The following is a 60948-nucleotide window of genomic DNA, read 5'->3' as shown; positions in this document are numbered from 1 at the left end:
CATTTTGTGAATACAAAACGAAATCAATGTGTGTTTTATCATCGATTTGTCATCCCATTTAACTGGATATATGATTGAAAACTCTAGCTACTTTTGATTCTTTTGAAGGATGAACATGAGTACGGGAACAAAACACATATCAATTTCAATAAAGTTTTTGATAAAATTTTGGAGGAAATTAAATTGACATTTTAAAGCTCCCAATTATGAATATAAAGCCTATTTAGTATTTAGGATTCTTTCTGGAGGGCTAACAGCACTTTTGAGTTGATAAATAAAATAAGTTATAAGTATAACAAAGTTGATGTTTCTTGGTTGCGTTTTAGAAATGTGAATATGAGAACCACTAATCAAGCATATATTTTATTTACACTTGGGCAATACATGCTTACTATTTAACTATTTTGTTTCCTTGACACTTTTGTTTCTCTTCCTAATCCAAGCACAATACATTCTGGTTGAGCTTTGTCAATAAACATGCTTTTTTAATTTTTTGAAAAGCATTTGTAGGCCTCTCAAAATCAATCTTAAACAAGATCATAGTCAATCCATCCTAGCGAAGATATATTTAAATATTATATTTATTAATTTTAATTAGAAAAATACTTTTGAGTAAATATTGTGTTATATTGCAGATGAGAATGACAGAAACTTAGGCTTGGGCAAGATAGATTCAACCATAGTTTACAGTGGTATTAAACATTAACATATGCATTAATAATAAGCCATATGTCAAGCATGAAACACTCAAGTAAAGTGAGAGAAAAACTTTGTCAATTCAAAATGTAAACTTATACATATGATCACCCGATGATTGTCAATTCATTTTTTTTTTTTTTCTTCCCACGATAGTGGTCTTCAGTTTCTATGCTGAATTCCATAGCTTCCATTTTTCTACACTGCTCATGATTTTTCAATCTTACGGTTAGTCCTGTTATATAACCCAGATTCACGTCATCTTTGATGGTGTGCCATCAGTATTCTAGAATGCTCCAACATTGACACACATTGTTAAAATGACAAACACCAGGATCAAACTTGATCCATACCCGCTATAAAAAGTGGATATGGCACTAAGCACGACAAAGCAAAGGCAAACAATGTTCAAAGTTTCTTGTATGCCAGTCATGGTGATGACTTGGATGTACAACGATGTAATATAATTTGGTGCACAACTGTGTATACACTTTTTAATAAATGCAAAATAAAGAGACTACTACTACAAAAAACTCGATCAATACATTGTGCCGTTAAGCATGTATTGTGCTTGGATTGAGAAGGGAAACCGAAACAAAATGAAGGTATTGCAGTGTGCCACAAAACCGTTAAAACATAGTCACTTAACAACTCACCATGTCGTCTGCTTTGGCAGAAAAAATCAGTGCATTATACCTGGACATGAGTGTTAAATATGCTCACACTTTTAAAATGTGTCTGCATAATCAATTTGACTTCATGTTGGTGGCTGCCATGTCCCTGGCTTGAATGTTTGACCAGATCCTGTAGGCTCTGTAGACCTGCAAGGAAGTTCAAAAGAGCACAACCATTAAATTGAATTGATTTCAACTTATCAGGATATAATCTTATGAATTTTGGGTTCCTTTCTTTTAAGATTTCGGAGCAAGAGGATTCTTCACATTTCTATTTTATTCATGATTTTAAGGTGCAAGTAGGACATACTCCGAAAGTATTTCTTTTTCTGCCTCTTTCTCTTTGGGCGGCCTGCAAACACAATAATGTGGACAAAAGACAATTAGAACTCCTCCATTGAGAGATATGAAGTATTTAACCAAATATGAAATATGAGTGAAAGAACAAACTGGTGTGAGACTATTGGATCGAGAAGAAAATTGGTCAAACATATTTATGAACAACATAATGCTTACACTCCCTATCAGTAAGTCAAAATGTACAGCAACTTGCATAGAGTGCTCTAACTCTCGGCATAAGTGCTTATTCCTAATATTTATAATTCATAACGTGTCTGTATAAATCTTAGAAGACCCACCTCACTTCATCCATCTCATTGGTTTCTTCCTTGTGTTCGTCACCTTTAAAGATAAACAAGGAAGGGATAAGTTAAGAATCAAAATAACTTGGCACAATCTATGAAGGAACAGCAATTAATGCAAACGTTCAACAGGACAATACTGAATAAAGATTCTGCAATCTGAAAGATAAGCCTAAAAGTAAAATCCTGATTCTAAATACATGTTACTTTTTGCATAACTTACACTAAAGCAACAATCATTAACATATGACAGTGAAAATTTAGAGGATTGATACCGAATAAGGATCACACAATCTAACAAAGAGCATCAAAACAAAAACCTCATCCTAACCACGGTTTATCTAGAGGAAAATAAAAATAAAGTACCTTCTGAGGACCCAGGAAATTGGCGAATGAAACTTCTCAAGTCTGGGCCTCCGGCTTTACCTATACACATGAAGTATAAGTATGCATTAATCATTGCATGGGCATAATATTAAAGAGACCATAACACATTCTTGTAAGAAGCTTACCAGTATTTACGACTTTGCGTGTAGTGCCTTCTCTTGCTTTTCTTTCCTCTTCTTCTTTCTTCAGAACTTTTGCAAAATTAGAAAAACAAGTGTTTATTTGCCAAAAATAAAAATAAAAAGAAGTGTTTCTTCATATATATCTGCTGTTTCTCTTAACTTTGAAATTTATAACAAATATCCTATGGTAGTATACAATTTCTAACTATTCCATGCCCATTTACTCGATGATCCTATAAATTCACAAGTTCAACAATAATTTTGTAAGGACAAGTTCAATTTAGTAAACCTACATCTCTATCGTTCAAAAAGAGCCAGAAAGTAGCAGCAGAAACAAAGCACAACTGTTAAATATTGATAAGAAAGATGCTTACGAGCAACATTTTGCCGGACTCTTTCACGCTTTGCTTCCAATTGTATCATTTCCTGAAGGGATGGAAAAAATTGTCAAAGTGCAGAAAATGTCTCTTAAGCGAGAATTAGAATTCAATATGAGAAAAAGGTGGTCGGAATAACATCAAATTTAAGACGATGAGCCCATGGTAATCTGATAAGTTAATGGTGATAGAAAAGTAGTCACATTTTCACAAAAATAAAGTTGTCTTTAGTTTTTCTTTTCAAATCAAGGGTGATGAGAAGGGGAACCAACAAAGCAAAGAATTAAAGAGAGACAGATGTAAGATCTAGATTTACCTCTGTCGTTGGAGCCTTTTTCCGCTGCCCGTTGAGCCAACATATCCATTCAACTAAAACAATCAAATGGTGGTCATCAAGGGAGTACAAGAAACAATAAAGCCAGAGTAAGAATGTGTGCATACTTGTCCAAATGTGCATACTCATATGTCTATATGGTCAAAATATATATTGATGGGCAGCTATGTCATATTTCAACAGCTCAAAGAGAGTACTTGCTGATTTGATTAATAAAAAATAAATTAAAATAAAAACTGTAAACCAAGTGAACCAATACTGCAAAACTGACAGAAAGTTATATTAGGCTAAAAGGAATTACCTGGAACAGAGGTTGGGTCCTCCTCCCCCTTGAATACCACCCATCTTTTCTCTTTCACTAATGCATCAGGAAGAAGGAGAAAAAAAGAAAGACAACAGAAAGAGAATTAGATGACCTTTGAATATAGTGAATCGGCCAAGTGAATTGGCCACATGATAATAATCGCACACAAATTCAAATACAGCTCTATATTTACAGTATATCACATTGACTCCCCCAAACTACCTTGTATGCAATTATATCACCGGGATCAGACTCAATAACGAATCATTACAAAATTTAGTATTTGATATATAGAGAGAAAAGTGCTCAGCTGTTCACCAAAGGAAGAAAAGGAAAAAAAAAAGGTTTAGCCAAGCTAATCAAAATCTGTATTACCAAAGTTTTAGTGGACAATAGGAGATATTAGGCTTATTATCTTTCATGTTTCCGAATTGTGATTTAATCAGATTAGGCATAGTGTATATCCTGATATCACTGAGGGCAAAAGTCTCGTCCATAAGCAGGAGTCATTGAAGAAGAAATTAAAAGCACTATTTTCGAGAAAGATCCAGGGGACAAACTATGCTGGATTGAAGCTCTCTCATCTGTGGGTTGTCTGTTGCTTTACTCTGCGAAACTATGGGAGATGTTAGTTCAGTCAAAACCATTTAGGGAGTTTTGGATAGATTTGCTAAAGTTGCTGCTTGAGGGAAATCTCACATTGTCCTTTTCTCCAGCATTAGGATCATTGCAAGAGACATAATCTTGAGTAAGATAAATTTCAAAAATGGAATTTGCTGTGGTAGGTACTTAAGAGTAGCTCTGACTTCAGGCAAGCACTCCAGTAAAGATTGCATCCCCACTAGGCTCCTATCTTCATTTTCCCCAAGAAAATTAAAGGAAAGGTTCTACTGATATGAAAGATGAATATTTGCTTGATGTGCAACCGCAAAAGAGAAAGTGGTATGGGACTTAGAAGATTAGAATAAGGCCCTAAATTTAAGAAACATTTGAAAGTTGGAACAGGTTCTCTGTGGGTGGTTTAGGTAAGGAGTCATGTGCTGCAAGCAACAAGCTTTCCAATGGTCTTCGGGATGAAAGATGATATTACATTAAAACATCCTACTAGACATGCTAGGAGAACTTATCTGTGGCTTCAGTGCTTGACAACTGGCATCAAAAGGGACTTTGTTGGATTCTTTTGGTAGAAGAATTATTTATAACCGAGCTAGCTCTATAAATGCTAAACTTGGTTCAGTAAATGCAGCAAGATAATTGTTCCTGCACTCCAGCGATATCTGAACCTTCAAGTGACTATTCAAGCTCACTGTGTTCTAATTCATCTCAATCATTCCGTTTGAGACAATGTTTCCTAGATTGCTTCTAACACAGGAGCTAATAGAGGTACTAAAACTAGGGGTTGTATCAGAGGTATGTTGTCTGCAGGGGATTGTGTGGTACCGTCTGGTCTAATCTACTTAGAGTGAGGTGAGGCCAATGGTTTTCCCTGCATGCTACCTACTTATCTATTTGCTATAGATTTCTGCCTCCTAAAGATTGTCCGGTTCGACAGGAGGCCCAATTTCAAGCCGAGGTCTGCAAAGCTAAAAGGATTTGGTAATACTTTCTGTATGAGGTGGAATGAACAGGTGAATGACTGGTTTTCCAACTGCTATCACTAAATTAGGTCAGAATGTCTTGCTACTAAATGTTTTGTTTTGCAGTGGCAGTTTCCTCAGATGATATTTATCAGTAGTTGTGATTTCTGAGGGCTAGTTCCCCTCCTAGATTTGTTTTCTGTAATGCGCTATATTCAGCTATACTTCTGTTTGTAATCTTTTCCTAATGATTTCATGCATTTTCTTTGAACCCCATGAAGCTAATTTGAAGTGCAATGCAGTATAATCAAAACCCAATTGGAAAAATCCAGAGATACAACACAAAAAGTGACCAAAATGATAATCTGAACAGAACCCAAGAACCAAATTGCAACAAAAAAAGGCAAACACTTACAGACACCATCAACTTCATCTTTTCTGGTGAAGTAACGGTTCCCGGCCTTGTCCTTTCCGACCATACTCCGACTGCTGAACAGCCCAGCAATCCTCCCCAACCACTTCGACATTTCTCTCCCCCCCAAAAAAAAAAAAAAATCCAATCAAACTTCAAATGGGCTTTCACTCTTAACAATCCAATCCCATGTTCATGGGTGCTTTACGACAGTCGTTTCCACTCTGCATCTTCACAAAGAACACAACTTTCTGGGTTTTTCCAACGCCTCACTGGGTGCAAATGACTCTTTTTCCTGAGCTTACAACGAATGAAACGACAAGTCGTTTTTTTGTGTACGAGAAAAGCACATAAAACGACATTTCGCTGAGACCGACTTCACTCTTCCTTTTCTTCTTCATTGACTTTGTCGGACTCAACAGGGGTTTAAGCCTCGCCGGAGATTCCGCCGCCGGTCCACGTAAGCCGAACAGTTTTTACTTTCAACTCTAAAAAATCCATGTCTTTTGGTTTCCATTAGCAAAATCGTTTTGCAGAGATTCCAAGTTTCAATTTCGATGAAAAAAAGTTTCCAACTTTAAACCCATTTGCTCAATCTCTTGCAAAACCCAAGCAACACAAAATCAAAGCCAATGGCTTTATCCATGTGGGTCTCTTTAAAACCTTCATTTCTGCAAAACCCAAATCCTCTTTCGCCCCAAATCTCACGCCCAACTCGTCACTCCCAATCTCCACGAACCCCAGCAATCCGCTGCGGTCTGCGTGAGCTCCGAGAGCGAATTGATTCCATTAAGAGCACCCATAAAATCACAGAGGCCATGAAGCTTGTAGCGGCTGCCAGGGTTCGAAGAGCTCAAGAAGCAGTCATCAATGGCCGACCCTTCTCTGAGACCCTTGTGGAGGTCTTATACGACATGAATGAACAGCTTCAAGGTGAAGACGTTGATATCCCTCTGACCAATGTTAGACCTGTCAAGAAAGTAGCCCTTGTGGTCATTACTAGTGATAGAGGTCTGTGTGGTGGTTTCAACAATGCATTGACTAAGAAAGCGCAGACCCGAATTGTGGAGCTGAGGAAATTTGGGTTGGAGGTGGTTCTGATCAGCGTTGGGAAGAAGGGTAACTCGTATTTTATGCGTAGGCCGGAGATTAAGGTGGATAGGTTGATGGAAGGAGGGGCGTTTCCGACGGTGAAAGAGGCTCAGGTGATTGCTGATGATGTGTTTTCGCTGTTTGTTAGCGAGGAGGTTGATAAAGTTGAGCTTGTGTACACTAAATTCGTGTCGTTTGTGAAGTCCGAGCCGGTGATTCATACATTGCTTCCATTGTCACCTAGGGGTGAGGTTGTTGACGTGAATGGGAATTGTGTTGGTGCAATGGGGGATGAGTTGTTTAGGCTGACTAGTAAGGAAGGGAAGCTGGCATTGAAGAGGGACAGTGTGAAGAAGAAAGAGAGAAAAGAAATGTCGCCGCTTATGGAATTTGAACAAGACCCTGTTCAGATTCTTGATGCCATGATGCCTCTCTACTTGAACAGTCAGATTCTGAGGGCATTGCAGGAGTCAACAGCAAGTGAGCTTGCAGCGAGAATGAATGCTATGAGTAATGCCACGGATAATGCAGTTGAGTTGAAGAAGACTCTATCGAGATCTTATAATCGAGCACGACAGGCAAAGATTACTGGGGAGTTATTGGAGATTGTTGCTGGAGCTGAGGCACTAAGAGAGTCTGAGTAATCTCTGGATCTTCCTCTTCTTCTATTTTGTTCTTTCTGTGCCATATTCTTCATGGTAAAAGTTTTGTGACTCGCTCATTTGTCAACATGCTTAGCTATAGAGTTTCTTAGTTGTAATAGTTTTCTGAGTTCCCAAGTTGGGAGCTAGATATTGAAAATTTATGAAAGATATCCCATTCTTGTTCTAGCAGTGAAGCAATATTTCTATTTTTCCATTGTTCGAATTGTTGATAATATAAAGTATTGCTAGGAGGCAGTACAAATTTGTTAATGAATTCAAACTAATTCTTAAACCAAGCCCAAAACTGATAGGAATAATTGATGGTTCTTTCTGGTATTTGTAACTTAGAATCATAGTTGAAGTGATTTTTGGTTAGAATGGGAAATCTTTGTGGATCAGCTTCTCACCTCTATTTCTTTGACCAAACTTACTATTCCTTTGAAAGGTTATCACTTAGGTATATCACTTGGAAATAAAGCTAGTGCTCACTTCCTTAGCCCAGATCTTTAGCATTTAAGTGTAATATTGAATCCCTGATTGTGTCCATTGATTAGCAATGTGGAGTTGCAGACTATATCAACAGGCACAGGTATGTACGAGTTTCTTCTGTAATTAGAAAATCATTGTAGAGGAACTCAATCAGGAGAAGTAGAAATAAATTTTAGGCCTTCTTGGTGGGGAACTCATATCAGGAAGTTATCATTTGGATATTAGAACTCATTTTTTTGAGCCTATTTAGCCCATCTGCACTCTTGAAAAAATGCAGAAACAGAAACTTGTAGCTCCTTAATTCTCACAGCAGTGATGGTGGTGACCGCCGAGTATATATTTTGAAGCCAAGGTGTTTCTTCGGTAATAATATAACTTAGGCAGCTTTCTAGAATATATGGTCTTGTGAAGATCTCCTAATATAAGGCATTAAGACATACACTCAAATAGATTAGCATACAACATTACAATCATCTATGTGTCAGATTAACGCAATAGAAAGCGTCTTATTTTTTTCTTGGTGGAATGCTAAGTTCGATATCTGTCTATTTCTTCATTTTCCTCCTTTGCTGATTGAAAAGTCCAAAAATTACAGCAGTAGAAGTTTTTCCAGAGACCCACGGTTCACAGTTGACTGCAGAAGAAAAATGCCTAGAATAAGTTTTGCTTAAGTTTATGGTGCTAATTTGATGTCGGCTGCACACTTTGAGATCCCACTGCGTAACTTTATGGCCACAGCTCTAGTGCACTACACTACTGAACAGTTGAGTTTCAGTAATTTTGAATCTGGCCTCTCTAATTAGTAAACAATTTTGGATCCTTTCGTAAGATTCTCAGTGGATTTAAAGAAATCTTAGAAGGTTGTATCAATGAGAGGCATTGAGAAAGCTTACTGGCTTTTTGTCATGCCAATGGTGATTGATCTTTTTCTTCCTTTGAGATGCTACTTGGGAGCCAAATGCATTGAATGGCGGCTTATCAGTACTACATGTGCTGTACAACAGTACCTTCAAAAAAAATAAAACAAGGTTTTCGCTTTCATTGAACAAGTTTGTCTTCATCCATTTCTTTAATTTCTTCTTCTTCTTCATTACATACATCATTTTTTTGTCTGTCCCAAAATGTCCTAGACGGCTGGAAATTTTCCACACACTACCGAAATTCTTCCTTTGGATCTCCCTCTTTTTTTAAAGATGGTTTGTATACATTATAGTATTATACTATGATTGATTTGCATGCTTTCTTTATATCTTTTGCAGCTGATGCATATCTCTTTTCTCTTTAATATCATTTCTTTATATTCTTTTTCATCATACCTTTCTCTGTTTCTTGATAGTAACTGAACTGTGTGCTGTAAAAATCAAGATTGGTGGCTACTGCTATTGCCTATACCACCATTACAGGCTAAGTTACTATTTAGACTGAAGTTTTCCGGCTTTCTCTAGTGTGTATGTAGTATGTACCCCTGAAATAAATGTGGGTTAGATTCATAGGATGGAAGAAGGGATATAATAAATGGTACAAATTTGTCAATGCCCCACAAATTTCTGTCTTTGCCTCAGCTACTTGAGTCACAACTATTGACTCTCTGTCATTGAGAATGAATTTGGAAAATATGTTTTGATTGTTTTACAAATTTAACACGTGCATATCTGCAGTTCTGCATCAAACAGGTTTGGAAACTCAGAAAAATGGGAATACCAAATCTGAGAAGTGGCAGAAGGCATAGAAGCTCCAAATCTGAGAAGTGGCAGAAGGCATAGAAGCTTTACTGTACGATAGTATGATACGCACCCCAACCCCACCCCCCCCCCCAACCCCACCACACGTTTGTAAGAACCTATCAAATGAGTTGATGATATAACTCGGTTGTTCCATTCTCAAATCCAAGTGGGCTTAAAAAAAAGCATCCACTAGGTAGAACTAATCAATTCAGATCCCTCATTCCTTGACTGTCATTTGTTGTGTGCATCTTTTCTACTTCTTTTTAAGAGAAAACCTCCCATCTCTAAATAGGAAAGAACTAGCATAACCTTAGAAGATCCACACTGGCAAGATTTGTTTGGTCATTTTTCCTTTTAGGTCTTATTTTTATTTGAGGTGTGTGCTTGCTTACAATTTACACAGAAAGTTAATAGAATAAAAATCTCTCTATTTCTTTTCTTCTTTTTTTCCTTCATTCTTCTTTTTAGTCTTACCAGTTACCACTCTCCTTCAAAAGTCAGACTTTCTTGGGGACCAGAAGTAATATACATGAAAATCCATCAATTTGGAGATCAACGAAAGGCAGGTCTGTCTTTTTCATGTCACTTTTCACTGCCCTATAGTGCCTGAGTCTACTTGGGTTCTCCATAAAATCTCCCCTTGGTGGAACTCTTTCAATCATCTTCAGGTAAGACCTAGTATAGAGAAGATATAGGATTCTCCTCAAAACCATTTTGTCTTCCTTATTCTTTTTCCAAGCTTTGGGAGAAGGAAAAGAAAAGAAATCCATCTGAATACACTTTCTCTTTAACTGAATTTCCTTCTCCATGTTGCAGATACCCTTTGGAATCTTGGGAAAGTTGGTGGTGCTTGGTGGTACTTCTCAATCAGAGAAAGGTAGATTCTTATTTCCCTCATCAGAGACACCTTTAGGGGTTTTGCTTTTGGATTCTTGATTAATCTTAATAATATCCCTCCTCTTTTTCTCTCTTCAACTTGGATTCATGTTTTGGTATAACAATTTCTTTTGTCTAGAGATGAACCACATCTGAAATTCTGGTATATATATCAACTGCTTTTGTTATCTTTCGACAGGTAGGCAACCACCAATGGAGGATATGTATCTATCAAGGCAGGGAAGTGGAGTTTGGAGGTCTTTGAGAGATGGAGATTTTGAGGAAGAAGATGTTTGGAATGTTTTAAGAGATAGAAAAACTTCAAACACCATGACTGGTAGATCCAAAGAATCCTCAGTTTCTGTTCCGAGACGCCTCCCAACCGCTTCAAGGGTGATACCAAGAGCTAGCAGCCACAATTATGGTAGTGGAAGTAGCTGTAGCAGTAGCAACAACACTCATGAAGCCAAAATTGTGCAACAATCTGCACCTGTTCACATTCCCAACTGGTCAAAAGCATATGGCCAGGAATCAAAGAAGGGTTTCAAAAATAGTTCATGGCATAATGAGTGTGACGATGTTGATGATGATGATGAAGACGGGGATCTTGACGATGAGGATGAAGAGGAGGAGGAGGAGGATGACTACGATTCAAAGGAACCCCCACATGAATTTATTGCCAGGAGGCTTGCAAGAAGTCAGATTTCTTCTTTTTCAGTTTGTGAAGGTGCTGGGAGGACCCTAAAAGGGAGGGACCTCAGCAAAGTGAGGAATGCTGTTTTGATAAAAACTGGTTTCCTTGAGTCATTGTAACCGATTGTAGGTCTCAATTAACTCCCATGGAATCATGGAAGTGTTGTTATTGTCATGTTATTTCTGTGTAGGGGTTTTTGTGATGGTTGCTTAGTCAGAGATTGTCTTGTAGTTAATGTCTAAGGTGTGAGAAATCAAAATTTAGTGTATAGAATTTCCATGAAGTTCATCTCTTGGTCCCATCATTTGTCTTCTAATTGCACATTTCCATATGTTTGACTCTTCTATAGAGGATTTAATGAAGAGTTATTGCCCCCAAGATCACCAAGATCAATAGTATAATGTTACTGGTTTTTCTGGGTGCCATTCAATTAAGGAATTACAGTCATTTGCTACAGATTAACATGAACTCAGCAATGTCAAAACAAGAATGATGAAAAGCATTATTGCCTTTATGCAGTAGCACTTGAGCACATCATCCATGAAGTTGGACCACAGAGCCAAACATGAGTGATTCATTTTGAAACTGCTAGTGACATTATGGTGATTCTCACTGTACCTTATGGACGTGCCAAAATTGACTCATCCTATTTGTTTAGAGCAAGTCCACCGGTATGACTTTGCCCGGGCAAAGTGAGAGAATGATGATGTGGTGACCGGGCATGGAGAGAAACAACCTTCCACCGGCAAACTCTTGACCAGCCAAACTTTGGCTTTGCATGACTGAGGTCAAAAAAAGGGGCAAGCCCATGACTAAACTCTTGCCCGAAGTCATCCGGCTGCCAGCTCGACCAACCACAGAACGTGGCTGACCTCACAGGGGCTGCGGAGAGAGAAGAGAAACAGACGCCACAGAATTGCTTCGATCTCGGCCTGGGGTTGCTTCGATCTCGGCCTGGGGGCAGCGTCTGGGCCGGCTGACGCCACGGAGTGGCCGGATGAGGTGAGGCGACCTCGGGTTGCTTCGATCTCGGCCTGGGGTTGCTTCGATCTCGGCCTGGGGGCAGCGTCCGGGCCGGCTGACGCCACGGAGTGGCCGGACTAGGTGAGGCGACCTCGGGGGAGCCGGGTCCGTGGACGGAGGACGCCGGAGGAGGGAGAAACAGGAGGGTCGGGTCAGACGAGCAAAGTAAACAGTAAAATAGCAGAAAAGTAAACAATAAAAAAAAAAAGCAGAAAAATGAACAGTAAAAAAGCAGAAAAAACAGAAAGTGAACAGTGTTGCCCCGGGCAAGAAAAAAACGGGTGCAAACCTATGTCCAGTGGCAATGAATAGTAACTTGACTGGTCGAATTTTTGACTTCTCGACTTTGCCTTTTCTTGACTACGGGTGCACTTGCTCTTAGTTGTAAGAGATGACCCCAAAAATAACTTCTAATTAACAAAGGTCATTGTTGGCCTGGACATAATATTAGAAAATTCCATCAACATTGGCCAGACCAAAATATTTCTTTTATATATAATTGCATTACATCAAAATTCGAGTATAGTCATCCAGAAAAATCACAATCGACACAATCAACACTCTACATCCGTGATAATCCAAAAGTAATAGTAATTAACAATCTTAGCAGTAATTAATTCAGGGTTTCTCAAGTTAATTTTTCGATGAATTAACTTTCGTTAATGATTTAGTCTAGCTCTCGGTAGTGGTGATAATCACAATGTACTAGTAACTAACTAACCATATTAGCAATGTTTAATGTTTCGATGTATAGACTCTCTCTATGCTGGTAGACAACTTTATATTATTAGAAACTAGTCTATAACTGCATGAAGTTGATCTACTATGTAAAAACATACAATCGTCAGAAAGTTAATGCATTAATGCACCGTAAACGTTTCTGCTAGTTCAATCTATAATCTCCATAAAGACAATTACCTCTAGCATGCCATATATATCGACAATGATACGGTAAAAAGGCTTTTAACCTTTGCATGCCCCCAATTATTGTCACCGTTCTCAGCTGGCTCTCAGATCATATGAAAGAACGGCCTCACCAGACTGATGAAGTTGAGAATTGAAAGAGACATCTTACCAACTTCATGTTATTAATTTATCTCCATATCTTTTTCTTTTCTTTAAACTTGGTCTGTTTGCTTTTTAGAATAAAAGAAATGGTGCAATCTCTTTCATTTCATGGTGCAATCCCTAAAAACGATGATAATGTATATAAATCTGTGATGGGATTAGCTAGAAAACAAGCTTCCTTGAGGTTTCTTATTAATTTTTTTGCTGCTAATCATGCCCTAAACTGTTTAATCAGTCTACCACTTTTGACCAAGTGTTTGCGTCTTATTTTCCTAATTAATTTTACAACCTCCACCCTTAAAAGCATGTCAAATGGTCACTTCTTTGGTTCTTTCTCAATTCTCTAGAATATATTGCTTTTCTTTACTAGCTAGTTAACATTCAGTTCACTTATTTTCTTGGTTCTCAGAAATTCCAAGAATTGGCTTACTTTTCATTGCTGGCATTGGTCTTCTGCAAGTTCTAATAGCCATTTTGGTCTGAAACCCAAGTTCTTAAAAATGCTTGTATCATTAAAATTAAAGGAGTGTGCATTACTCACTGAAGGACAAAACTCTCTGCATTTGTACCAGTTGCTTAGTAGGTGCCCTTCATTTTCATTTTTATCTACTAATTTTTGTCCAACACATAGGAGCTACTGAGCTAGAAATGGTTTGTTGGCCGAGATATCACATTCTTTCTTCCAAGTTTGAAGACATTTCCTTCACCGCTGATGTTGTTACTGTCTTTGGTCATCGCATTCCCACTTCTCAACTCTGGGTCAACAAGCTTCCTCTCAATACCCTTCCAGTGTTCAATCTCAACTAATTTGGTTTGGCTGCCCTTCGAGTTGTCTTCTAGTTAGTCTCGTTCTTCCTTATTCTTGTTGAATCGTTGTAGAGATCCTTTCCTTATTTACGTAGTTGACTTATTGTTTAGTTATGGTCATTTATACCTTGTAATTATAGGAAGATTGTTTCCTATTAGAATACGACTTGTATCAGTATATACCTCCAATTGGAGAAGAATAAAATATTGAAGCATTCCCGAATATCCAATTCTCTTATTCTACTTGGTATCAAAGCAAGTTCGATCCTTCGAACTTGTTTCGTATTTCCCGAATCCCGAATTTCGAAGAACACCCAAAACCTGAAGTATCACCACCACAAACCGCTGCACCAGGAATATACCTTGAAACCTGTAAGTCCCAGGTTTGCCTTTTTTTTATGCTCAAATGGCAATCTAAGAAATTACTGAAGGCTCCGGCAGCCAGGGATCCCATGCAAATTAGGTTCCTCAACAACAAATCATTAACCACTACCATACCACTACCCAGGACAACTCGGCTTTTCCCACCAGCGTTGCCATGAATGAGTAGAACTGCACCATATGAGCTCCCCTCATGTGGATGCGAATTGGAGCATGAGGAAAAGTTGGCTATCTGACTGGAGCTTAGATTGAACTCAACATTAACTTTGGTAAATATGAAGCTTGGGCAACTGACAATGAAAAAGTGAAGAGCTGGCTGAACCAGTACATATGTCTTCCCACCGCAAAGGATGTTCGGGATGCTGTTGAGAAGACCTTTTATGATGATTCAGATGAGACCCGAATTTTTTAATTGAATAAGAAGTGCTTTGGAGCAAAGCAGAATGACCGGTCTCTTACTGCCTACTACAATGAACTTGTGGGTATGTTTCAGGAGATTGATCAACGCATGGCCTCTCAAACCAACACCGTTGCTGCAGTGATTCAAGAGGCATTGGCAATGGCCAGGGTGCGAGTCCATGTGTCTCTGAGTGGGCTCAACTCAGAATATGATCAAGTGCATGGTGAGATTCTGTGTAAGGACCCAAAATTTCTAGTTATGCCTATGTTCAAAAGGTGCAACCTGACAGGCAAGCTATAGGTCACTCCACTGAGTCCTCTACTCTGGCTGCCCAACATAGGTCGGGTCTTCCTCCTCACCGCCCTACAAGCAAACTGAGTAACTCGACGGTTTACAACTGTACTCATTGTCGAGACACTGGCAACTCCAAAGAATGGTGCTATGAAGTCATTGGCTACCCAAATTGGTGGGATTTCACCAAGAAACCTCAAAAGAACTTAGGCAAAGCTGTAGTTGCTTCTATAGAGGAAGAGCGTCCACCAAATGCCTCCGCTAATGTAGCACAATCAGGTATGAAGGATAAGGCATCTACGAATAGTACATGGATAATTGATTCAGGTGCATCAGATCACATGACTAATGACCCTAGCCTCTTGAAAACACTTAGCCCTTCCTCTCAAAGTGTTGTGTCAACAACTGATGGTACTCCAACTCCAATTACCGGAAAAGGTTCTGTAGTTTTATCTAATACACTGATTCTTGATTCTGTGTTAGTTGTTCCCTCTTTGGCGTATAATCTTTTATCTGTGAGTCAAATTATTTTAGCTCTTGCATGTATTGTGACCTTCTATCCATCTTTCTGTGTGTTTCAAGACATTCTGACTCGGTAGATTCTTGGTTATGGTGTTAGAAGGGGAAAACTCTACTACCTGGATCTAACAGATAGTGGAGAGCAACAGTTGTGTCTCTTGGGTCAAGCCAATCAAACCAGTGGAGTAGAGAGTGCTAAGGCAGTTGTGTGGTTATGGCATCGTCGTTTAGGTATTCTATATTTCAGTTATCTTAAGAAACTACAACCTTATCTGTTTAAGGTTGTCAGCGAGACTGATTTTCATTGTGATGTTTATGAACTGGCTAAGAGCCATTGTATGTCATATTCTCCCAGTATTAATAAAAGTCCCATTCCGTTTTTAAAAATTCATTCTGATGTTTGGGGGCCTGCCAAGATTCCTCCTATCTTTGGAGCTTGTTCTTATGTGACTTTTATTGATGACTGTACTCGGATGACTTGGGTTTCATTGTTAAAGAACAAGAGTGTTATGTGTTTGCTATGTTTAAGAAGTTCCACAAAATGGCTTCTACTCAGTATCAACAACCCATCAGGGTCTTTCAATCTAATAATGGTGGAGAATTTGCTAGTGGTCCCATGATAGAGTTTTTGCATTCTCATGGAATTCATCATCAGACCTCCTACCCATATAGTTCTCAACAAAACGGATAGGCAGAACGGAAAAAGAGACAGTTGTTGGAAGTTGTTCGTGCCTCTTTGTTTGGCATGAATGTGCCTCGTTCTTATTGGGGAGAAGCGGTGAAATCAGCAACATACCTGATCAATCGTACTTCTTCTCGAGTAATTGAGTTTCAAAATCCTCAACAGAAACTCCAGAAGCTTCTTTATGTTCCTTCTATGCCTAATTTGGAGCCCTGAGTGTTTGGATGCACAGTTTATGTCCATATTCCCCAACATCAACGCATCAAGCTTGATCCGCGTGCCAAGAAGTGTATTTTTGTTAGTTATGCAGAGTTCCAAAAGGGTTATCGTTGTTATGATCTGCTCATGAATAAAATTCATGTGTCTTTTGATGTTTCCTTCCATGAATCCGAGCCTTATTATTCAGGGGGAGTTTCTCAGTCTTCCCTTCATGGGGAGAGAGGGTGTGAAGGGAATCCTCAGCCTATCTTTGAGTTTGAAGAATTTGGAGGCTCGTTTTGGAGGACATGGCAGCGGAGACCAGTCTCAACGTTGACGGATAAGCCTGAAAGGGCTGAGATCAGTCACAATAAAGCTACTGTATCTGGGGATGACCTGTGACAACCTGAATTTTAAATTTATAAATTTTAAAGTGGAAAGTTATTATTAAAAAAAAAAAAATTATCCAATTTTACTAGTTTTAAAGCTCTTGAAATATATTTGAAATTTTTTTTTTAGGTCAAATTTTATTTTCAGTTACATAAGAATAAAGTAGACATTTTCACAAGTTCGTAGCAATTTTCGGTGATTTTTTCGGATTCTCCAACTATTTTTAATGATTTTTTGAAGTTTGAGTAGAAATTACATTAGTTTGGACACATGTCGCGTTATTATTGGTCCGTATGCATTACTTTGTGACCAAGGACAGCAACCCTACGTGTTGCAAGTGGGAATATGTATATCAGATGTTTGACATGTGGCAGATAGTGATAATGCAATTTATCAGATTTGGACATGTGGCATACAAGTGTTGGAAAATTAGTAATGCCTTGACATGGGTCATTCACTTAAACCATAAAACTGACCCAATTGTGTCGGTTATTCAGCCCTATAAATAGGACCCAACCAGATCATTATTTCTTTTCTCTCTCCTACATTTCTCTCTCTAGGATTTGTTTTTGGCATATCTTTTAAACCGTAAGTCCGATTTAGGATCCGTTTTCACCTATGGATTCGTCTTGAAGAGCTCTTTCTATTAGTGGAAAGAAAAGTCTGATTCGGAGAAATTATTTTTTACGATCTAGGAGGCTTGATTTTGTTTCATATCATCCACGATTGTCGGAAATAAGGTAGGGGGATCTCGGGGAAACTTTTTATGATTGGATATTGATTTTATGTGCTTCGTGTTTATATGATTCTGGGTAATATTATTTTGAATGATTTCTTTGATGATATTTGAATTATATGTACTAAATGTACGCTGATCGATGTAAGTGCATGTTTTCATAGTGGTTGCTATTCATCGACTGTAAAGGAGTTGGGGGAAAATTATGGTTATTTGGTGTTGTGGGAATTATCTTTTGTGTAGTTGAGTCTGAACATTGTAGGGATCAAGCTCAGGCGAGCCCGTGTGCACATTTAGGTTTAGAATATCGACGGTATAATTGTCGATATATTTGGGTGATTTGGGCTTGGAGATCAATGTTTCTGACAAGATGACTAGCAAAAGGGGTTTGGGGAATTTGATTGAGTCAGGGGATTAATTTATATGTTTGGATATTCAAGTCACAGTTGCAAAACTGTAAAGTACACGGTATGAGACGTGTAGGCTTGCATATTCTGATATATGGATTTACGGGTATATAAATGGAGTTAGATTGCATCATTGTTTGATATGCATGTTATAATTGAAATACATGATGGTATTATCTTTGATCAATTATCCATGAGGAAGTTTTATGTCCCTACTGAGCCGCTGGTTGAGCTCACCCCTTAACAGATTTTGCAGGTATGGAATCAAGATACTAGGGCAAGAAGTTCCGATATGTATATAATGTCAAATGGGTTGTGAAACTTGTATTTCCTTTATGCTTGTTTGGAATAAAGAATGAGTACTAGTGTACTATGTGATAAAGACTGTAATATATGCTTCCGCTGGAATTTTGAGATCTTGTTATCTAGTTTTAGTTCACAATTTATTTATTTTGTCACATTTTGGTCATAGAAATATTAGTTCTATAATTAAGATGTGATTCACACCTTAACTTGAGATTAGAAAATTAGCTCGAGTCAGGGCGTGACATGACCGGTCTCAAGAAACAGTGAGACCGATCTCAGATGCCAAGAAGGATGAGACTTCTACGTATGATGGAGACCAGTCGGCTCAGGATGTGAGACCGGTCTTTGACACATCTGAAGTTGGTGCACAAGACATCCCCCCTTTACATCATCAACTGAAGAGTTCGCTCAGAATGATCCACCTCAGGTATGCCCTAATTTAAATGAGTCTTCTGGGGTAGAAATTGTAGACCATAGGAGATCACATAGGGTTAATAAGACAGTATGAACAAGACATAAAAGCCAAAACTAAATATCCTATTGCTAGCTTTATGTCTAACCATAGGTTGTCCGAGTCATATGCAATTGTAGTTAATCAATTATCCACTATATCTATTCCTAGTAATGTATAGGATGCTTTGGCGGATTCGAAGTGGACAAAGGCGATGGATGAAGAGTTGGAAGCTCTACAGAAGAACTCAACATGGGATATTGTGTCCAAGCCAGCTGGAAAAAAGACTGTAGGATGTCAATAGGCGTTCATAGTGAAACTCAAGGCTGATGGGAGCATTGATAGATACAAAGGCAGACTGGTTGCCAAGGGTTATACACAGCACTATGGGGTTGATTATGAAGAAACCTTTGCACTAGTAGCAAGATCAATACTATCCGAATTCTTATTTCACTTGCTACGGTTAAAGATTGGCCCTTACACCAGTTGATGTTGAGAACGCTCCTTAATGGAAATTTGGAGGAAGAAAGTGTATATGGATGTGCCATCAGGAGTTAAGTGTAAACCATGCGATTTTGGAAAAGTATGTAAACTGAAGAAGTCTTTGTATGGACTGAAACAGTTTCTGAGGGCCTGGTTTGGAAGATTCTACAAAGCAATGAGAGTTTTTGGATACAGACAGAGCAACTCTGATCATACCTTATTTATCAAGCGCAACGGTGGTAAGCTTACAGCTCTGATAATATATGTTGATCATATGATTGTCACAGGACATGATCTGAGGGAGATGGAAGATCTACAGAGGTATCTTTCAAAGGAGTTTGAGATGAAGGATCTAGGATAGTTGAAGTATTTTCTAGGTATCGAAGTCGCAAGATCAAAGAGGGGAATCTCGTTGTTATAAAGGAAGTATGTTCTGGATTTGTTAATAGAGACTGGGATGCTTGACTGCAAATTAACCAATTGAGACACCAGTCGAGATGAACCACAATCTTGTGATTTATTCTAATCAAGTCTTGACTGATAAAGGGAGATACATGCGTTTAGTAGGAAGACTAATTTATCTCTCTCATACTAGACGTGACATTGCTTATGCTGTTAGTGTGGTCAGTCAGTTCATGCATTATCCTAGCAAAGAGCACATGGATGCAGTGTATCGTATTCTGAGGTATTTGAAGATGGCACCAAGTAAAGGCCTGTTGTTTGCGAAAAAAGATGAGCTAGGAGTTACATGATACACTGATGCAGATTGAGCGGGTGATAAGACTAACCGGAGGTGTACATCTTTCACCTTTGTTGGAGGGAATCTTGTTACTTAGCGAAGTAAGGAGCAAAATGTTGTTGCTAGGTCAAGTGCAGAGGTAGAATTTTGAGGTATGGCGCATGGAGTATGTGAAATGTTGTGGATCTAGAATGTTCTAAAGGAACTAGGTTTTAAACTCCAAAAGTGTATGGACTTGCATTGTGATAATACAGCTGCTATTGAGATTGCTCATAATCCAGTTCAGCATGGCAGAACTAAGCATGTGGAAGTTGATCGCCACTTCATTAAAGAGAATCTGATAGGAGTATTATTCATTTCCTGTTTGTTTCCTCAAAGAACAATTAGCAGATGTCCTTACTAAATGAGTATCTAGGGAAGTGTTTGACAGCTCAATCGACAAGTTGGGCATGATCGATATCTATGCTCCAACTTGAGGAAGAGTGTTGAATCCCTGTAGAGATCGTTTCCTTATTTACGTATAGTTGACCTACTGTATAGTTATGGTCATTTATACTCTGTAATTATAGGAATATTATATTGTTTCGTATTAGAATACAACTTGTATCTATATATATACCTCCAATTGGAGAAGAATAAAACATTGAAGCATTTCCAAAATTGAATTCTCTTATTCTACCTAGAAAAAAATGGTTTGTTGGCATATACAAACCAAGAGAAGAAAATTTATGCTATGTTAATTTTCACTGGTTAGACAAATTAAATTGAGATTTCTTGTTCTTTTAGTTTTGAAGAGTTTCCGGGCTCTAAGTTTAATATACTTGCATATTCCTGTTTCAAATCAATTTGTAATAAAACAGAACACCTAAAGTTTTATTTCCTATATGACATGAAGAAAGCTAGCTAGCTAGCTAGAAATTGTTTCGACCTTATCATCCCCTTACATTTACCACATCTGATCAGATAATTCCCAATTCCCTCTATTAGTTTCATAGCAAAATATGTTACATATGCGGTTCAAAACGAAAGAGACAAACAATATGCGATTCAAATGCGGTAACATTTCTTTTGACCAAAATGTACAGTGGTAACTTTAGTTGTGTTGGGTGAAAAAGGTAAATGGGGTGAGAGAGGCTCGAACTCTCGACCTCAGGATAACTCACTTTTTAAGCTATGAGACCTACGCGCTAGCCAACTGCGCCACCACCCCTTTGATTGTTAACACTTCATTTGTGCTTAATGTGCTTATGAGTTGGTGAACTACCAAAGGTAGTAGAAATTCACATATAGCCTGGTACAACACTTTGATAGAGTCCAGAAAGAAAATCATAAAGATTTTGGACTTGCATTTGGTCTCGTGAAGTTGTTTTGTATCATACGTATGGAACAAATAGAAAATCGAGCTAGACATACATGAGTGGTGACAAATGTCCAATTCGCAATACTATTTGCATGTACAATGTTTCCTCACCCCGACAAGATCTTTTTTGTGACTGCAAACTTTGCTCATGAACATAAATTCACTGCATGGTGCTTGTGAAAGGTCCAGACTATACTACATATGCATCAAGCGTTTGAGTGACGTACTTCGTTGAGATTGAGGCATGCATTTCTTGAGTGCATTCTCAAGGATCTCACAAGTCATCTTCAATCAGGTACTCTTTGGGTATTTATATAGCGATCTCTTGAGTCGGGCACTTCATAGGTACATCATCAATGACCCTAGTCAAACAACTTTTAGGTGCAACTTAGTGATCACTTGAGCCACTTTATCATCGCATGGACTCAATTTTACTGAGGCACCTCTTAGGTGCAATAAAAGGAACACGTTGGGTCTATCTCAAATAAACGGCTTAGGTGTAAAATCTAGAACCTTTAGGGTCCAACTATTGTAGGCAAAGGTACATACAAACTTTAGGACTTCCTAGGCTCCTCGATCAAAAGTATACACATTTAGGGTGCAGACTTTAGGACCTCCATGATTGACCCTTCATGATGTCTTAATTTTAGGACCTCCATTAGCTTTGAAATTGGGTCCTCGTAAAGGAGTTCAGTTTGGTTCTAGTGTAATCATCCTATCAACAATTTTCTATTGTATTGAGTTAAAAGTTCTTAACACAATTTTAACTTAGTTCCTCACGTACCACTCGAACCAACCTTCACTGTTTCTAAATCAATGCAATTTTAAAAATAAATAAAGAAAGAAAAATATACTTTCAAACTTCAAATACTTGCCTTTTGAATAAAAAAAAACAACTTCAAGCACTTAACAGAATTTGATAGCAATCAACAAATGCAGTGTTTATGATAATATGTATCATTACATCGAGCCAATAACAGGAGAAAAAAGTGAGAGTCTATGTTTCCACTCATAATAAGACTTCTATTTTGGGCCAGGAATTCACTGTGTGGTAATAAGTGTTGCTCTTTATGTTGGTGCATCCTCAATGGTTACAACTGTTGGAGCCTTTTCTTACAAATCATAGGGAGGTTTAGATGTCGGCATCACCTATTGTTATTCAAACGAAACAGCTTCCGACAGAAAATTGAAAATAAAGGCAAGTCGAGGCCTTTTGCGTAATTTCCAGGATCCTTCGATAATCAACACCACGGTTGTTGGGTCTTGCTCATCTTCACCACGCACCTCGGATCAATTTAGAAGTACAAACACAGAGAGAGGGAGACCCAAAAACCCAAGAGACCAAACCTTCTATATAACTTGACCAGCCAAAGCTTCATTTGGGTTTTCATTTTTGTTTGTGGAAGTGGCTTTTGGATCTGAGTTTGGGTCAACACGTGTGTTGACTTGTGATGGGTGTTGTTCTGAATTGATGCTTGGATTAGAGTGAAGATGAGCACAATGTCTTGGAAGCTGAGAGGAGTAGAGCCAGCTTCAAGGAGTGCAGTGTCTCGAAGATGGACCATTTTGTTTTGTATTGCTTGTTTCTGTGCTGGGATGCTCTTCTCTGATAGGTAATGTAATTCTACCCAGATAAAGCTTCAATCTTTACTTTGAATTTAAGTAAAAAATTTGATCTTTGAAATGGTTGGCTTGTAATGCCAATTTAAATTTGGTGTGGGTTAGCTTGTTTTCTCAGATTAATTATAGCCAAACAATGGGAAATTTGGATATGATGCTTTTTGGGTATCTGCCATATGGGTTTTGAAAGGTTTTGGCAAATTTGGCATCGTTTAAGAATTTTGGTGGGTGACGATGGATTCTTTGAAGGTTTACTGGGTTTTTAATTAAAGAATTTTTGGTGTTTTTGTGAATAATTTTGTCAGCATTTAAAGTTGTTATTGATGATGATGTCGGTGGTGATTGTAATAGTGTTTTTTCTAATTAGAGGTCTTGGAGTTCTCTCTTTTTTTTTTGTTCAGAATTGGCAAGTGTACGTTTACGTTGTACTTTACAATTATGAGAGAGATAGATCTGAATTTCATATGACAGATCCAACTATGGAAATTTTAAGCCTTCATGTATATTACTATATTAGTCATTCTACTGTTTGAATTGGGACATAATTGTTCCAGCCTTGTACATGAGGTTATGATTACATTTTATCTAGTTCAGGAGTGCATCAATCATGACATTGTTGTTCCTTTTGCGTTGTTATCTTTTTTGTTTATCTGCCAATATTTTTTCATTCTGATTAGTACATGCTATTCTTCTGCTAAATGACATACGTACCCATGAAAATCATATTACTACTCGGAACTTTATTAGTATACATGCTAGATTTCAGTTCCTGTCTTGTGATATACTAATTAATTAAATTTTTGCTGACAGAATGTGGTCAGTGCCGGAAATAAAAGGCATATCAAGGACAACAAGGGTTGATGGTGACAATCTGAAGTTAGTATCTGGTTGTGATCCATCCAATGTGAGTAGATTACCTTTTCTTATTTGTGTATTTATCTTTCGTTTACCTTGACTTGTTGGTTTTGTCAAAAATTTGACGTGTTGGTTTCATTTCTATTGTTTAGAAGGATGTAGAACAGGAATCAACTGATGTTTACGGGGAAGTTTCAAAGACTCATCATGCTATACAGTATGCCATTACCTAACCTTATCTTAATCTTACTGATGTTGTCATAATGTCATATCTTATGAATCTTACAACATGCAGAACACTGGATAAAACAATTTCAAATTTGGAGATGGAATTAGCAGCTGCAAAGGCTGCTCAGGAATCTATACTTAACGGGTCACCGGTTGCAGGAGATTTAAAAATCTCTGAGTCCACCAAGAAAAGAAAATATTTGATGGTTGTCGGAATCAATACTGCTTTTAGCAGTAGAAAGCGTAGAGATTCAGTTCGTACTACTTGGATGCCTCAAGGTTTATTAATTGACGACCTATTTTCTTGTGTACTTTTAAGATTTGAAAGTTCCTGACATTTTCTTTATATTATATGGATAGGCGATAAAAGAAAGAAGCTTGAGGAAGAGAAGGGAATTGTAGTTCGCTTTGTAATAGGTCACAGGTGAGTATTTGAGTTCAGAGCAATTTATTAGTTACACGTTTCCATTTGATTTATCATCTAGGCTTAGCCTTCTAAAGACTGAGTGAAGATGTTGGTCTTTAACAAGAAGACCATGGTATTCGGCTCTTTGCTATATTGATCTTTGTCATATCAACTGTAAACCTTTTGCTCTTCTTTAAGGGAAAAAAAAAAGTGAAAAAAAAAAAAAAGTTTAAGGAGCGGAAGCTGATTTGTCTTTTCTTGTATTACTCGTTCCATCTCTAGTGCTACATCAGGTGGTATCCTTGATAGAGCTGTTGAGGCCGAGGACAAAAGACATGGTGACATTATGCGGCTGGTAGAGCTTTTATCTTTTCATATAGTTCAGTTGAATGACTTGAATCTTTATCTGACAGAAGAACATATACAATGGGAGGACATCGAAAATGTTAACCGTATTTTGTCTTCATAAATTTTGTGCATTCAGGACCATGTTGAGGGTTACCTCGAATTATCAGCAAAGACCAAGATATTTTTTGCTACTGCTGTTACTTCATGGGATGCAGAGTTCTATGTCAAAGTTGATGATGACGTACATGTAAATATAGGTAAACTGACTAAACTCTAACTTTTGTAGGTATAGAAACATAAGACAGCTGTCACTTAAAGAGAAAATTGAGTTTGAGAATATTCATTGACACTCAAAATAATGTGTAACTGGTACCATAAAGTTACCTATCTATTCATCCTTCACATACCCTTCGAATTTTTTTCATACCGAGTAATGAGGTGAAGCAGTCGTGGCAAATATGTCGAAAGACTGCTGAAACACGAATCCTGTTTATGGAGTTGCTAGTGTTCACATCCTTACATGCATCCTGATCTTGCTGCAGCCTAGCCTGTAATAGTGTCTGTTATCTTTCTCCCTGTTCCTTGATTTTCATTTGTTCATCATATTTCAGGAACACTTGGAGCAACTTTAGCTAGACATCGGTCAAAGCCCAGGGTGTACATTGGATGCATGAAATCTGGTCCCGTCCTTGCTCAAAAGTGAGTTTTACACAATTAAAATATATTTCTTCAATCTCAACGTTTTTGGTATTCTGCTCCTTACCTCAGTTGTTCATCAATAGGGGAGTGAGGTATCATGAGCCCGAGTACTGGAAGTTCGGCGAGGAAGGGAACAAGTATTTTCGTCATGCCACCGGCCAGCTCTATGCTATCTCAAGAGACTTGGCTACTTACATCTCCATCAACCAGTAAGTTCCTATATTCTATACAGTGGTAACCTTTCTGCTATAAGTAGATCTAACCTTACTGAAATATCTATTATGCCAATCATCCAGGCATGTTCTACACAAGTATGTCAATGAGGACGTTTCTCTGGGTTCATGGTTACTGGGATTGGATGTGGAGCATATTGATGACCGAAGATTATGTTGTGGAACACCGCCTGGTAACCCCATATGCATCTTTTTTTTTTCCATTTTTCATGTCATATTCTTGTGATTACTTTGACTCTTATAGCATACAAGGTAAATTGGTGGATTACTAGAGGTGACTCTTCATGGTGAGATAATGGCAGCGCATTGTTTCACTACGTGCCACTCCTCTGGCAATGGGAATAGTTTAGTGATTGTAAACCATTGGCTTACAGGTTTTACTAGGTGTAGGGTTCCATAGGCAACCCATGCATCATCATTTTCCATTGATAGTATCCCAGTTCATTGAGATGCCAGATCATCTCTAACAGCCAGGAGTTAAAAAGTGGGGAAGACACAATTACCTATTTTGGTTAGTGTTCTTAAAAAAGAAATAATTAGAAATTTAAAAGTGACAAGTGTTGCAAATCTAGGAAGTGTAGTATTAAATTAACTGATAGAGTGATGTGTGGTGGTTGGGCTTGAGTGGAGGCATAGTGGTGTTTAGTGGACCACTAGCCCTCCATTGCATGCCTGTTCATAAGCTGATGACCTGTTGTATAACACCCAAATATATCTAGGATTCTGTATGGGTTGATTACATTCCCCCTCAATTTCCCACTTATTATTTGGCTGTTTACCAGTTTCTACAGCACCGAAGCTTGGTTTAAAATTTGGCACAAGCTCTAAGACTTATCGTGAGAATGAATCCTCCTTCCTGTTGAGCACTGTTAGTATGAGAAGTTAGTTCTTTCTTGACATTTATGGCATGTCGATTATCATGACTTTGTTGTTTAAGTCATGAAGGTGAGGTTGAAAAACATGTGTGAAAGAAACCGGAGAAAAGCAGCACCTGTTTTATGGTGCTGTGCTCTTTCCATGTTATTTGGTGGGGGTGGGTGAGTTGTGCCTAGGCTTGCTTTGGTGCATGCATAAGAAGTTTTTCATGTTAAAAATTACAAATAAGAACCCTGGGAAAAAAATACAAATGGAATTTCAAAGTTCACAGTAGGAATTAATATTAGCATGCCAAATGCAGAATTAGAAGTTTAATGATGTTATTTGTTACCACAGATTGTGAATGGAAGGCCCAGGCTGGCAATGTCTGTGTTGCTTCATTTGATTGGACTTGTAGCGGGATTTGCAAGTCTGCCGAGAGGATCAAAGAGGTCCATCGACGCTGTGGAGAAGGCGAGAATGCTTTGTGGAGTGCAGTTTTCTAACTTGATCCAAGTTGCAAACGTTTCTTCCAAACTCAGGAGGAAAAGAACATGTAGATGGTTTTTGGTCTAGTATTGTAAAGTTCCTCACACGGAAATATCTGTAAAATGAGATGCATAGTGAGTTGGGATTCTTCTCCATTTTAGATGAGGAGGGAGACCCAAAGTTAAACGAGGCAAGAGAAGTAGTAGTAATAGTAATCATTCTTTTGAAGTGCTTCCGGGGCCGTTTGTAATTAGTCTTCCATGGCTAATGAAGCTCCATAATGAGTGCCAATCTTTGTGCTAGCTGATGCTGCCTTTTCGTAATAAATTAGTGCATTGTTGGTTGAACTCTTAATGGTTTTAGTTCCTTTTTCCGATTAGATTGTAAAAAAAAATAACACTGAAGTATTATATTACTTTCTGGCCATCTCTTTGCTTAACGATGAAGGTTCACTAACAAGAGCATTTGTGACGAGTTGAATCAATTGAGTGTTGGGGATGATGAACTCGACCGACTTAGCAACCAATTGGTGGATCATATGAATATGCAGCTTTGTTTTGTGTTTATATATGCGACATCATACTCGCTACTTATGTTGCAGCTAGCTACCTGCCTGTATAATGACTTTGAGTAGGTGAACCAAAGAACATTTAGTGATCCAATCAAAGAAAGAGAAAAATAAGCATAAAGAGGTTGGCTTAAGAACAGAATGATGCTCCTGGCTTAGGAACATTTATGTTTATTTTCGTTAGAGCAATTTAACAATTCTTTTAGGTAGAAGGTGATTACAAATTTTAATCCAGATGATTACGGCGTATTTTCAAGTTCTATGAGAAATTGGAACTCTGGTACATGACATTCAGCACAACCTATCGCTGATACAATCAATAGCATATTGTATGATCATATCTATTGAGATGCAAATATGTTTGGCGACCATTTAGCATAGATAGTTGAAAATGATAACCAAAAATGTACATGGTTCAATAACTTTCTAAAAAGAATATATAACTTCAGAAAATACTCGAGCTAGATTCTTATTAGTTAACGATGAACGCCTAAACTATAGACGGTATGTCGGTAAGGTGGGATAGAGGTCATTGTATGTACCAAACCAATGTCGGATACTCGGTGTGCCTTCTGCAATATTAGTCATGTGAGAGTTCAGCTTGGTTTGAATGTGAGTAGTGTGCTAAGTATGTCACTATGAGGTAATGTAGACCAAAGTCCTTTTTCTTCTTACAGAAATGTAGACTTAGAAGGTGGATTTCTAAGAAGCAAGTCACCATGCCATTTGTTCTGGATAATAATAATAGCTTGTGGTGATTATTCCTGCAGTACTAGAAAAAGCAAATTCCACTATCTTTCCCTCTCTCCACTAACAAGTCTCCACGTAATCACAGGTCTATACTGCTCTCACTCATTGTGTTACCTACCAGGACCAGATTACCATTTCAGTCTCACCAACACTAATAGTCATCTCCCTAAGATCATTATATTAATACCACAACTGAAACTCAGAGTTGTTGCTTACACTACTAGCTTGTAGAAATGAGAGGAAACTCGGATGACAATGCTCCAAATGTCCCTCTTCTGAAGCTCCTAGATTGCTCCCTTAGGGTTTCTGTGATTCCTCTTAGTATTGCAACTATATGGTTGACTGTGACCAACCACCAAGACAACACTGGCTATGGGAAGCTGGACTTCGGCAACTTCATGGGCCTCAAGTAAGAACTGCACTCACTTCCATGATTAATTTCCTAGCCAGTTGGATTTTAATCTGTCTTAATAATATTGTTTCTGTTTTGGGGTCTTAATTTCAGGTACATGGTTTGCATCAGCACCATTTCTGCTGTATATGCTTTTGTCGCTGCTGTGTCCTCATGGATCAGATGCTTAGTCTCTAAAACTTGGGTTTTCTTTGTCTCTGACCAGGTTAATCAGTTGTCTTTTTTCCTTTGGCCCCTTCAATTTTCTTTTCTTATTCTGTTTTCTCCATGTAGACATATAAATAAATAGGATGCGGTTGGATGAAAATTAAGTTTGGAGAAAGAAAAGTAGCTAGACATCATGAAGAACTACTTTTAGCTCTCAAGATTGGTAAAAGCTGTAAGTTTGGCCTTGATATATATCCGTGTGTGTGTGTGACAGGATCTTTGGGAAAATAATCTTGTTTTGCATCGATCACATCACAATTAAGGGCTCTTAGGCCTTCTCCAACCCAAGTGTTTAAAGAGTCAAAGGGCCAAGAAATAGCCCTTGTTATCTCCAACCCATGATGCTAAGGGGTAAAGGGCCATTTTTTAGGGTCAAAGGTGAGGTTAGGCCATCTCCAACCTTGGGCTAAGGGGTTGGTATAGCCCAAAAAACACCATTTTCCATCTCCAACCCAAGGCTATGCTATAACAAAAAGTGATTTGGGGGGCTAAAAGGGCCAAGGGCTGGGCTAAACATAGCCCTTTGTTTAGCCCTTGGCCTTCTTCTTTGTGGGGACCACGCTGGTGGCCCAAAATTCTGATCAACAAAATCAATGGCTGAGATTAAAGGGCAAACAATAAAATAACATGGTATTTAAACTTATAGCCCTAAGGGTTGGAGATGGTAGAAATTATAGCTCTTACTATTTATATAAATAGTGATTATCAGGGGCTAAAATTTAGCCGGGGGGCTATTTTAGCCCCCCACAGCTGGAGATGGCCTTAAAGGGGCATTTTTTAGCCCTTGGAGGAGCCCTTTGGCCCTTCAAAAAACTGGATCAGATTAAAGCTGGCCCACTCGTGTAGTGGAGGATGACAGCATCATGACGCCAGCTTGCCGTTGGTTAAATATATATATATATATATATATATATATATATATATATATATATATTTATAGCTGTTGGTAATGTGATTTTTTTTTTAGCCGTTGGTTTATATATAAATATATATATATATATAAATTTTTTTAGCCGTGAATTTGATATTTGCTATGTGATTGAGTTTTCAAAGCTTTCAATTTCTGATTTTAATAATTGTCAGGGTTGTCACTGACAAGTGTTTGCATTTTCTTACTTTGTTGTATAACTTTTAAATGCTTATATCATGAATAAAATAAATATTAAAAATATGATTCCAGTTTTATTCCATTTCAAAATTAGCTAAAGATATTTTTAATTATCTTTAAAAAGAAAAATATAACCGAAAATTATCATTCAATTACTATAAGTCAATTGACTTTAAAAAATAAGCGCATATATATATAAATATATATATAACCAATCCAAAATGTTAAAATATATTTTAGGGCTATAATTTAGCCTTGACTGGTTGAAGACGGTTGATGTCAGATCAATGAATAGTATAGAATTTAGGGCTAAAATTTAGCCCGAGGGCTATTTTTAGCCCTTTGGATTGGAGATGGCCTTAACCCCCTTCATTGAACATTAGAACCATTAAAGTTCATATCGAAGTTGTAATTCGAGCTTGACATGGAGGTTGTGAGAAGTAGACCGACAGGATTCGAGCATTAATTACACAATGACCATAACTATGAAGTAGGGTTTAGTTTTCGAAATTTCTTGTTTGTTTATGAAATGCTTAACAATGTACGTTCTAAGTTTCTAACCATGCCACTAAGCAGTAAGCACGTGGTCTCAAATTTGTGTGTCCTTGCTCATTTTGTCTCCTAATTTTCTTTTAATTTCAATTTTTGGGTGCAGATAGTAGCCTACTTAATGGTCACATCTGTGGCGGCAGTGATGGAGATGGTGTTTTTAGCTTATAAGGGTGACAGGGCAGTCTCATGGAGTGAAGCTTGTGCTTCATATGGAAAATTCTGCAGTAGAATGAAGTTGGCCTTGGTTCTCCATTCTTTGGCCCTTTGTAGCTTCCTTGTTTTAGCTGTGATTTCTGCTTATAGGGTCTTCAGCATGTATGAGGCACCTTCGGTTTCTCATAAAGAGGTGGAGTTAGAAGAGAACACCACATAGATGGGTTCTCTAAAACTTGTTTTGTTATACAAAAAACTTAGAAGTATGAGTCGCTTTATGGAGTGAATTGTGAAGAGATACATGCAACTCATGATGTATTTGTTTCACGGATTTGAGATTTGGGAATAGAAAAATATTTATGTTAGTTCGATAGAAACCAGATTGAGAATCTAAATCTCATAATAAGATTTTATTTAACTTTGAAAATTCTTATTCCCATAATTTCTCACGTATGTATTGGCACTGCACTCTTTTTCTTCACCGACAAGTTATGATTAAATACAACTTGTTTATCTGGACGAAATGGGCGGAGTGGCTATTGCAATTTCAAAAATGGTGTTTCTAAATGTACCCAGCAAATTTCTTAATACACCCAGCAAATAATTTATAAAAATTATTTTAAAAAAAATCTAATTAATCCCCAAAATACCCTCAATTTCACCAAACAATGTACCCAGCAAAAGAATGAAAACATGCCCAGAAACAAGTAGAAGTTGAAAGGTGCATCAGAGATGATGGGCTCCATGCCTTGATGTTTACATCACTACTTTCTCATTTATTCCTCTCTGCGTGAAGTATAGTGCACTAACTTCTGAGCTTCTTACATTATAATTATTTGATTGTGCAACATCACCATTAAGCAGGATGTCGAATGAAGGAAACATAGGTAGAATCCCAGCAAAGTAGAGGACAATGTAGTAATCTGCCAAGGTGTCAAGATATAAGTTACATGTCAAGACATCCCTCCGTGCCAAAACTCTTGCTGTTTGAAGGATATCAGCTGGGAGATTCTCCTTTAATCCCAAAAATTGTAGGTAATAAGTTGAGTCTTCAAACCAGTTGACACATGAAATGGTGCAAAGCTTTGATGAGCATCCCATATACGATCATATGGATCCAACGGATACCTGAATATAAATAAACCAGTGACCAAAGCTCCTACAATAGGTTCAAAGGTATATCAATAGTAAAGAGGTCTAAAGTAACTCTAAACTCTACATACCTCAAGGATCCATTTGTGTTGCCACAATCTATTCGATAACTTTTCCTCAGTGACTTATGTGGGAAATCTTCCATGCCACTTGTGTAAGCTCCTTGGGGAAGTGGCCTAACTTCAATTGAAGTAATTACAGGAGCCCCTCTATCTGGTATATTATGCAAACAAAAAGAGACTCTGTCCTTATCAACTGGCCATAAAAACTCTTCTATCCAAGGATTGGTTTTTCTGAGATCTATAGTACTAATAATGGCCGTGCCAAGAGATACAGAAAATGATGGGGGTTTCCCAAGTCCATCATAGTCTTTGTACACAAATTGAGCTCTAACAGAACCAAAAATGACACATTACTCACTGGTAGCCTATAATAGTTGTGAGATTGGAGAATTGGGAAAAACCGAACAGGGACACTACTTTCTCATTTGTTAATCTTTCCCTCAAGGAGGGAGTTTGCTGAGTGTGTGGATTTTTCTAGGTATATGAGTTTTGAACTCTTGCTCGGTTTAATTAAAGAAAAGGGTATTATAGGAATACTTGTTGGGTATAGTTAGAGATTTTATAAATTTGCTGGGTGTAAAAATTTGTTGGGTATACTTAGATATTTGTTGGGTACATTTAGAAAGACCCTTTCAAAAATATTCACAACTTTTAGTTTTTCATTTTTATCATACAACAACTAACTGGTGCTGGACAGTCTTACTCTGATTTGAAAACTTCATAATTTTAACATCTCAATTCAAATTCAGAATTTTTGAAAGTTTCAAATCTTTAGTATATAGAGATGAAACTCTCAAATGTTATTTTAATTTTTTAGAATTTCTTTCATAGAATATATCTGAGAGCTTGTTATCCAATTATGGTTAAAGAGTAATATCGGTAAGATGAAGAGACTTTTTTTTGTCTAAAAGAGTAAAAGTTATGACTCTTAGAGAAAAAAATAAAAAAGTTGAGGAGACAGGCGCTTGTCCTACCTGCCCTTATCTATGGCGTGGTGGCTAGGGTTTGTGCAGCACACCAAGACTTTCGGATGGCCGCCCTTGCCTCCATTACTGCTCGGTTGGCCTCGGCTTTGTCTTTGTAGGGCGGGGATGAACCCGTGGATCTCGGTGACCTGAGGAAGAAAGGAGAGGAGTTTGTGGCTAACAATGCATACATGGTGGGAAGGCTTAATACTTGCAGAGTCTTCAATCATTACTCATTCATGGGTGCTTTCCAATTGATGTGGAGACTGAATGGAATGCTGCAGGTGTAGGAACGCCTAGGTGAGAGGTTTCTTTTCATCTTTAGCTATGCTGGGGACATTCTAAGAATAAAAAAAGGGGGTCTGTGGACTTTCAACTAGGATCAAATCCTGAATGACTATGATGGGAGATCTCCCATTTCTAGCGTCCCCTTGAACCACATCTAGATTTGGATCCAAATTCATAAAGTACCACTGGCTTTTCTCACGCCGGCAACTGTGTCATTGATCAGAGAAACGATTGGAACAGTACTAGAGGTGGATCGGCGTGGCTTGCGTGAGGGGTGGGCACGGTGCGAGTTACTTTGTGTGTGAACGAGACAGTGAGGCTGAGTCGAAAGTTTATGGTTTTGACATCTGAAACCCTAGAGTTGCCTTTCCGTTATTAGGAGCTTGTGGGGCAATGTTAGGAGTGTGGATCTTTAAACCATGTGGGTGCAGCATGCCCCATGCAGCTGGTGGTGGATCAGGCTAGACGGCGGCGCAAATTGGGCTACGGTGATGTGCGGAAAGGTTACGAATAGACTTTCGTCTTTGATCTTCTGCGCGAACGCCTTGACTCCATCATCTCTAGGTCTTTTGGAGCCTAGATTCCTAGGCATCGATGGCAAGGGAAGGAGACCGATGGTTTATCGAAGGAGGTTGAACAAGCATCAGAGTAGAGTCGGAAGACATCGATGGCAGGGTTGGAGAGTTCTAGGGCTAGGGAAGTGGTGGAGAAGATTTTTGGAGAGCAAGGTAACGCGACCAATGTTATGCTGGTTGCTGTGGAGGAGAATCTAGTGATGGCAGTAGCAGAGGTGGTGGTGAACAGAGTTACAGGGGCTAGAGAAGAGGAGGGAGGTCCGTAAACCAAGCATAAGCACCATGAACTATCGCTGGCCCATGCAATGTTGGAAGAGGAGAACTTGGGTTGATTTGGTCTCTAGCGGGGCTCTTAAAGGATCTGTGTGTGTTGGCAAGAAGAAGTCTCGAGGCAGGCCGAGGGTGTAGTGGTAACAAGACAAAGAATAAAGGTGCTAGGGTCTCTGGCTTGGCAGCAGCCACTCCTGCTAATCGTTCTACTACTGTGGGGAAGTGTAAAGGTAAAATTTAGCGTGTTCAGGTTGACAAGTCTAATCCTGGACATCGCGGTGACAATTTGGTGGAATTGGCAAGCAATCATACAACAATTGCATTCCTAGGCGAAAGCTTGGTGGTTATTATGATAGTAGTCTAGATTCTTAACTTTCGAACCTTTTTCGTTGTAGTTAGTAGTGAAATAAGTAAGCATATATTGTTAGAATGGATGTTATTTGCTAAGGATCTGTTTTCAGTTAGGCCGAATAGGCAAAAGCAAGGTTATGCTTGGGAGCTTTTTCTCTAGTAGTGTATGTAATATCCTGGCAGTGACTCAGTGTAGTTATGAATATATTTAGGGATAATTACTCCCCTAAAAAAAATCATGGTTACAAAAGCATCGACTAATTTTTTCCCTAGGGTTCTTAAGTCCTCTTGCACTTAAGCTATATGGCTTTGCCAAATCCTAGTAGTCCTTTGTTGATGGCTTCTAGTTTTTATCTCAGTATTCTTGGTCAGCGGGTGGATTCTTGTTAAAGTTAGTGCTAGTTTACTTCCCAATTCATGTCTTTCATTATGCACAGTTACATCTGTAGCATGGTCGTCTTAAAGTTACTCTTTAGTAAGGCGGCCCAAACCTAGGGCCTTCAATTCAAGAGGCCTCATATATATATTGTCAACATTTACATCTTGTATGGTTTTGCTGTAGTGGTAAGTGGCTGATGTGGCCCTGAAAATATCAAGGTTCGATTCCCACCTATGCCTGTTTCATTTTTGACTTTTTATTTTTAGTTTTTTCTTTTATTTGGTCATTCATATACCTTTTAAACCCTTTTTACCATGAGATGTTTACCATATACTTATGCCATGAGCTGTTTCATGACTTGGGTTACAAGAAACAGATCATGGCATAAGTAGGCAAAGCCTGAGCGACAACTCTGATGAGCAAAATCCTTTCCTGCACTACTGAGAAGCTTCCCTTGCCAACCCTCAAGTTTCTTACTAAGCCTCTCTGTAATATACGCAAAGGTTTCAGTTTTCCGTCTACCCATGTACGTCGGTAGCCCTAGATACTTTTCATGCTTCGCAACAATTTCAACACCAAGGAAGTCTGCCAGTAACGTCTTAGAATTCTCTCCAACATTATGAGGGTGTATAAACCGGGCTTGATATTCTTGATGGAGACCAAGTCGGAGGAGATGCAGATGATACAAACTTGCAAGGATCAAATACAATTATCATATAGTTGAAAGGGAGGATTTCGGAGGGGGTTTAGCTTTATCATGGAGGGATGATTGGCGGGTTCAAATTTCTTCGGCCTCTTTAGGCCATATTGATAGCTGGGTGATACCACAGGATCTGCCTCCATTCAGATTTACTGGGTTTTATGGCAACCCGGACGCTGGATTGCGTACACATTCATGGGAACTACTGCGTAGGTTGGCAGGAACTTTTTCTTATCCTTGGGTGGTTATGGGTGATTTTAATGAAATATTGTCCTTGGCTGAGAAGATGGGTGGTCCAGACAGGTCATTTGCATAGATGGAAGCTTTCCAACGAGCCCTGGATGACTGCAATTTAGTAGGAATTGATTTCAAGGGTTTCCCCTACTCTTGGAGACGTGGTAGAGATGGGAATAATATATATATTGTGGGAAAGGCTAGATAGAGGAGTTATGAATACTATTTTCTCACAACTTTGGGAGAGGGTAATTGTGCACCATGTTGATAATATAGTGTCTGATCATAAGGCTCTTGTGTTGAAAGTACAATCCAATGTTCAAGGAAATGTAAGAAGATTTCATTTTGAGACAATGTGGATGAAGGAGGAGAACTTTGAGGAAGTTGTCAAGTGTGCTTGGAGCAGTGATATGGAGCTGAATTTTAGGGCGAAGATTGAAGGTTGTGTAGCACATCTAGATCATTGGAATAAGTAGAGTTTTAGACATGTCACAAATGATATTGTGAAGCTAAAGAAGGAATTGGCATCACTAAATTTCATTCAGCCTCTACCTGATCAAGACCGTAGGCTGCAAGAAGTTTCAAGGGAACTGGAGAGATTGCTTCAGCAGGAAGAGATGATGTGGAAGCAGCGGGCAAGAGTCTCGTGGCTCAAAGAAGGTGATAAAAATTAGAGGGAGGAAGAATCAGATCAAGGGCATTTATAATGAAACTGGGGAATGGTGTACAGATTCACAGAAAATAGCTGGTGTTTGAAGATTATTTTAAGAACCTCTTTACAAAAGCAGGAGGATATGAGATGAATAGAATTCTTGAGGGGATGCAATTCAGAGTATCTGCAGACATGAATGCTAAGCTGACAAGGGTTTATACCAAAGAGGAGGTGGAGTTTGCACTAAAGCAGATGCCCCCAACGAAAACTCCAGGCAGTGATGGGTTGCCTGCACTGTTCTATCAGCAATATTGGCAGGTGGTTGGTGAAGATGTAGTGAAATGCTGCTTGGATATCTTAAATGGAAGAGAATCAGTTGAGGAACTTAATCACACGCTCATTGCTTTGGTTCCGAAGGTCGAGAAACCTGAACAGGTCACTCACTACAGACCCATTGCCCTTTGCAATGTGAATTACAAGATGGTTTCGAAAACGATTGTGAATCGTTTAAAACAGGTTTTACCATAGGTGATTTCTGAAACGCAAAGTGCGTTTGTCCCTAGAAGACATATTACTGATAATGTGTTCATTGCTTTTGAAACAACTTTCGCTATGCGAAGACAAAGGGCTGAAGGGAAGGGTTGCATGGCTATCAAACTCGATATGGCAAAAGCATATGACAGAGTTGAATGGTGTTTTATTTGGAGAGTTATGGAAAGTTTGGGTTTTGATTCGAATCGTATCTCATTAATATGTGATTGTATATCAATAGTGTCATATTACATAATCTGTCAAGGGAAGGTTACATGATATATCAAACCCACAAGGGGATTACGGCAAGGGGATCCGCTCTCTCCGTATATCTTTTTATTGTGTATGGAAGGTTTCAGTCAATTGCTGCTTCAAGCTGAATTAAATGGTCACATTCAAGGTATTAAAGCGGCAACAGATGCACCTTCAATCACCCATCTATTTTTTGCCGATGATAGCCTCTTATTCCTTGAAACAAATGTCTAAGCCTGTAACAAACTAAAGGAGGTGTTGGAAACTTACGAACGGGCATAAGGACAGATGGTGAACCTTGACAAATCAGCTATAACTTTCAATTCAAAGGTGGTGGCTACGGATCAAGCCTTGTTTAATGCTTTATTACAGATTCCTATAGTACCTTTTCATGAGAGCTATTTGGGTCTACCAACTGTAATTGGAAGAAATAAGAAGGCAGCTTTTAAGAAGGTTAAAGATAGATTACGGAAGCGAGTTACGGGTTGGAAGAAGAATTTACTATCTAAAGCAGGCAAGTTGGTTCTCCTCAAGTCTGTTGCACAAGCCATCCCTTCATATAAAATGAGTGTTTTCAAGGTGCCTATAACTCTCAGTCACGATATGGACTCTTTAATGAGTAACTTTTGGTGGAGTGGGGCTAAGAATTAGAGAGGTATGCACTGGTTGAGATGGAATGAAGTTTGCAAACCCAAGCTACAAGGTGGCCTGAGGCTGCGGAATATTAATTTATTCAATCAAGCTCTCCTCGCCAAGCAGGTTTGGAGACTATTACATGATGACAGCAACTTAGTGCACAGAGTTCTTAAGGCAAAGTATTTCCCAAGTTCAAATATTCTAGTGGCAAACAAAGGTCGGGATACATCCTATACTTGGAGGTCTTTAATTTGGGGCCGAGAGTTACTACGAAAGGGTTTGCGGAGAAGAATTGGGAATAGTGAGGACACAGGTATCTATTGTGATCCATGGATTCCGAGACCAAGTAGTTTCAAACCCTTTCACCTCCTTGTTTGAGTGCTAATCATCCTGTTAGTCTGCTTATGATGGCATCTGGTGGGTGGAATGAAGAATTCATCAAAGCAAACTTCTTATCAAGGGATGTAGAAGCCATATTATCTATTCCTCTTCCAGGGAGAAGACACCAAGATAAGTGGATTTGGCACTACACGGCAAAGGGTGTGTATTCGGTGGCTAGTGGCTACAACTTAGTTGTGGACATTGAGCAACTTGGAAGAGCAGAAGGGGAAGTAACAGACAAAACGTCTTGTAAACGGTATTGGCAGTGGTTGTGGAGACTTCAAATTCCTGAAAGAAACAAGCTTTTCCTATGGTGGGCTGTGAAGGATATACTGCCTTGTTTGTCAAACCTTGCAAAGAGACATGTTCCAGTTGAGCCGTTTGGTCCAAGATGTGGGGCCAAGGAAGAATATGGAGTACATGCTATATTTCAATGTAACTTTGCTGCTGAGGTGTGGCAATCTCTTCCTTTTAGTTTTGTTTTTAATAGTTGGAAAGGGAAGTCTGTGATGGATTTATTGGAATATGCCAATTGGGTGCTGACAACAAAGGAAGTGGAATTATTTGTATTTGTGCTATCAAGGAATTGGCATGATCGTAACATATGGGTTTATGAGCATAAGAAAGTGGATGCTAAGCTGTCCTTTACCTTAACAAATCAACAGTACAGTGAATTTAATGTTGTGATGATATCAAGGGTAGAGGAACAAGGGAAAAACAAAAGAAATGGAAGCCCCATTTGGCTGGCTACATGAAGTTAAATACGGATGGTGCTGTTGTACCCGATACTAGAGAAGGTGGCGCTGGTGTATGTTATTCTAGGAATGACAAAGGAGAAATTGCGGTGGCTAGAACCATTCCCCTTTCTGGCGTTACTACTCCTAGACATGCCAAGATCATGGCGATCTCATGCGGGTTGCAGCTAGCATTGGAACAAGGGTATACTACTCTAGTCCTGGAATCAGATGCACAAGTTGTGATTCAGGCGATTCAAGAAGGGGAGGATAACCTTGCAGCCGATGGGCACCTTGTGGATGGGATCAAGATGCTAATGAAGTGCTTTTGCTCTATTTTCTGCTGCTATACTCCAAGAGAGTGCAATGGTACTGGACATATGTTAGCTACTCATGCTAAGAAGCATCGTTCAGTTTGTACTTGGCTTGAGTATTTTCCTCATTGGCTGATTAAATGTAATCAGACTGACTTGGATGCCTAAAGCTATGGTTGTAAGGATGGCTGTTCCATCCTCTTATGTACTGTATTGATCTTATCAATAAAACTTATTTTCTAAAAAAAAAAGAAAAAGTAGTTCTATTTGAAGAAGAAAATAAAATTGTATTTCAAGTTTCATGTGGAGGCCTCATTTAAATTGTTTGCCTCAGGCCTCCTAAAAGTCAGGGTCGGCTCTACTCTTCAGTGGCCATTTTGTTGGTGGTATTGACATTCATGTGCTTTTGATCTTAGATATTACCAGGTACATGGTTTTTTTTTTTTTGGAGACATGCTAGGGTTACTTCTGCCAAGCATTGATATGGTTTGATGTTATTTTTTTACTGTGGTCGTTTAGATCATGGTAATGCGTGAAGCCTTGTTGAAGGAGGGAGGAGCTATGCTCGTCTCGACTGCTTCTTAGTGGTTCTCGTGTCAGGATCTGGGCTAGTTTGGATCCTAGGTTGGGTTTAAGTTTTGGTTCTATGTTAGGTCTTGTTTTGTTATCCGTGTTGGATCTTGATCTTGATCATGATTTTTTTGTGTTCTGGCATTGGTGGCATCCGATTATTTGGTTTAGGTAGAGGGACAATCTCGATTTTAGAAACGTTTGGTCCGTATTGTCATTCTTCATGTTAACCTTCGTCAATCATTTTTTTAACCCCACCCCTCTCCACTCTTAATGAGGCTCGAATACATGACATTCCATATGAGAAACCATTGCCTATTTGTCTTACTATCCTACCGCCAAAGACAAACACCCAATAGTTTCTAGATCATATTTTGTGTAATTTTTTTTTCCACTAATCGTTTGTTATAACAATCTCATTTTAATTTGAGTTGATTTGGATTGAGAAATTTTTGAATTAGATTAAGTTGAAAGATTTATTAGGTATAATTACATTTAGGAAAAAATTCAGTTTACCCCCCTGAACTTTGGGCCTAAAATCAGATTGGTCCTTAAACTTTTTTTTTAATCAGACTGGTCCCTGTACTCTCAAACGACATCACCTGAGTCCAAATTTTGAATCCGGGTCCAAAAATGAAGTCAGCTGCTGAGTTGGAGCCGACAAGGGGGCCCACACTTCAGATTTTTAAACCCTGAAGGAGGGCAGAATGGACATTTCCTATTTAATATATTTTTTATTTTTTCTCTATATTCTCTCTCTCTCTTTCTCTCCCCCTCCCTCTCTCTCTCTCCACTACGCAGTCCTCTCTCTCTCTCTCTCCACTGCGCAGTACTCTCTCTCGCTCTCTCTCCCTCCCTCTCTCTCTCCACTGCGCAGTCCTCATGGCGGAGGCTGCAAAGTCTCCGATCCGATCCCAAATCCTCCAAGAGATCCTCCAACTCCCGATCTGATCCACGTGCCTCACTGCCGACCTGTAGGACACCGTCTGCACCGGAGCTCTCACCTATCCGACCCGCGTTGGACATCATCACCAACTTCCGGAGCCGGGTCACGGCGTCGGAGACTTGGGCCACCGGGGCCCGCTTTTTCTTCTTCGGCTCCCTCTCTCTCTCTTCGCCTTCTCTCTCTTCCATCCTCTCCCTCTCTGCTCATGGCCATCAAAGGTGAGAATGTAGACAGTGGATTTGACTTTGATAGCATGCAACTGGATTTGAGTTTGGTTTTTGGTTTTGAATTTGATAGCAATTGGGTTTTGGATTTGAATTTGATAGCAATTGGGTTTGAGTTTGGGTGTTGATGGGTTCAGAAGAAGAAGAAGAAGGAAAGGGAATTGGCTGGAGCAGAAGAAGAAGAAGGAAAGGTAATTGGATGATTTTTTTTTTAATTATCGACGTCTACCTATCTATTACTCCGGATTTCACTTCAAGTTCATGTTTTGAGAATTGGGATTTTGAGGTTACTGTTCATTTCGGGTTTCACTGTTCAAGATTGTCTGTTGATATTTGTTGGTCTATTTCCGACTATATATATGAACATGAGATCGTGATTCTTATTGTTGGGTATAACTGAATTCAAGTTTTGGTTGAATTTGGAGAATTGGAGTTCTGGGTTTTGTGGCTACTGCGTATTCATGGCTCTTGTTTCCGTTTCCGATCAAGTAACAATCCCAGAAGGGGTTTCTAGCGTGGTCGGAGAGAGAGAGAGAGAGAGAGAGAGAGAGAGAGAGAGAGAGAGAGAGAGAGAGAGAGAGAGAGAGAGAGAGAGAGAGAGAATTTTGAGAAAAAAAAAATAGAAATTATATTAAATTGGAAATGTCCATTATGCCCTCCTTATGGGTTTAAAACTTTGAACTGTGGGCCCCCTTGTCGGCTCCAACGGCTATAGTGACGTCACATTTGGAAGCAAATTTAAAATTTGGACTCGGGTGATGTCGTTTGAGAGTACAGGAACCGGTCTGATTTTAGGCCCAAAGTTCAGGGGGGTAAACTGAATTTAATCCTTACATTTACACCTGAAATTATTTATGTCTTGCACTTCAAGTTCATCACATATGTACTCATGTACTCACCAATTTTAATCAATATTGTCTAATTAATAGCTTGTCCATCAATCATTTTGTTAATTGTTAATGTAGCTCTAGTGATCCTCTTTTATAATGATGTTTCATTGATGTATCATGCAAAAATCATATAGGCCGCTGAAGAGAATTTCAAAAGATTTCACACATAGATGATAAAAAAAGTTAGGTTTGTACAAGATTGATTAATGACAACAGGAATGTTATATATAACATATGGCCCGAATGGGCCGAACTCCTAACTGAATTTACACCCATACCGGCAAGTTATATGAAAAGGTAACCAAAATCTCGAGTGTCACGATGCAATCTTGCCACCAACACCAAGTCAAACCACTTCTCCCTCTCAAGCACCTAGTTCCAAAATAGCCAGACCACGTGTGAGGACAATTCATCATTACATTGATAACTAGAAGGCACCGAACGCATAGTTAATGTGAACAGGGCCAAAGAATCGGCTCAACAATAGGACCAAAACCTCTAAATCCCAGCTCAAATGAGTAGGGATCTATCCAACCTAAGAGAAGATCACAATCCACAAACCAAAGAAAATTAAACATTATGCTGCCACGATGCACAGTCCTCTCCCACAACGCTGACTCTAGCCTTCGGGTGACAATAACACAATGAGCATGACAACCACGACGCTAGTAAACTAGACCCCTCGAGAACCCAACAATCTCCGGCCTAGATGCAACCACCTGAAAAAGACACCAGCAAATCATGGATTCATACTTTGGCTATGAACTATTCTGGTACTAGATTCTGATTGGTTGGACGGCCATGCCCATGCCGGAGTTACATCCAATAATCAACTTTGGCATACGGCATGATCAGAATTCAGAAGCACATCGCAGTCTCACTAGTCTTTTCGTTTTCGTGGGTCTCTGAATAGACAAACGACAATACTCCTACATACGACGCTGTCTTCTGTCTCTTTGGTCTGAGTACGACGCTGTCACCACAGAACACAAGGTAAAACAGAAGCAAAAGCAATAGAGTAAAAAAGTGAAATCTAGTTGGTGAAGTAAAAAAGTAGTTGTCTAGTCAGTAGGTTCCTTCCTTATTCTCTCTCCATCAGTTTCCCCATTTGTGGCGTTGCCCCTTTATCTTTCTCTCTCTGATTCCTTCCCAAACCCTTTTCATTTCTTATTCCTTTGATTTCTGTTTGGTAAGAGATTATTTAATTCCTTACTCTACTTTTGTTTTCAATCAAAAACCCTTAATTTGGTTCTTCTTCTTCTTATTCTTTGTGTGATCTGAACTCATCAGAGCTTTACAAAACTGTCAGAGAGACTTCTGATCTTCCATGGCCAAAAGCTCCTTCAAGCTGGAACACCCTCTGGGTTCGTTTCTTTTGCTTTCTATATACGCTTACAGTTTATATGCATGTGATTGTGGTAGATCTAGAGTGACCCTGGATTCTGTTATGTATGGTGTTTGTTGATTTAAGATGGGTCTCTTGCAAATTTCATAATATTTGTGCATATTTTGGAAAAAAAGAAGAATTATTGAATTAAAGTTTCAATCTTTTGAAGTTTCAACTTTTTATGTATTGGGTTTTATGTGAAGTTTTGTTCTTTTTCCCCAATTCTATGCTTTTTATTCCTGTAATTGAGTTATAAGATCTGGTGTGATTTTTTTAAATTTTTTATATCTGGGTTGGTATTCTGAGATTTAGGACAATAGAGTTGTCCAGCTAGTATTGAAGGTCACTCTAATCATGTGGTTGAATTGTTGTAGGCTTTTCTATTGGATTCTAATTGTGATTGTGTGACTTCCTTTTCGTGAAAATGTATTATAGTAGTTGGAAATATGCATGAGAAATAAGTGTTAATTTTGTGCAGTGAATGGTTATCAAACCCTGTGAGCGAGAGTGTAAGAGGATTGAAATAACTATTTACTTAAGGCATGTCGTAGATATCTAGTTTAGAAGTGTAAGAATGATCCTTTGAAAGTCCATTGTTCTAGCGAGCATTTTCTCCCTATTTCCTATATCTTTTTAACAACCTACTACACTATGCATTATATAAAGACAACACAACTATATTTCTGTTATGCTCCCAGTAGATCAGAGCTTGAAAGGCTATTCATTCTTACATGCTTTTCGTTGTATTTTGATATTCTCCAGAGAGGAGGCAGGCAGAAGCTGCTCGTATCAGGGAGAAGTATCCCGACAGAATTCCGGTATGGCTATCATTAGTCGGTGTTATAAATGCTTGAGGGGCAGTTAGGAGCTAAGATGATCTAGATTCTAAGCACAATGTGATTATAAATTAAACTTCTTAAATTGTTAATTTATACAGAGATAGATAAGCAAAGCATGTTTGAACCTTTGGTCGAGTTGTGCCTATCCCCAAGGGGCCGGCCATACCAAGTGTCAAAAGTCTGTTATGTAAAACTTGTTTGGCTTTTATTGCACTTTTTATACCTTTTTCTATATGTTGTCTGACCTATATGGAAATGCTTATCTTCTTTTATCTCTGGTGTTGTAAATAGGTTATTGTGGAGAAGGCTGAAAGGAGTGACATACCAGACATTGACAAGAAGAAGTAAGTATTTACCATATATATTACATATGTGCTTTATATATTTTTACTCTGGCGCTCTCAACATTTCTTGTTAAACACAAAGCATACTTTGTAAGGTCAAGACTTCACACTAAGTTGCCTGCACTTGATAGGATTTCTCTTCCTTATTTGATGAGTTAGCCACGAGTCTTCTTTGCTTTGGAGCTCAACCAAGCTATGCCTATTTTATTTAGAAATTTAACTGCGTATGTTTTCCATGGCCAGTGGTCATGGCATCTCAACTCTTGATCTTTTGATATGCTTTGTCATGAGTTGTTCCATAATTTTCAATGCAGTCACTGCAAAAGATTGCTATCAATATAATATGCAGAAGAAATAGGAACAGTTGGTGCTTAAATTGGAGCTGAAATATAAGTTTCTAACAAATTGACTTTCTAACAGTAGTCAGTGTTTTCATTATACAGTGAAAGATCTCGTTCAATGGATTCTGTTTAATGTTTTCTGATGAAAACAGGTACCTGGTTCCTGCTGATCTGACTGTTGGGCAGTTTGTTTATGTGGTCCGGAAGAGGATAAAACTTAGTGCTGAGAAAGCCATATTTATATTTGTCAAGAACATTTTGCCACCTACTGGTTTGAATTATAATCCAACTCAATTTTAAATACCCGTTTCTCTTATTTTATTTACTTTTAATGTATTTGGCTTTTGGCTATTGCAGCTGCCATGATGTCGGCAATCTATGAGGAAAACAAAGACGAGGATGGTTTCCTTTATATGACTTACAGTGGAGAAAATACATTTGGATCCTTTTAAGTGCAGCCAAGCTGAGTATCTGTAAATATAACCTTAATAAGTATGAAACATGTATATTCTTTCGACTCCTGCTACTGCAACCCAAATTTGAGGTTGCTTTTCGTATAATGCCTACTGATAACTGTTGGATCTATGGCTTTATGCCATTATTATGGAAATATTGCATGGTTATTCCTACTAAGAGTGCAATGAGTGAATTATATGTGATGTGTTGGCTAATCTATTGATTTCTGCATTGGAATATATACATGGGATATTTTACTTGACATTCAATCTTTTTCCGTACTGTTAATCTACTTGCAATATGCTTATGTTTGTACATATAGAGACCAAGGGGAATGCATTAATTTTCCAAACCAATTGCACATGTGAGTTGGAATGGGTCTCAAACCTTAACGTTTTGTTTAGAAATTTATTTTTATTTTATTATTTTTGTTATGAGGGCCAACTTGATGATTAGAGGGTTTACTTTAATTATTTTTTGCATAATGGTGATTATGAAACATTTTCGTTCAGTGTCAAGAAAAAGACAGAGTCTGAAGCATTGAGTTACATTATCCAACTTCTTGGACCGTCAGTATTACATCATCCAAACACTGTGCAATTTAGTGCAAAAAATTTGGTATCATGCAAAAAATTTGGTATCATTTTCAGCACTCATGCACTCTCAGAGTCTCAGATTTAATTCTACAATTATAGCCGTTTTCTCTCCAACCTAATTTTGCAATTACAGTGGCTCGTTTTACTCCCGACAGAAAATGTCATTTCTTGATAACCAATTATTATAATAATTTAATCTTCTCTAATATCTCAATGAGCTGTAAGTGGTATTTATCTTTGGAAACTAATTTACATTTCTAGAGAAAATTAAAAATAATGACTGTTACAATCTGTCACTAATCTCTTAATTTTTATGCAACTCTACATTATAAATCATAACTTTCTTTGGATCCTTATATGTTGCATAATATGGATGGTATGCATGATACAAACAAAATAGCATGCGCGGTCACAAAATTTGAATTGAAGAGATTAGGTAGCCAAAAAAAGATCAATCATGCGTATTGACTTACAAAAGATAAGCTCAATGCATACGGTGCGGTTTTTTCCTAGCAGTTTTTTGTGTTTGAGGGGAAGAAAAACAGATGCTGGAATCCCTCTTTTTTGAAACCGAGTGGTACTTTTGTTTGCATCACAACTATAAAATCAGCAATGTGTTTCTCATATAGATACATTAGCTGTACATCCAACTCGGATTAAGAATGAAAACAAACATCTGTGCACAGTTCAACATCTGAAGTTCCTACCTTCCATGTGGATAGACAATTGAAAATCATTCACCTCAAATGTCATCTCCTGTTTCTAAATCACATGTGACAGGATGTACCAGGAGTTCAATCTGTTCGTAACAGCAAAGCAAGTAATGATGCAAATCTCATCATGAAGCTCATTGTTAGCTAAAAGGAAACTAAGGATCTCAACTTGATGGCAACACAAATACACAAGCCATTAAATTTGTAAGCATTTGACAGTGATGAAATACCATCTAACAATGAGTTCATATATATGCTCATGAGGAAAAGCAAAGACCTTTGCAGTTTGCACCTGTGTGTATACTCTCGTACGGTAATTTGAATCTAATAAATAACCGATTAACAGTAAACCTCATATGATATTTTTCAGAAGCAATATGTAAGTAAATGAGCATAGCTTCACAACCATTGTTTCAACAGCCAAGAAATTAGAAAAACAGAGACATTGAACGATCTGAAAACATTTAAAGCCAAGCAGAAGCTGCTACCATTGTTTTTAATGCATTAAATCCCAAGCTATATCCAATTCCATGCTCATACATCTTGAAAGTTCTCTCCTTCAAGTCTTCAACGGGCCTGAAACTCAATCCACAACTGAAACAACCATTGCTCATATATCAGCACAGACTTATGTGGAAATGTTTATTTGTAAAACTTGTTTAGGTTTTGTTGCACCTTCTGACCTTTTTCTATAGTAGTCTGTCCTATATGAAAATGTTTATCTCCTTCTTTTCTTCCGGTGTTCTAAATAGTTTATTTTGGAGAATGCAGAAAGGAGCGACGTACCAGACATTGACAAGAAGAAGTCAGTGTACTATGTTTAAATATCATATGTGCTTTATGTAGTTTCACTTTTGTCTCAACATTTCTTGTTAAACACAAATAAATGTTCTTTTTGGTAAGGTCAAGACTTCACATTGAGTTGCCTGCACCTGATATCCTTTTCCTGCTTTGATGAGTTATGCAATGATTTTTCGTTCTCCTAGAGCACAATCAAGTTATGCAAATATGTATTTTTATCTGAAAATTTAACTGCATATGTTTTCCATCCCTGGTTATCCTCACATCTCAGTTCTGTTGTGTTCTGAATTGTCCATACTTTTCAAAGTAGTTACTGCAAAAGATCCTATCAGTGTAGTATCAGCAAAAGAAATTGCCACCTACTGGTTTGATTTATAATCCAACTCAACTCTAGACCCCCATTTCTCTTATCTTTTTACTTTCAACATGTATTTGGCTTTTGGCTGTTGCAGCTGCAATGATGTCTGCAATCTATGAGGAAAACAAAGATGAGGACGGTTTCCTATACATGACTTACAGTGGAGGAAATACATTTGGATCCTTTTAAGTGCAGCCATGTCATCTGTAAATATAATTTTAATAAGTATGAAACATGTATATTGTTTCGACTTATGCTACTGCAACCCAAATTTGAGGTTGCTTTTCTTAAAATGCCTTTGTTATGGAAATATTGAATCGTTTTTCCTTCTAAGAGTGCAAATGAGTAATTATATGTGCTCTTGTTAGCTGGTCAAAATAAGGGATATACTTTAATTGGAGTTAGAAAAAAATTATTTAAAATATATTGTTAATCTAAGAATTGCTGGAATTTTGTAAACTGCACATGTGAGTTGGAAAGGGTCTCAAATGGATGGAAAAGAAAAAAAAGAGGTCTCCAATGGAGGTGGTGCAGACTGCAGAGTGATCAATGATATTTGAATGATCCAATGGATATAAATAGGGTCTGAAAGGGTTCTCAAATGCATCGCCATATTTGGTTTTAATTATTAACGGAGTTCCATAAATTTCGAAAGTTAATTTGCAATATTTCAAACAAAAACGGGAAAGGACAATTATTGGCAGTAGGCCAATGATAAAATGTCTATTTCTATTCACACCAGTAACATGTATCTTAACTCTTTAAGAAATTATTCTTTAGAACTAACAAAAAGAAAATTAAAAACTTGGAAAACTTATTTCATTTGCCTTGAAATTTTTTTTTTTTTTTTTTTTTTTTTTTAAAAAACCCCACCCCACTCCCACCCTTGATGGGGCTCGAACTCCTGACCTCTTATATATGAGACCAAAGCCTTACCAAAGCCTTGAAAATTAAAAACTTGGAAAACTTGTTTCGTTCGCCTTTGCTTGGGCTGCTATTGTTTAATGATTGACTATTATAATTAGTTTTGGATTAAATACTCGTTACTCCTCATACTTTTCCCTGAAAAACAGTTTGGTCCCTCGCCTTTTAAATTAAACTGAATAGTCCTTATTCTATCTAATTCTCATTTAACAAGTCCAAAATCTGAAATGACTATTATGCCCCTCATTTTCTATTTTTATTATTATTTTTATTTCTATTTTCTATTTTTATTATTTTTCTCCCCTTTTTTTCTACTCTCTCTCTCTCCCTCCCTCCCTCCCTCTCTCCTGGCCTCACGGTATCTCTCTCTCTCCCTCGACCTCTCTTCTTCTTCTCTTCCTCTGCCATCACCAGAGACCATTGTATTCCGGCCACCATCTCACCAAAAACCTAAACTCTCCCTTTCTCTCTTCTCAGCCGTGCGTCCTTCTCTCTCTCCCCTGACCTCTCGCTCCCTCTCTCTTCTTCTTCCCTCTGCAACCACCGGAGAACACCATCTCCGGCCACCATTTCCCTAAATTGAATCTGCATTCCACATCTAGCTTAAACTAAACAAACCTTTTCCAACACAACGTTCATCTCAAACCCAGAAATCTAATACAGTGAAAGAACCAAACCAAGAAACACAAATTCAGAAAACCAAATCCCACTTCTTCATCTTCACGAATCCCAACAATCAAATTCGTCTATCCTCATATCGGAAGCCTTCAAGTCCTTACTTGTCAACCTCCTCCTGGTCCTCGTTGTTGAACGAACGCGCTCTCATTCTGCCCTCCTCCTCTAGCTCGGCAACATCGTTTTACAACTCCGAAGGTGGACTCGGTCCCCGATCCGCCACGCCGAGTCGATCCCGTTCTGAATCAATATACCAGGGCTCGCGGTCGTACGGCGGCGTCTTGCCGGTAGAGTTCGCGGCGGAGGAGCTTATGCCCGAGACGGTGGATGCTTCGAGGTCTGGGGATAGTGTGTCGGTCACGATTCGGTTTCGGCCTCAGGTAATTTTGGTAGATCCGTGGGAATTGGATCAGAGGTGATGCGATTTGGGATAAGGGAAATTTGAATCGTTTGATCCTAGGATTTTTGAACTGAGGTGATGTGATTGAATTGTTTGGTTTTTGGGCCTTTTGGTTGCAGCGAGAGAGAGCATCACAGAGGAAATGCAAAAAAGGGAAGAGGCTAAAGATGCAAGCTTTGAGGTTAAATATATATTTTGAGGAGAAAGATGGAGACTTTGGAATTCTGGAACGGACTCGATTTTGCTTGTAATCTCAGAGCCGAAGAGAATTTGAGAGGAGGAGAAGAAGAAGATGGGGAAGCAATCGGTGAGGATGAAGAGAGAGAGAGAGAGAAAGAGAGAGAGAGAGAGAGAGTATAAAAAAAAAAGGGAGAAAAATTAAAAAAAATAATAAAAATAGAAAATGAGGGGCATAATAGTCATTTCAAATTATTTTGGACTTATTATATTAGAATTAGAGAGAATAATGACTATTCAGTTTAATTTAAAAGGCGAGAGACCAAACTGTTTTTCAGGGAAAAGTATGAGGAGTAACAAGTATTTAATCCATTAGTTTTCTACAATATCTCAATAAGTGGTATTTATTTTTAGATTCTTATTCACATAATTTTTATTTCCAGAGAAAACTGAAAACAACTACGATTGTTGCGATCCACCACTAGTCTCCAATTTTTCATGCAAAACTAAATAATAAATCTCAACTTTCTTTTGGATCCTTATATATTGCATAATGTGTATGGTGTTGAATGAAAACACCCGACATAAATAGAATTAGCATGAGCAGTCACAAAATTTTAATCCAAATGTTTAGCCAGAAAAAATCAATCATGCGTTGACTAACCAAAAGAAAAAAAAGAAAAAAAAAGCAATGCATACTCTTGAGGAAAACGAAAGGTTTTTATAAAGAGCCCTATCTTCCCAGCACTTATTTGTTGGAGAAAAGGAAAATATAGGGATGGAAGGAACCCTTATTTTCTTTAAATGGAGTGGTTAGTCACTCATTCCTCTACTGCATCACAAGTATAGACCACTCTTATTTGCTGTGAGCCTGTAATTGATTGAGAAAACTCAGGCATCCATCTATCTGACATAGGTAAATATTCTACATTGAAGTCAGATTAAGAAAACAAACATCAGTCCAAAGCTAGTTCCTACCTTCCCTTTGGACGCTTGAAAATCATTCGCCACAAATGTCATCTCTTGTTTATAAACCCCATGAGCATATAAATTTGGTGGCAAAAACGAAAAAATAAAAAATAAAAAGTAAAAAGAATTAAAAAAAGGAAAAAATTAGAATAAAATGAGAAACCCTTCTGCAGAACCAGAGTTCCCAATCTGAAGGGATGTACCAAAAGTTCAATCTGTTCTTAACAGCAAAGCAACCAATGAAACCAAATCTCATCATGAAGCTCATTGTTGCTAAAAGGAAAACTAGGAAGCTCAACTTTGATGGCAACAGAAACACATAAGCCACAAATTACTAGCATTTGATAGTAAGGAGATACCATCTAACAATGCTCAAGAGGAGAAGCAAAAGACCTTTACAGTTTGCAAATGTGTGTGTATAATCTCATGTGCAAATTTGAATCCATAGATAACTAACAGTAAATCTCAAAACATTTTCAGAAGCAATGTTTCAAGTATATGAGCATAGTTTCGCAACAATTGGTTCAACAGCCACGAAAAGAGAAGAACAGAGAGACATTGAACAATCTGAAAACATTTAAAGCCAAGCAGAAGCTGATAGCATTGTTTTCTATACATTAAATCTCAAGTTACATCCAATTCCATGCTCATACATCATGAAAATTCTCTCCTTCAACGTGCCTGAAACTCCACAACTGCAACAACCAATGCTCATGTATCAGCACAGATGGTAATATTTACGCAACCATCTAAACATCAAGTCATTACAACAACTTCAAAATCCCATTAATTTAGAACAACAACATCTCCTGAATTCGTCAGGACAGACAATATCAATCAAACCACCATTCCACACATTAAGAATATATTTTGTTATTGTTCTTTTTATTATAATTATTTCACGGGACATGATTACTATCAGAGTGATGGGTTGCTCTACTAGTCAGAAAATAACTCAATCAATAACATATGAAGATTTCCAAATAAATAATGCTTACTTACATAGAATTTTAAGCAAAGGCATATTTGCAATTGAAAGAAAAACACACAATACAAATAGAGCTTACTGCGACGGGTTCGTTTCTTGAATAGAACTGGGTAATTGCAATGGGGGCACTCAATCTTATCCCCGGGCCTCAATGGGACTTCCTCCCCACAACCTGCAACACATTCAGATCACAAAATCAAAAGGGTGGTTTTTTTCTTTTTCTTCTTTTTTGTTTTCTTAGTTATAGGGAGATTTTCAAGAGAAACAAAGAAAGGGAGAAGGGGAAGCGAGTACCTCCGCAGTCATACAAGAGGTCCCTTTTCTGTTGTGGTGGCTGAGGACGAGGATTCGGTGGCGCCGACGACATGGTTGACTACCTTCTTCCAAGGGTTTCTTCTTTATCGCAGGGTTTAAGGGTTCCTGTGGTTTTTTGTCTACTTAATTTCTTAAACACATAAGAAACGATTGGGCTTCACAAGGGGAGGCCCAACTCAGTTATCACTACTGCTCCTCAAGTATTTTTTTTTTTTTTTTGAATGAAATTCAACATTTCTCATTAATAGTCTCAAGCTAGAGCAGTACATTACATATCTTTCCACTGCCTTGAAAAACAGAGGGCAAATAAGAAAACGTGGTATATATATATCTAGTACCACTCATTAACGAACATCCATGTTCTAAACAGGCCTATCTTACTATGATCGAAACGATTGCATAGTAAATAAGCATAGTACATAAAAGACTTAAAGGGAAGGCTAAAGACAAGCCTTATGAGCCCATACCCTCCACCAGGATCCCATAACCGAAACCCTAGTAAGCCGGAGCCCGTCTGTTTGGTCCAAACTTGGGCCAAAATCCACAAGCTTTGCACCAAATCTGTTTTGAGCACCCAAAATGATCTAGGCACCCAAAGCTTCCCATAATTGGGCGGCAAACTTGATCTGGACCATACATCAGATTTGGGCCACCCAATCGAGTTGGGCCTCAAAACTGATCTTATTGGCACCCAACCCAGAATGAGCATACCCACTTCTGCTCCGATCACTGTCACGGCCTCCACCTTTGCCGCACATGCAAGATGCAGGCCATCACGTCTCCGACCCGGATCCACGACCGAATTCAGATCTCACAAAACTCTAATCCAGCACCGAGAATCAGTAAGACTTTCGTCCACCTTGAGACGCCCCCGACGCGGCCGAGACCGACCACCATCATCAGACTCTTCTTCCTCTACAAGTTTTCTTCGGCGATGAACCGCCGGCCTCACCATTTTCCTCAAATCCCAGAGCTCGATGACGCCAGAACAAGGCCTCCTCAAGTGCAAACCCGAGGGCCAGCCTCCTATCCACCCCCATCTTGAGGCAAGTCGGAGATCCGATTCATCAAAAACGACGGATGCAGGAGCACCATACCTCCAATTACCGCAAACCTTACTCGCTTCTAGGAGCAAGCCATCATTGCCGCTTGGAGGAAAGCGCACGAGGCTCGTCCATGGAGGTCTGCCGCCGACGCCTTCTTGGTAGTTTCCACCTCTCTCCCCAACGGGTAAAGAGTTGGCAGAGATTGAGAAAGTGATTGACGATAAACATTGCCATTGAAGCCGCAGCCTAAGGTGGCTAGGGTTGAGAGCCATTGTTCGTGGCTACATTAGTCTAGGTTCTGTACTGCTCCTCAAGTATGTTTTTTCTTTATTTTTTTTATTATAACAAAATAACATCAACGAAACCTTTACCCACAAATTGGCACAAACGACAGCCAAGTGATCAAAATAAATAGCACCAGCAGGTGAGAAAAGAAGAGAGTGGTGCCAGATTGACACCTACTTCTGATTATCGGCGACAAATTTATTCTGAAAATATGATTGAGTAACCAACTTCGCTTTTCTGAAATAAGGATATTTTTTTGATTAAGAATTTAATTCTACCTAAAAAATTACCATTTAAATTTAAATAATACACTTATTTTTGTTCTTTCTAGAAATTAAAGTACTTCATTCAACTTGTACACAAATTATCATGTTGTTTTCATATACCCGGAAGAAGAAAAAAAGCTGTGGAGCACTAGGGTTTTTAAGAAAAAAAATTCTCTCCTGTCCATCCTGCGGCGTGTCCTCAGGGTTTTGTCGTTGGACAGGCATGTTGGATCCTCGGAGCAGTAGTGGTATCCTTGATCCTAGGGGTCTTGAGTGGGAGCGCTGCGATCCAAGGAAGGTGAGTGGGTTGATCGCGGTAGCAGATCGAAGTTTTTTTCAGTCTCTGTTGGTTGGGTTGGCAGATGGAGATGGTGGCATGGATCTGACTGACGCTAGGTTGGGACTGGTTCGATAGGTTGGCTTGGTATTGGATCCAGGCTGTCCTATGGATAGATTTGGGGTATCGGGCAAGGATTCCGGATCTCAACCTGTGCATCCTCCGTTTGTTTAGTGGCGGTGGGCTGGCAGTGGCAATGCTGGGGTCGAGTGATCTCAGGATTGGGGGCTCGAGTTGGCGTGTGGATGGAGGCGGTTAGACAATGGTGGAGGCATGGCAAAGGTGGCGGTAAGAAGGTGGTTGACTGGCAAGGACGTGGTTGTGATGAGATTGTTGGCTAGCGTGTTCTCCCAACTGCACTGCACTGGACTGGGATTGGGTTGGTGGTTGGGATTGTTGGCTGGCTTGCTCTCCTCGTTTGAGGGGAGGGGGGAAGAATGGTGGCGGCAGTCTAGTAGGAATATTTATGGGTTTTAGTTTTTTTAAGTTGACAGGACCCACCACGAATTTAACCCTGAAATCCAAGGTAAACAAGGAAAACATAAATAAATATGCGGAAGCTGTACTGTTGACTATGCCTCAACATCAAGTACGCCCAACCTCAACTAATCTAACCTGCAAAATGGGCATTTAAAACCGAAGGGCCCAGGGGAAAGTAATTGAAAAACACGTTAGCGTAAGTGGACAAAAATAAATAAATAAAATATTAAAAAAAAAAAAAAAAAAAGAGGATCAAAGGGTCTCACTCCTGCCCTTATGGTGACTCGAATCCATGACTTCGTACATAGGTAGCGGGTGCTCTAACCACATAAATAAAATAATATAAATGAAGCAAATCTTTAATACTTTCCCACGTTTATTCATTTAGAAACCGATGCATGCAACAATTAAGGAAAATAATCCTAATGATGTTCGGCTCAAGAAAACCGACTAGCCCCGCTAGTCACAAACAACCAAGTAAAAAGACTGAAACTCCAATGCTTAAGAAAATAAGACCAGCCCCGCTGGTTAAACAAAATCGGATTAGCCCCGCTAGTCAAGTAACAGTAGAGTATGGTGAAGAAGTCATCACATAGTAAGGGAGCCTCCCAGGCTCTTGAGCATCCCATGCTTTTTGCTCAACTCATCCACAAACACATAGTAAGCGGGGAGGAGTACTAATACGCTCGACTACACTCACGTGAGGAGGAGAACTAAATAAATCGACCCAGGTATGGTGGAGTAAAATCATACGAAAACCAAAAACCAATAAGGCTTCCCCAAAATCTCGCAAATAAAAGCTCGAGTACGATTCCCAACCGTACTCGGAGAATCGCATGATAAATCACATGAAACAACGACGTGTCCCACATGCCAAAAGGAGATTCTCAAATCCATCAACAAATGAATATAATTTCCTCGAAAAATCTCATTTTTGAAATCCTTTCAAAAATCTCAAAGTCGACTAATAAAAATATCTTAATTCCAGAAATAATATCGGAAAATAACTCATCGAAAATCATCATAAATCATAATTTCAAATTCGAGCATAATAAATTCATATCCAAAAATCATGATGGAAAAACAATCAATAAACCAATTATAATGCAAAACCAATAATGTGTTCGATAAATCGAATAAATCAATAATTCAGAAAATATTCGCATGCATCATTTAAAATCAAATGTCCACTCACAGTACGATTTAGGCGACCACTCGTACGGATTTCTTCGTCGAGCAGTAGCTCGGTACATCGCCCTGTACACAATTATATTTCGTAAACAACAATTCGACAATTAAATACGATTCTAAAACGAAACTCGAAAACCCCTCGTAAACCAATATCTCGATTTCTTCCCGGATTCAACCTAAACTTCACCACTAATAACAATCCGTCGATTAAAGTATTCCATAGAGGAAACAAGGGAAATCCGAAGGTCGGATTCCCATAAATCGACATCCGAACTCCAAACTTTGGAAATTCACAATCGATATCAAACTTCTCCAATTTTCACCAAAATCATATCTACCAAAATCTACAACTCATAAATAATTTATCTAGCTAAAAACATAAGCCAAAATATGCTCTACACGTCTCCACGCGGCGCGTGGGGTCCACGTGCCGCCGGCAACCTCCACCTCCGGCCACCAAATTTCATGTACAACATCATCTCCACATTTCCAACAACTTTCTCAACTATGACAAAGTCATAAAATACCTTGAAGTGGCCGGAAACCAAGCAAACCCAAAAAACCCGACGGGGAATAGTGCAGAAAATTTCCCAACGTGATTTTTCCTTCCACGCTTAAGTTTTTTGCAAGAGACTTAGAGGGCTTCAAGGGTGTCTCAAGGTGCCTCCAATGGACCTAGGTTTGTCGCCAGAGGTGGACGGAATCTAGAGAACTTTCCAAAAAAAACCGAGCTGCTACAGTAAACTTCAAGGAGTCGATTTACCCTTCTTCGTCCACAACATGACGATCGACCACCACCAGTATGTTGAGGAGGAAGAGAGGAATCGAGCAGTGCCCGTGGTTCGCTCCCAGGTGGACGGACGGCGAAGAAACGCAGGTGAACAGTAATGGTTGAAGAGAGAGAGAGAGAAATCGCGCGGGGAGGAGAGAGAGAAAGGGAAAGTTACCCGGGGTAGGTTCTGACCTACCACAGTATTTTTTCAAATTTATACTAAATTATCATGAACAGAAACTTTCGTTTTTCGCTTATAACTTTCGTATACGAACTCTAATTTTTACATACCACATATGCACGTGCTCGGTTTAACGTCCTCTACGACTTTCATGAAGAAAAATTTCTCAAAAACTTATCCGAACAAAAAGTCAACTTTTAGGGCCACTAAAAATATCGAAACAAAGTAAAAGATGAAAGTAATTGTCGTTTACTGTCTAAATGATTAGTAAACAGGTAAATTAAGATACGGGACGTAACATAAGTTGTTTGGTTTTGACAGGAGTTAGCAGTTGGTCTAGTGCACATGAAGTTGAGGCAGATGCAATCATCGTTTTGGCCTTCTAGAGGGTCATTCCCGCCTGGTTTTGGGTTAGAGGCGATGGCATAAAGGAGCAATGGTTGTTTGTGGTTTGTGGATGAGGTTATCTTTTTCTCGTAAGCATCTCAAGGTTGGTTTGGTGTCATCAATGATTGATTGGGATTGAATGGAATTCATAGAGATGCGGTCTATGGGATCGATTTGAACTGTACGCAGGTGTAGGAAGGTATGCATTTGGTCTTTGTAGACCCAACTTTGGTGTATTTGAGATGGTACAAGAGAGGGAAGGCAATAGCCAAAGAGATAACAATGAAGAGACAAAGGTGTTGGCATGGTGTCGACAGTAGGGTGGTGGCAGTGTTGGGTTTACTGCAGTGCCAGGTCTAAGTGTCTAGCAATGCAATTTGGTCGGGTCAGAGTCACAAACAGTGTAGGCTAGGTCGATCAAAGGACTGGTCAGGTGGACTTTAGGTGGCGAGTCAGTGTTGGCACAAGTGAGATTGTATGGTTCATTGGTTAGTTCATTGGTCTTCTTAGCTGGACGAAGGGTCAGATGTCAAGGATATACTGTTCCTGTGCATGGGTTGTTAAGTGAAGTTATGTTTAGTTGACTCTGCCATAAATGCGTTGTGCAATTTTTTTAGTTTAAGTCTGAGTCAGCCTTTGCGCTTTGTTTAGAATCGGGGCCTTCTGGGTTCCAACTTGTGTCAATATGGACTTTCAATTTGAAGTCTAGTGTGGCCAAAGTTTGGTTCTATCATATTCATATTGACTGTTGATAGAATGACTTTTTCTCCCTACCAATATTAATTATGAATGAAGTTTCTCTTCTAATAAAATAGAAAAAAAATTTGTACAATAGACAAAAAACTTGTACATATTTAATTTTCATTGTCCTAGCACTAGATATCCCTTTCTTTCTTAATATTTGCATTATTTAACCGTACATACTGAAGAAATTAAAAATTAAAAAATTCATTAGAATTAATTTGGGGCTCTGGAGTTAATTGCAGTTTAGGGTTTCTCCATTCCTATTTAAAGGAAATGTCGGGTGAGACCAAATACAAGTCTTAATCACAAACTATGATCGATCAGGAACACTAGATATCCCTTTCCATCTGATTAGTATTGGCATTATTTAACAAAAGAGAAGAAATTGCAAAAGAAAAACTACATGAAAATTGATTTCCAAGGAGAGGCTCTAATGAGGATCACTATAATGAGGACTAATTGAAGACTTTTCGATTAATGGTTGTGAGACCCATTTTTCTATTACATTTTAGCACATTAACCGTTAGATGTTTAGATACTCATGAGCAGATCATTTTTACAAATTTTGAACCAAATTTGAAATCGTTAAGGTATAGAACTAGATCAAATAAATGGACGAACCAAGTGTGTTAAATTTAAACTGTTCATGTTCATAAATGATAAATCACTATTATAAATGCATTAACGATTTTCAATTTGGTTAAAAATTTGCAGAAATGATCTACTCATAAATATCTAACGGTTGTTTTGCCAAAATGTAATTGAACAATGGGTCTCATAAAAAAATTCTCAACTAGTCCTCATTATAGAGTCCTCATTAGAGCCACTCCCTTGATTTCCATGTTGAACTTAATTTCAATTAGCGCTTTTGTCACAGATGATCGAGAAATACACAAATAGAGATTTATCAGAACAAATGAAAGCTCAAATAAGAAATACACGAACTCTAGAAAACTCGTTTACTGGATTCAAACGCTCTTGTGATGTTCTTAATATCTAAACATCTAACGGTTGATTTGACTAAATGTAAGTGAACAATGGGTCTCACAAATAAGTCCTCATTAGAGCCTCTCCCTTGATTTCCATGCTAAACTTGCAATTAGCGCTTTTGTCACAGATGATCGAGAAAAACACAAATAGAGATTTATCAGAACAAATGAAAGCGCAAATAAGAAATACACAAACTCTAGAAAAGTCGTTTACTGGATCCAAACGCTCTTCTGATGTTTTTAATGTTTTTTTAGTATGTGCATAGAGTAAACGGTAGGAAGTAAATAACAAAAAAGTAGATGCAGGTAAAGAAAGTGCAGGAATGTAAAGTGTATAAAATAAAGTGCAGGATAATAAAGCAAGAAGATAAATTGCAGAAATGTATAGAGTAGTAATATAAATTGCAAGGAAATATAGAAAATGGAATGTAAATTATGAGTAAAGATAGATGAATACCGATAAAGAAAGCATTAAGATAAAGTATGTAAAGACTGATAAAATGTGTAATCACGTTGAGCGTTTAGTCGAGGACCTCTAACAAAGATGCCCAAAGTTATTTTTATAGTGAAAGATAAAACTACTGAATAAATAAAATATATAATCTTGGCTGTAATGATCGAGACCATATATATTGATTACAAGAATTAAAAGTTGAGAATCAAAATCCTATAACATGCATTTGATTGCAATAACTGCTGATTTACGAATTAAAACTCATAACGGTGTATTCAAGCTGATTGTCCCAAATTCTAATCTTCACGGTTTTTACATGCCCTGAATTTTTTTAATGCCCACATCTAATGGCCTTTATGAACTTCATTAACAATTGAGCACGGTGCCCACTTCACTTGTTAAACGACCCGCCCGCATCTAATGGCCTTTATGAACTGATTAACAATTAACTGTGATGCCCACTTCACTTGTTAAACTAGCCGCCTAAACAGCTATGAGCCGCAATTTACTTTGCTTTTGCAGTCATTTTGGTTAGCCACAATGTTGACAATTCTGTGGCCTAACCAGTTGTGAACCGCGGTGTAACTTAGTTTTGCGGCCCACTTGATTTACCGCAGTGTAAACATTACTTACTACTCCGCGGCCCACAGACCGCAATATTCACTTAAACTGCCATTACACTTGGTGGGCCGTGGCTATTACTAACTTTGCGGTTAAGAGGACCGTACCGCGGTGTTTACTTCATTTGTTTATTATGGTGTGGCCATTGCTTGAAAGTTGAAACTTCGCGGCTAGGAAGACCACGGCGTTTGACTAAACTTGCTATTTTGCCGCCACGTTAGCTTTAGTGCCGTGGCAATTTCCTTACGGAACATTGAGCTTCCATGACCGATATCACTTAACTCTTTATCTCCTTCAGGGTCTGGCCCACCTGTCTGGCATACAGGGCTAACCAAATTTAGGTTCAAACGACAACAAGTATGCTGATTAAAATAAAGTTATTGCATATATATAAATATATAATGTACGTAGCCATCTATATATTATTGATAAAAAAGACAAGATCATAACAATATATATTAGTTAGAACACCTGATCGAACAATAACAAGTTAACAACCATCATGGTATTAAAAAAATTAAAAAAAGCTCGTCAGGGGAACAGTAAACAGGAATCTCTGTAAGCGTGAAAGCTTTTTATTTTATTATCTATAATATAATTATGTACGTATATGGTATTCATATATATATTTATATATCTTCAGCACATTCCTGGCAAGTTGTCCCAACTGTTGGGAACTCTGTCATGGTCTGTTGATGAGGCAACAACAGGGAACATTGAAGCCATATGTTGCTGCATGTCAAACTCAAAACTAGCCTCAGTTATTCCAGAAGATTGGCCGCCATTGGAGAATTCCCCACTATCAGTACTGTACCAATCGGAGACCGGCTCGGTTGAAGGAATAAAACTGAACAGCTTCGACAAGTCTTCAGGCATGGAATTATTCATGTGGTCATGATGATCCTGGATTGACTTCATATCTGCAGATATGTATTAATTAAAGGAAAAGTGAACGAGTTTTACTAGGGTCTCCTTTCAGAAATTAGGACAAACAATAACAGACATTTCTAGATCAATTACTTACCTGATAAAGAGTTAT

General features: G+C 38.5%; 7 protein-coding genes, 1 long non-coding RNA gene and 1 other non-coding gene across 12 annotated transcripts in view; 5 read left to right on the top strand and 4 right to left on the bottom strand.

Moving 5' to 3' along the window:
- Positions 1 to 1029: 1029 nt before the first annotated feature.
- On the bottom strand, positions 1030 to 5784 carry LOC133734246 (uncharacterized). The gene is made up of 9 exons (XM_062161885.1): positions 5528 to 5784; positions 3533 to 3589; positions 3214 to 3266; positions 2895 to 2946; positions 2524 to 2589; positions 2378 to 2437; positions 2009 to 2051; positions 1681 to 1722; positions 1030 to 1517 (listed from the first exon to the last, which is right to left on the bottom strand). The coding sequence occupies exons 1-9, from the start codon at positions 5637 to 5639 to the stop codon at positions 1454 to 1456; spliced, it is 549 nt and encodes a 182-aa protein (XP_062017869.1). The 5' UTR covers positions 5640 to 5784; the 3' UTR covers positions 1030 to 1453.
- Positions 5785 to 5943: 159 nt separating this feature from the next.
- On the top strand, positions 5944 to 7444 carry LOC133734243 (ATP synthase gamma chain, chloroplastic-like). The gene has a single exon (XM_062161880.1). It carries the CDS (start codon positions 6157 to 6159, stop codon positions 7258 to 7260), a length of 1104 nt encoding a protein of 367 aa, XP_062017864.1. The 5' UTR covers positions 5944 to 6156; the 3' UTR covers positions 7261 to 7444.
- Positions 7445 to 9670: 2226 nt separating this feature from the next.
- On the top strand, positions 9671 to 11347 carry LOC133734244 (protein S40-7). Of its 2 annotated transcripts, XM_062161883.1 has the most exons (3): positions 9671 to 10141; positions 10290 to 10350; positions 10549 to 11347. In XM_062161883.1, exon 3 carries the CDS (start codon positions 10563 to 10565, stop codon positions 11160 to 11162), a length of 600 nt encoding a protein of 199 aa, XP_062017867.1. In that variant the 5' UTR covers positions 9671 to 10141; positions 10290 to 10350; positions 10549 to 10562; the 3' UTR covers positions 11163 to 11347. The 2 variants fall into 2 exon arrangements, with proteins under 2 accessions (XP_062017867.1, XP_062017866.1); XM_062161882.1 differs by lacking the exon at positions 9671 to 10141 and having other exon boundaries at positions 10148 to 10350.
- Positions 11348 to 21044: 9697 nt separating this feature from the next.
- TRNAM-CAU (transfer RNA methionine (anticodon CAU)) lies at positions 21045 to 21134 on the bottom strand. Its single transcript is given in 2 exon segments — positions 21045 to 21080; positions 21097 to 21134. It is a non-coding gene; the product is annotated as a tRNA-Met (tRNA).
- Positions 21135 to 22436: 1302 nt separating this feature from the next.
- Positions 22437 to 27456, top strand: LOC133734242 (probable beta-1,3-galactosyltransferase 2). 2 transcript variants are annotated; one of them, XM_062161879.1, is made up of 11 exons: positions 22437 to 22897; positions 23715 to 23808; positions 23915 to 23976; positions 24055 to 24266; positions 24348 to 24411; positions 24676 to 24748; positions 24878 to 24998; positions 25353 to 25440; positions 25524 to 25649; positions 25737 to 25846; positions 26886 to 27456. In XM_062161879.1, the coding sequence occupies exons 1-11, from the start codon at positions 22776 to 22778 to the stop codon at positions 27032 to 27034; spliced, it is 1221 nt and encodes a 406-aa protein (XP_062017863.1). In that variant the 5' UTR covers positions 22437 to 22775; the 3' UTR covers positions 27035 to 27456. The 2 variants fall into 2 exon arrangements, with proteins under 2 accessions (XP_062017863.1, XP_062017862.1); XM_062161878.1 differs by having other exon boundaries at positions 22440 to 22897; positions 23912 to 23976.
- Positions 27457 to 28466: 1010 nt separating this feature from the next.
- On the top strand, positions 28467 to 31194 carry LOC133734245 (CASP-like protein 2D1). Its single transcript, XM_062161884.1, has 3 exons — positions 28467 to 28744; positions 28841 to 28952; positions 30718 to 31194. Exons 1-3 carry the CDS (start codon positions 28569 to 28571, stop codon positions 30985 to 30987), a joined length of 558 nt encoding a protein of 185 aa, XP_062017868.1. The 5' UTR covers positions 28467 to 28568; the 3' UTR covers positions 30988 to 31194.
- An 11714-nt stretch (positions 31195 to 42908) lies between these two features.
- LOC133734239 (autophagy-related protein 8C-like) lies at positions 42909 to 45417 on the top strand. 2 transcript variants are annotated; one of them, XM_062161875.1, is made up of 6 exons: positions 42909 to 43062; positions 43164 to 43237; positions 44023 to 44078; positions 44391 to 44443; positions 44937 to 45055; positions 45142 to 45417. In XM_062161875.1, exons 2-6 carry the CDS (start codon positions 43201 to 43203, stop codon positions 45234 to 45236), a joined length of 360 nt encoding a protein of 119 aa, XP_062017859.1. In that variant the 5' UTR covers positions 42909 to 43062; positions 43164 to 43200; the 3' UTR covers positions 45237 to 45417. The 2 variants fall into 2 exon arrangements, with proteins under 2 accessions (XP_062017859.1, XP_062017860.1); XM_062161876.1 differs by having other exon boundaries at positions 42987 to 43062; positions 43183 to 43237.
- Positions 45418 to 51253: 5836 nt separating this feature from the next.
- On the bottom strand, positions 51254 to 52293 carry LOC133734060 (uncharacterized). The gene is made up of 3 exons (XR_009858028.1): positions 52136 to 52293; positions 51921 to 52013; positions 51254 to 51548 (listed from the first exon to the last, which is right to left on the bottom strand). It is a non-coding gene; the product is annotated as an uncharacterized LOC133734060 (long non-coding RNA).
- Positions 52294 to 60451: 8158 nt separating this feature from the next.
- The window catches only part of LOC133733952 (transcription factor MYB120-like), a 2328-nt gene continuing 1831 nt past the window's right edge, over positions 60452 to 60948 (bottom strand). Inside the window, exons 2-3 of the mRNA XM_062161611.1 lie at positions 60934 to 60948; positions 60452 to 60829 (exon numbers count right to left, since the gene is read on the bottom strand). The exon at positions 60934 to 60948 is cut by the window's right edge and continues 931 nt beyond it. Of these exons, the coding sequence (XP_062017595.1) occupies positions 60549 to 60829; positions 60934 to 60948 (296 nt within the window). The 3' untranslated portion in view covers positions 60452 to 60548. The remainder of the gene's footprint in view (positions 60830 to 60933) is intronic.

Source organism: Rosa rugosa, chromosome 2, assembly GCF_958449725.1.
Source record: "Rosa rugosa chromosome 2, drRosRugo1.1, whole genome shotgun sequence".
NCBI lineage: Eukaryota > Viridiplantae > Streptophyta > Magnoliopsida > Rosales > Rosaceae > Rosa > Rosa rugosa.
This window is presented reverse-complemented; position numbering and strand designations above follow the sequence as displayed.

Bases quoted from the DNA above. Each gene is read 5' to 3' on its own strand.
- LOC133734246 (XM_062161885.1), bottom strand. From the start codon at position 5,639: ATGTCGAAGTGGTTGGGGAGGATTGCTGGGCTGTTCAGCAGTCGGAGT. The intron at 3,267-3,532 runs GTAATTCCTTTT...TGATTGTTTTAG, and splicing joins GGACCCAACCTCTGTTCCAG to TTGAATGGATATGTTGGCTC. The intron at 2,947-3,213 runs GTAAATCTAGAT...CCATCCCTTCAG, and splicing joins AAAAGGCTCCAACGACAGAG to GAAATGATACAATTGGAAGC.
- LOC133734243 (XM_062161880.1), top strand. From the start codon at position 6,157: ATGGCTTTATCCATGTGGGTCTCTTTAAAACCTTCATTTCTGCAAAAC.
- LOC133734244 (XM_062161882.1), top strand. From the start codon at position 10,281: ATGTTGCAGATACCCTTTGGAATCTTGGGAAAGTTGGTGGTGCTTGGT. The intron at 10,351-10,548 runs GTAGATTCTTAT...ATCTTTCGACAG, and splicing joins TACTTCTCAATCAGAGAAAG to GTAGGCAACCACCAATGGAG.
- LOC133734242 (XM_062161878.1), top strand. From the start codon at position 22,776: ATGAGCACAATGTCTTGGAAGCTGAGAGGAGTAGAGCCAGCTTCAAGG. The intron at 24,267-24,347 runs GTTTATTAATTG...TTATATGGATAG, and splicing joins TACTACTTGGATGCCTCAAG to GCGATAAAAGAAAGAAGCTT. The intron at 25,650-25,736 runs GTAAGTTCCTAT...CCAATCATCCAG, and splicing joins ACTTACATCTCCATCAACCA to GCATGTTCTACACAAGTATG.
- LOC133734245 (XM_062161884.1), top strand. From the start codon at position 28,569: ATGAGAGGAAACTCGGATGACAATGCTCCAAATGTCCCTCTTCTGAAG. The intron at 28,745-28,840 runs GTAAGAACTGCA...TCTTAATTTCAG, and splicing joins GGCAACTTCATGGGCCTCAA to GTACATGGTTTGCATCAGCA. The intron at 28,953-30,717 runs GTTAATCAGTTG...TTTTGGGTGCAG, and splicing joins TTTTCTTTGTCTCTGACCAG to ATAGTAGCCTACTTAATGGT.
- LOC133734239 (XM_062161875.1), top strand. From the start codon at position 43,201: ATGGCCAAAAGCTCCTTCAAGCTGGAACACCCTCTGG. The intron at 43,238-44,022 runs GTTCGTTTCTTT...GATATTCTCCAG, and splicing joins CAAGCTGGAACACCCTCTGG to AGAGGAGGCAGGCAGAAGCT. The intron at 45,056-45,141 runs GTTTGAATTATA...TGGCTATTGCAG, and splicing joins GAACATTTTGCCACCTACTG to CTGCCATGATGTCGGCAATC.